The 72,089-nt window shown below is 42.1% G+C and overlaps 1 protein-coding gene across 2 annotated transcripts; it reads left to right on the top strand.

Annotated features, from left to right (window-relative positions):
• The first annotated feature begins 35,229 nt into the window (after positions 1-35,229).
• Positions 35,230-45,995, top strand: shox (shox homeobox). 2 transcript variants are annotated; one of them, XM_080902530.1, is made up of 6 exons: positions 35,230-35,856; positions 37,515-37,723; positions 41,025-41,082; positions 41,269-41,357; positions 43,288-43,509; positions 43,875-45,995. In XM_080902530.1, exons 1-6 carry the CDS (start codon positions 35,610-35,612, stop codon positions 43,962-43,964), a joined length of 915 nt encoding a protein of 304 aa, XP_080758656.1. In that variant the 5' UTR covers positions 35,230-35,609; the 3' UTR covers positions 43,965-45,995. The 2 variants fall into 2 exon arrangements, with proteins under 2 accessions (XP_080758656.1, XP_080758655.1); XM_080902529.1 differs by having other exon boundaries at positions 41,248-41,357.
• The last annotated feature ends 26,094 nt before the right edge of the window (positions 45,996-72,089 follow it).

Raw genomic sequence — 72,089 nt, 5'->3', positions numbered from 1 at the left:
GCCAACCCTAAACCCTACCCTAAACCTAAGGCCAGCCTTATTACAATGTTTGTCAAAAAAGATAATTATTTAAATTATGGGGACGTAAAGCAATCATGCAACATCATTGCGTTACATTTGCTGACATGCCTTGTGGCCAAACACATAATATGTTTTGCTTTTGTTTATACATGTCTCTATGTGTGTATGTCTTAAGGAAGAGATGACAGCTGAGGGCAGAGTCTGATACTTTGTGTCTGTTCAGTTGAATTTCATTGAGCGTGTGCAACTAGTTTGTAGAGGCTGTGTTTGTGCATTCCTGTGCGCGCGAGCTGACCTGTAGTGCAGCCGTGTGGCTCTAGCTGACTACCTCTGTTAGATCCCTCTGTCTTTAGTGTCACATCAAAACATCTCATTATCTCCTCCTCTGTCATTGCTATTCAAACTGTTCTTTTTTCTTTCTTTCTTTTTTTGCTATTACCTCTGTCTTCACCACTATTTATGCGCTCAATCTCAGTGTCACGCTACGGTTCTCACTCTGCTGGCTCTGTCGTCAGCTGCTGAGACAGTGTTGGGTAACAATTTCTCCAATTCTCATTTTGAAATCTTTATTTAAATAACAGATGTCTCATCAGGCTTTGGATGGGGGATCTAAGCGGCACGCTTGGCCAATGAATCCTTTCATAAGTTGACAGACCTCAGAATTATGTGGCTTTAATACGCTTCATTGCCCCTTCAGCTGCCTCTCAGGCATGGCGAGGTGCATGGTGTTGTGCAGCGTCCTGATCAAGATAGGTCTGCACACTGCTCCAAGGATGGAGGCACAGATTTAATTGTTGAATTAAGGTTAAATCAGAGCCGCAAATGGCAGTTTGGGAGGTGACGTAACTTTGAAAACATCAAAGCACAAAAACCAGAATGTAAAACTCTGTGTTGGAATATTTGGCTGTTCATATCAACGTACTTTTGATGGATAAGAATTATTTGGTTATTAATAGAAAATAGAAGCATTTCTAATGAGTCAGCTGTGCTGTACAAGTACCCGGATGTGCCGCACTCGTCTGTTGCTGGAGGCAGTCTCTCTAATCATTTGATTTACAGATGGTGATATGTAAGGTCTGGACAGTGCGTTTTTGAAACCGAGTTCGCACACAAGTAATGCAGGGTGCGCTAACTGTAGTCCAGGCCATGGCCTCTTAATTACAGTACAAGTCAAACAGGAAATAAGAATTACTTGAAACAGGAAATTCATATTACTGTGTGTGCCTGGTTGTGTCAGCAGTGATCAGTCTCTCCTCATTAGTGTGCTATTTCACCTCATTGAAACACATACACACACACACACACCGCACCTGTGGGCTGTGGTCCCCAGGTGTCCGGAGAATGGATCACTTTCTTTATGCCTCATTTAAGCTAACAGCTGTATTTAAGAGGAAGTCCATATAGCAGGGACTTCCTGTTGAAGGATGTGTGGGGGTTGGAGTACAAATTCGCATACCTGAATGTCGTACTTTACAACATACATGAAAATATCTATCTGTATCTATCTTTCTGACTGTAAGCATGCATTATTTATGCAGTCAACATCCAGGTTTTATAATTGCCTGCTTTTTTCTTTCCACTTACACCTTTTTTGATGACGGTTGAAGGGTGACACGCTCTCCTCCTCTACTTCTCTCTGCGCGTAGGACGGATGCCTTCTCCTCCCTTCTCCCCACATATGAAAGAGTAGTGTGGTTGAGCACGGGGAAGGTGATAACCCTTTTGTTTAGTCTGAGCTCCATCACAGACTCTGTCAAGCCCAACAGACAAGCAGACAGAGCCGTGACAGGCCCACTAATCTGACAGCTCCTCCACATCACAAAGCCATCACATCAAAGTGGCGGGAGAGAGGTACTGGCGGTGAGAGATTGACGCCACTTCTTTGCTCTGCCATTTTCCCTGGTATCTTCATAGCGCCTCTGACATGCCACGCACCAGGAACCTTCAGAGGAAGTATCCACTTGGCAAAGGGGGGAACCTGAGTTGAGGGACTCCCCTCTGGCTGAGTGGTGAGTGTGGGTAACCTTTTTGAGAGATGTGTGTGGGATACACTGAGAGTACATGACAGGCTGTTTAAAGGGATTTGTGTTTGTGTGTTTGTGTTGTCGATGGGGTAAGGCGGTTTTAAAGAAGTGTGGGCGCGGGGCGTGTGGCAGCATGGCGTTTCTCTGTATGCAGCTTCCAGGATGAAAGGAAGCATATTAGAATTTTTTTTAATGACTGGTTTAATAATGGTCATCATATCCAGTATTGCTGTGCAACAATTTATGCTTAACCAATACTCGGAAAACTTTTCTTAAACCAGTTTCAGTGTGCAGTATGTAGAATTTCTCACTCTAGAACTCAGTTTGATCTTAAGTGGGCTGGACTAGTGACACTCCCCTTTCTGTCACTGTAAGGAAGTTTTAATGACACATTTAATCCCTGAGATAGTTTTATGTAAGGTAAAACAGCACAAATTCAACAGGATGTCTCAGATTTTGTACTTGCATTGTGTAGGGTGTTGTGATTTGGCACTATATAAATAAAACTGAATCAAACTGAACTGATCAGACCAACTGTTTGGGCTTAAATTGTACGAAATAAATATATACGATTACAGAATCCTGTCACTCAAATTCCCAGAATTTCCTGTAATAATAGAACTGAACATTTTTGTTAATTCACTGAAAATGTTGTTGTTGTTGTTGTTGTTGTTACTATAGAAAATGAATTTCTATAGTAGATGGTTAAAAAAGGGATTAAAAGTCCAAAATTTAAGCCCTTCTTTTTCAAAGCGCTCCAGTGGACCAGATTGGAGTCTTTGTCAGGCCAATTCTGGCCCTCAGGCCTTGTGTTTGACACCCCTGCTCTAGAATAAGTCACTGTTGGCTGCTCCAGATCCTTTGCAGTGCTGGTTTTGTGCTCACCTGCTCTCTAGTTGTCACTCTCTCATTGGTGGCAGTGATATGTGGCAAGCATGAGTTCACTATCCCCACGTGCTGTTTTGTTGGCCCATGGACTGAACCAGGAAACTGTTCAGAAGCAGTAACGTCAATCAGGTAATGTGCTCATTACAGTTTTTTTTCAGTTGCTTTGACACATTTCTCGCAACACTTTTGAAGTCCTTTGCTCTAAAGATGTAAAAAAAAGTTATATAGCAAAACACTATAGTTAACCTGAAAAAGGGCGTAACTCACCCAAAACCTTTAATTCATTTTTCAAAATGAAGTTTTTGTGTCAATGAATAAGTTGCCGTCACCAAAATGACAAGTTCCTTTCACAGTGTGTAAACCAGGGCAGCCAAAATGTTTAGATATTTTGCCTGAATGATAGTGGACTCTAAAATTGTGTTTCTCTTCTGGTGACAACAGAATGCTGTTTGGTTACAAAGTGAATACACTCGTGCGCTGATTTTAAGAGCAAAACGTTTTTACCTTGTGCTTTTGTAAAACATCAGAAAAGCACGAATGTTTGCAAATTATGAGAAGAAGATTTTTTTCGTCATATAGGAACAATACTAAAATATACACAGCACTGCACAGCAAAATTATGTTCAATGTCACTATCAAAAAACTAATACTGTAGAAACAAAGTGGAGGTCTACTATGTGCAGCCCTGGGGGCTTGGTAGATTTTGACTGCCAATTAGATTGACTGTTCTGTATGTAGTGACGGACACAGTGAAATATTAACAATGTGGGAAAGTAAAACTATTGAATTATTCTATTATGACCAGAAAGTCATAGATTGTAGACAGTTGTACATCATTTGCCTCATCGGCCTAACAAATTTGCAAATGCTAACGAAGAATGAAAAATGCTCTTTCCTATGTAAAGAATGAACAAACAGTTTTAGTGGGCTTTCAACAGTTATTTGTGGATTTTTAGAACTCAAAACTGTTTGTGATTTGTTTTACTCTGATACGCAGTAGAAGACTTTATACAAGTATACTTACACTATATGAACAAAAGTATTGGGCCGCTGATGCATTACACCCACAGGAAGCTCCATGAAGCTCGTGGTGCACAGTATGTGTTCTGCTTTTGCACTCCATCACTTGGTGGCCTCGCTGTTTGCGCGGTCTGCCACTTTGTGGCTGAGTCGCTGTAGTTCCTAAATGCTGAGGTCGTTGAGCTATTTAGAGTGACCCATTCTTTCACTTATGCTTGCAAAGACAGCGCTGACTGCATGGCTATGTGTATGATTTTTTTTACACTTGTGTCAGTGGGACCGAACACCTGAATTCAAAGATTAAGAGGTGTTGCCCAATACTACATAGTGCACTCGAGTACAGTTGTGTTGTTTTAGATCAGCTTGTGACTTTTGCACTTGTTATGAATAATTATTACATTTTACGATGCTGCCTTGCTAACTGTTACATTTTGCTGTTGCGTCTCACCTGACATTTTATTTGTTGGTCAGACGTTTTTACAATGAAGACATAACTTTAACATATAGAAATTCCAAAAATGCCACAACATCAATATGTGACTAAAAGTTGAGATGGGAAGCAATGAAGTATAAATACTAAGCTAAATTTTGAGGTATCTATACTTTACTGACAGATTTTACTAATGTTCCATACATTTTAATACAGATATCTGTACTTTAAACTACTTACATTTTAAAAAAAAGTTATTATTTCCCATTACTGCACACCTTCAGACATCAAACTGGTTGGAAGAGGCAAAAATAAATAATTTATGCATCATTTATAGTGCTGTTCTCAGGGGTTAAAGTGGGCCAGAATGATCTGGACTGTATGTTTGGTGCAGATATCTGTACATTGCGGTTGTGTTACTTCTGCATCTTGCACAGTTTTTCTGCTAGTAACGATGCGGCTGCTGAATTTCCCAGGGAGAGAAAAGGTAAATGACTGCTTCAGCTGGATGAAACTGGAATTTTAAAGCTTACGTATAATGTAATCAGATATTGGATCTATACATGATGTGCTGAAGTCAATTTTTTTAATATTGTGAAATTAAAGTATACTAACTTTTCAAGGTTCAAAAATTCAAAGGTTGCATTAATGGGCAGTTTAGATTACACTGGCTGGTTTGCAGCTCTGTGGTAAAGTTTATAGTAATGCACTTTATTGGATTGGTGCAGAGTGGCTGCGGTGTATGTGTGTCTGCGCTAACACATATGCACTTAAAACTGCAAAAGTCTGGGAACAAAAGTACCCACATTAGGGACATAAACATGTTTTAAGAGTTCAGTTTTTGGGGGGTTGTGTCAAATTAAATGTTCTCATTGCCAGAGTATGGAAATGTCTTCATCTAAACATTTGCGCCAGTCCCAAAAATGATATGCCAGTTCTTCCAACTATTGTTAGACTTGTTATTTGACTCTGTGTCAAAGAGTGGGGTCACACACCACTTATGTGGGTCACATGTGATCTTCCTCATCCAGATGGTTTGCCAGATGCAGCGCTGCCAATGGTCTGACAGAGCACACACCCTACCTGCATACAAAAACAATTGGGTTTAAAATAGAGCAGCATTCATAAAAAACACGAATGAAGCTGTGCTCAAAGCATTCTTATATATTCAGGAGTCAGAACACCTCATGGAGTGTTTGTCAAAGGTTTCCTACTTAATGTTAAGTAATAGAGTTAATGTATATGTGAGTTCTGGGATTGCAATGAGGTAATGGTCTTGCAGCGCTCTGAAGTGCCCCGAGTCCATCTAATAATGTAAAACAACATTAATTTGAGAGAGCTGCTTCATCTGTGCATGTTAATCAATAAACTCATTACCTCCTGTGCTTAGTGAAGGATTCCCTCATGTCTGCTCACTGATGTAGACAGAAAAAAAGAAAGGGAGAGGAAGCGAGATGGAGATGAGGGGAGAGGGAGAGGTGGAGAGAGAGGTTGATTATAATTACAGATTTTAGCAGCCTGTGCCGAAGCATAACCTGCTCATTACAGTGAGTGAGTGAAAGTAAGTCTGTGTGTGTGTGTGTGTGTGTGTGTGTCGGCCTCACACTTTCAACGCAGCCCTATAGCCACAGAGCTTCCCCAGTTTCTCCTTCTGCAGAAAGCCAAGAACAACCGACACAAGTGGCCCATTTAGAATATAAACACACAAAAAACCTGTTATTTCAATTGACCTTCGTCACATCAAGCTGTCAATGATCTCAGCTCTGTACTCTTCGTCGTTTTCTCCTGCTCTTTCTCCGAGGCGGACTGCATGGTAATGAACATTCGGTTCAGAATAGGTGAGAGCAAGAAAGGAGGAAATGATATGCCAGGGCATTTAGCCCAGCAGTGTTTCTGGTGTAGGTGAGACAGCCAGCAGCGTTTATGGAAATGGACAGAGCTGAGGGAGGCTCAGTGGCTGCTGCTATGTTTTCCCCCCAAACTCCCAACTGCGGGGATTTAGAGAATATTCTGACAGCTTTGGTATTACTTTGTTAAAGGTGTAAGCAAACTTTCATTTTGCACCTGATTTGGGCTTTCTTTTCTCATTAAATGCAGGCAATTGCTTGCGTTTGCTTAGTTCTAAAATACGATGCGGGCACAGCTGCAGAGTCTGAATCTTCTGTCACGCTTGTGGATCTGAGCGCCTGAGCTCGCACGTGCGCGCTTGTCTCTGTTGCAGATTCTCAGCGGTTGTTGATTATTATATTTGTCAATGCTGTGGTGTGTCTTACAGGAATCCCTGGCCTGCTGCTGGCTTGTGATTATGAGATGAGAGGTGTTTATGATTGACTGAGCCCATCCGCTGTCACTGTACACATCCAGTAGCATTACTCCCGAAGCACTCATTTATCCACGCATGTTATATAAGAGATTGAAACCAGTAATTATGATTAAACAATCTCATCCTCCTGCATTCTATCACAACTGACTCGAGCTCCGGTGTCCGGCTTTATTTCACAATGACATGCGTAACACTGAGTCATTTGGACATGTGCCTTCACTCTAAATGTTCTCCTCGGGACAGGTAGAGCCATTGAAGTGTTGTCGGCAGAGGCAGCCTTCTGCGAGATTAGGTGATTAGAAAATGTAACGTCACAATCAGTTTTTACGGTAAGAAACAACGTTGTGTAAAGCGTGCACGGAGAAAGAGTCATTCATTTTAAACTCTTTGCTTTTTGTTTACCACTGTCAGCAAGTGAATAAAAGCCAAGGTAAATGGAGGTAATTGAATTTATATGTGCATATCAACTCACTTTGAGGTTTAAATGGCGCTCGGTAGTCTCATTCCAAATCCATTAATATTCTGTTTAATACAGCTAAATGCTGCTAACTGTTTTTAACACTAGGAGACAGTCTCTGGGCTGTCTCTGTTTGTGCTGCCAGCACATCCACAACATCAAGTCGATGGATAGGGAGGCCATAAATGACTGTGACAGCCAGTTTACAGTCAGTTTAGAAGCTTCTACTTTTCCATAAAGCCGCATTACGTCTGCAAACAGCAGCATCCCCGTTCACTCAACAGTCCTATTCAGTTTAGCTCAGCTCTGGAAAACAAATTAGGGTTATACAAACAAAAAAAAAGTTTGATTAAATATGATTGGCTCATAGAGTGTGATGCGTTGCTCTAGATGTAGCAACCTAAAACTACATAAATACTTTCAGCAAAACCTGTAATGGCTAATGAATCCATAATTAAGCATTCTGACTGTTCAGAGGGAGTTATTTTGATAAATACTGATTTAAACAATGCTATTACTGATGGAATTGTATTTAAACCTAATTAACATTTTCATGTGAACAGTGGTTGGACTGTGTAGTGTAACAGGGATGCTTATTGTAACAAACCCACAGAGAACCATCACACACAGTGGTGTTTCTAGCATCTTTCAGGACACTGTTTTGGTTCATAGTTGCTGCTTTTATCAGAGAGCAAAACAGCAGCACAAGTGTAGTGAAACACACTAACTATAAATGCTCTTTATCTTGTGGATTTTATTAGATTATTCTGTTATTATATGTTACCTTATATATGTAATCAAAGTAGTTGAATTAGAATACTGCTGTAGATCACATTATACCCTTTAATATAGAGTGTGTGAGCTGTATGTCAGAATCAGAATCAGAATCAGAATCAGAATACTTTATTGATCCCTGGGGGAAATTATTTTTTGTTACAGTGCTCCATTTTAAACCAACATTAAGACAAGACAGACAATACGCTAACTAAGAATACGCTAACTAAGAATAGAATGTAGTTTAGTTCTCATTATACTTTTGAGTTAACAGAACATATTCACATATTAGTTCATTAGATAAATGTGCATCACTCTGTATCCTTGATCTGCTGGGAATGTGTTACACTGTTTTCTTGACATGCTTAATTGTTGAATCATGAAGAGAAGGTTGTAAGCAGGAGACTCTGTGTCTAAAGACAGGGGAGATAGATAGACTACATTCCACACCCCCACCTTACAGAAAGCAGAGAAACAACTGCCGAGGTCATAACTTAGGCGCTGTAACAGAGAAAAAATGTGATGTTTTGGCTTTTACGACTAGCTGGGGGCCACTAGAGACTATAAAAAGCTGAGCAACCCGTCACCATTTTGAGACATGTGCCTGACCCTCTGGTAGCATCTCTCCCGTCCGGACGTTGTAATGCTCTGACTGTTGAATTGTATGGAAATAAATGATTGTTGATTGAGCATTGATACACCGAGTATTGTCCCTCCTTCAGCCCAAAGATTCAAAGAATTGGGAGATTTCAACAACTTGGTGCCGTGTGACCCGGATCTTTGGTGTGCTGAGGAGGTGCAGATTTGACCTTTGGTGAGATCGTGAGGCGAGGTGAACAGAGGACCGGTCCAAAAATAAAAAGGTAAGCACAGCCTGTTGTATTATAAATACCAAATGTGCATATTGGGCTTTCCAAATTAATCTGTTCGCTGAGTCACATGTATTTTCACAGTAAATTTGTCGGTGTCTGGTTTTTGGCGCAAGATACTAACAACATAAGTTGAGGCTGAATTCCAGTGTGTTAAATAAACTGTCATGGTCCTGGGCCATGTGGGCCCAGTATTCTTAGTTCTTTGTATTCTCGTATTTCGTTCCTTATTTAGGCCATGTCTTCTGAGTTGCCCTGTTGTGTTGTTCCCTAAGTGTTTTTCCCTTCATGGCTCTCTCCCCCCTGTGTGCCCTCTATGTATTGATGAGCCCTCGTCTCCCTTTGTGGTTGTTTCATGTTTCCCCAGCCCGTTATGTCTGTGTTTTCCCCGTGCTCTCTCTCCTCCTGTCGGAACCTCTGTGCCTCTACATGTCATGTTCAGTTCACCCCGCCCTGTCTCGTTATGATTATCAGTGTCACCTGTGTTCCCCGTGTGTGCCCACTTTCCTCGTTTTCCCTCTGTGTATTTCTGTCTGAGTCTCCCTCTGTTCGGCGTCGTGTTCTCCCTCATGCCGTGTGTGGTTCTCCCCGTGTCTTCCAGTATATGTTACTTTAGCTTTTCCCAGTTTAGTGTAGTTTTGTATTGCTTTTTGTATCATCGTTATTGTTTATCACTTATCAGCAATAAAGCTGCATTTTGAGTTTATCCCCCGTGTCTGTGAGTTTGCAATTTGGGTCCTCATCCTGCCTGCCACACGGCCGAAACATGACAGAAGAACACGACCACGATATGGACCCAGCGACTCCTGGCAGAGACGTAATACAAGCGGTGGAGTCGTTATGCTACCAGTGGAGCCGAAGCTCTAGTGAGGAGGAGAGGGAGGAGTTACTTTCCTCGTTGGGGACAAGCGTCACGGTTTTTCCCTGGTTATGGGAGGCGCTACCCCCTCTGATCTCGGACTTCCTCCGCACCATCCTCCCAGCCTGCCCTCGGCAGCATCAGCGGTCCGGTGTGCGGACTGCGTCACCACAGCCCCGTGGCCGCGCAGCCTCCCCTCCGCCTGCTGTGAGCATACAAGTCGGCACGCTGAGGTTCGCCACGGCACCACACTCCTCTACGCTGGCGCCGTCCCTCTACTCGCCGGTTTCCACTTCGCTGTCGCAGCTCAGTCGTTCACCCTCACCGCCTCGACCGACCTACCCGTCTTCCGCTTCCTATCTGGCACGGATGTGGTCAGAAGACGAGGAGCCGGTCGCCACAGAAATCGAAGTTTCATCCACGACCACCTCAAAGAGGAAGCGGCGTTCGCGTCGCCGTCGCCCAGCGCTACGGCATGTTTCGCCCTCCAACGAGCCACATGAGGATGCGGGGGAGGTCATGGATTTCGACCTGGAGGAGCGGCAGCGTGCAGCATGCGATCAACTGGATGAAGAGCTCCGGTGGAAGCCGTGGCTAGCTCCTGACTATGAGGAGATCTTCCGGGGAACCCGCCTGGCTCTCGGGGGTCCCCTGAGCTTCCAGGAACTCTCATCTACCGCTCCATCAGCACCCAGTTCACCAGCCTCTGCGACGCCGCCCGGCGCGCATGAAGCGCCGTTGTCTGGTTCATCGGGAGCTGCAGTCAAGAAGGAACGGCGTTCACGCCGCCGTCGCACCACCCCACAGCCGGACATTCGGACTCCTAATTTACCTGCTGTGGTGAGTGAGGACTCTGTGTCTTTTCCAGACATTATGACTGTTCATTCAGGAGCTGTCTTTTGTGTGGCGGATGTCAAAGCGAGCTGCTTATCGCCTGTGCAGCTACCAGCAGTTCAGTTAGCACCCTCGCAGCCACCCTCAGTTCAGTTAGCACCCTCGCAGCCACCCTCAGTTCAGTTAGCCCCCTCGCAGCCACCCTCAGTTCAGTTAGCCCCCTCGCAGCCACCCTCAGTTCGGTTAGCCCCCTCGCAGCCACCCTCAGTTCGGTTAGCCCCCTCGCAGCCACCCTCAGTTCGGTTAGCCCCCTCGCAGCCACCCTCAGTTCGGTTAGCTCCCTCGCGGCCACCCTCGGTTCAGTTAGCTCCCTCGCAGCCCTTCACAGCTCAGTCAGCTACCCTCCTGGAAGCCCCCGCTGCCTGGTATTTTCAGCATCGGCATCTTTTCCCGTCAAGATTTATCGCTAAATCATTCGATCCTCCCTTAAGAGAGAGACTGCATCCTCGCTGCCTTCACCCCAGTACACCAGTGTCACCTGGGTCTCCAGTGTCACCCCCAGTGCAGTCTCCAGTAGCTCCAATGTCACCCCCGGTTCAGTCTCCAGTAGCTCCAGTGTCACCCCCGGTTCAGTCCCCAGTAGCTCCAGTGCCACCTGTAGCGCAGGCCCCAGTAGCTCCAGTGCCGCCTGTAGCGCAGGCCCCAGTAGCTCCAGTGCCGCCTGTAGCGCAGGCCCCAGTAGCTCCAGTGCCGCCTGTAGCGCAGGCCCCAGTAGCTCCAGTGCCGCCTGTAGCGCAGGCCCCAGTAGCTCCAGTGCCGCCTGTAGCGCAGGCCCCAGTAGCTCCAGTGCCGCCTGTAGCGCAGGCCCCAGTAGCTCCAGTGCCGCCTGTAGCGCAGGCCCCAGTAGCTCCAGTGCCGCCTGTAGCGCAGGCCCCAGTAGCTCCAGTGCCGCCTGTAGCGCAGGCCCCAGTAGCTCCAGTGCCGCCTGTAGCGCAGGCCCCAGTAGCTCCAGTGCCGCCTGTAGCGCAGGCCCCAGTAGCTCCAGTGCCGCCTGTAGCGCAGGCCCCAGTAGCTCCAGTGCCGCCTGTAGCGCAGGCCCCAGTAGCTCCAGTGCCGCCTGTAGCGCAGGCCCCAGTAGCTCCTGTAGCCCAGTCCCCGATAGCAGTACGGTCCGCTGGTCAGCTTAACATCCAGCCAGGGGTCTCTAATCTCTCTGGCTCTGCATCAGCTCCTGCTGGGAGCTCGGATGAGCTCATCCAGGACTCCGCGGCTCCCACGCCGCCATCTACCTCGTCAGCTGGAGGGTCCGAGGGGCCCGTTCAGCCTCCTGTCTCCGCTGGAGGGTCCGAGGGGCCCGTTCAGCAACCTTCCTCGTCAGCTGGGGGTTCAGGAGAACCGCACCAGCCTCATGCCACGTCAGCTGGAGGGTCCGAGGGGCCCGTTCAGCCTCCTGTCTCCGCTGGAGGGTCCGAGGGGCCCGTTCAGCCTCCTGTCTCCGCTGGAGGGTCCGAGGGGCCCGTTCAGCCTCCTGTCTCCGCTGGAGAGTCCGAGGGGCCCGTTCAGCACCATGCCACATCAGCTGGAGGACCCGAGGAGCCCATCCAGCCACCTTCTGCTACGCCTGGTCCAGCCTCAGAGCCTTCGCCTGGTCCAGCCTCAGAGCCTTCGCCAGCTGCAGCCTCAGAGCCTTCGCCAGCTGCAGCCTCAGAGCCTTCGCCAGCTGCAGCCTCAGAGCCTTCGCCAGCTGCAGCCTCAGAGCCTTCGCCAGCTGCAGCCTCAGAGCCTTCGCCAGCTGCAGCCTCAGAGCCTTCGCCAGCTGCAGCCTCAGAGCCTTCGCCAGCTGCAGCCTCAGAGCCTTCGCCAGCGGCAGCCTCAGAGCCTTCGCCAGCGGCAGCCTCAGAGCCTTCGCCAGCGGCAGCCTCAGAGCCTTCGCCAGCGGCAGCCTCAGAGCCTTCGTCTGCGGCAGCCTCCGAGCCTTCGTCTGCGGCAGCCTCCGAGCCTTCGTCTGCGGCAGCCTCCGAGCCTTCGTCTGCGGCAGCCTCCGAGCCTTCGTCTGCGGCAGCCTCCGAGCCTTCGTCTGCGGCAGCCTCCGAGCCTTCGTCTGCGGCAGCCTCCGAGCCTTCGTCTGCGGCAGCCTCCGAGCCTTCGTCTGCGGCAGCCTCCGAGCCTTCGTCTGCGGCAGCCTCCGAGCCTTCGTCTGCTGCAGCCTCCGAGCCTTCGTCTGCTGCAGCCTCCGAGCCTTCGTCTGCTGCAGCCTCCGAGCCTTCGTCTGCTGCAGCCTCGCCCGCCGCGGCTCCGGCCTGTGCTTCGTCTGGTCCTGTGCCCACCGGGCCATGGCCAGCACGCCTGACACTGGAGAGCCGCCGCTGCCTTCCGCGCGGCCGGCCCCCTGAACTGCTCCGTCGTCTCCTCCGCCGCTGCCTTCCGCGCGGCCGGCCCCCTGAACTGCTCCGTCGTCTCCTCCGCCGCTGCCTTCCGCGCGGCCGGCCCCCTGAACTGCTCCGTCGTCTCCTCCGCCGCTGCCTTCCGCGCGGCCGGCCTCCTGAACTGCTCCGTCGTCTCCTCCGCCGCTGCCTTCCGCGCGGCCGGCCTCCGGACCAGCTCTGCCACCTGTGCCACCCGCCTGGTCGGCCCCCCGACCGTGTGACCCGTGAACTCTTGTTCCCGTGGGCTCTGGGTCGGCCCCCTGAACTTTATTTTGACTATGGTCGTGTGCTCCCGTGTTTTCTGTTGTTTATTTTGTTTCCCGTTCTGGTCCCTCCGTCCTGGTCCCCCGCCTCCCGCCCTGGGTGGGTTGTTTTCTGTTTTTGTTTCTCGAGTTTGGGCTGTCGGGAGCCAGCCCTTTAGGGGGGGGTGGTGTCATGGTCCTGGGCCATGTGGGCCCAGTATTCTTAGTTCTTTGTATTCTCGTATTTCGTTCCTTATTTAGGCCATGTCTTCTGAGTTGCCCTGTTGTGTTGTTCCCTAAGTGTTTTTCCCTTCATGGCTCTCTCCCCCCTGTGTGCCCTCTATGTATTGATGAGCCCTCGTCTCCCTTTGTGGTTGTTTCATGTTTCCCCAGCCCGTTATGTCTGTGTTTTCCCCGTGCTCTCTCTCCTCCTGTCGGAACCTCTGTGCCTCTACATGTCATGTTCAGTTCACCCCGCCCTGTCTCGTTATGATTATCAGTGTCACCTGTGTTCCCCGTGTGTGCCCACTTTCCTCGTTTTCCCTCTGTGTATTTCTGTCTGAGTCTCCCTCTGTTCGGCGTCGTGTTCTCCCTCATGCCGTGTGTGGTTCTCCCCGTGTCTTCCAGTATATGTTACTTTAGCTTTTCCCAGTTTAGTGTAGTTTTGTATTGCTTTTTGTATCATCGTTATTGTTTATCACTTATCAGCAATAAAGCTGCATTTTGAGTTTATCCCCCGTGTCTGTGAGTTTGCAATTTGGGTCCTCATCCTGCCTGCCACACGGCCGAAACATGACATAAACTGCTTCTACCGAGATACTAATAACATACTACGTTGGACTAGTTGCAGTAAACTGCTTCTACCGAGATACTAATAACATACTACGTTGGACTAGTTGCAGCCACTTTACCTTCCACATTTAATTTTGTCTAATACTGGCTTCTGTAGCAATAATACATTAGAATTTATTCTGAAGACGCGGCCATTAGTCCAGTACATTGAAGTCGAGGTTTGTTTATTTTGTTTATGGTGTCAGTGACGTCCTGGCTTTTGCCGGCTATGAAATAGAAGTTGATTTAAGGAAAAGCAGATGCTGGCTTCACGGTGCAGTTGAACGCTGGCAACGCGAGAGCGAAACACGTCCGTAGGTTTGGTTTATGATACGGCGTGTTCCGGTGGTGCGGCCGTGAAGTGCAGTAGTGGTTGGTGCTAGTTTTAGTACATTTGATAGAGGTTTTGACGGTGGTTTGTGGCGTCAGTCGAGTATAAAGGGCTGCGGTCATAATACAAAGTAAAAATTTAGTACATAGCAACACCTGGTTTATGATGTCAGGTATAACTTCGGGGATGCAAGCATCACTTTTATGATGCGACTTTGCCCCGTGGTGGCGGTCATAAGCGCAGAGAAAGGGGTATTTTGGTCTATGGTGCAGTGTGCTTTAAGAAGATCTAATAGTTGAGCTCAGAGGTTTCTGTGTAAAATTCCCGCTGAGGAAAAGTGTTGTGTGTGAGTGTGAAGGCGCGCTCTGGGTGAGAGAGTGTGTGTGAAGCTGCGAAGCGCGCTCTGGGTGCTGTCTTGTGGGTAAAGCGCGCACTGAGTGAGAGTGTGAGTGAGGCGCGCTCTGAGTGTGTTTTTTGTGTGGAGTGTGAAGCGTGAACACAGTGACAGTGACGGTTGATGTGTTTGATTAGGAGGACATTAGAGCAAATACACATTTTAGGATCAAAGGTTGATGCCTAGTGTACCTGTGGAACATTTGCCTATGGAGTGGCGACCCTCCTGTTCATGGACGCGCGGGCAGGACCGGCGGCGTCCGGGTGCCGAGGTGGTGACTTGGGGAGGTGAGGGCCCCCGCATAGCTACGGAAATAACACTGGAACGGCCGTGTAATCACGGGTTCACATTTATTCCGGACTAGAACAAGACACATTTTGCGAACAAACGTTGAGTCTAGATTAGTAAAGAAATATAAAAAGGTTGAATTCCTCGTTTCAGTGGTTGAAATTGTTGTGTGCCTGTCCCCTGACGAGTGTGAAATTAAAATAAAGAGGGAATTTGGAGCCACATAGAGATAGACGGGCATAATTGGGTGTATTACTCTGTGGTGTAATAAAAATAAAAAGGAGAGATAGTAAGAGGTGTGCAGTGGAGAATTATGGAGGAGTAGAGAGAGGAATGTGTTGGGAGACTGGCGTACAGTTTACGCTGTCAAGGTAGGCGTGTTGCCTGCTTATCGGTTTAAAAGTGATGAAAATGAAATTAAAATAAATCTCTTAGTGTGTTAATACAGGAAGCTGCGGACCTGGACCAACTGCCCCCACAAGCACAGCGGCCGAAGCAAAATTATAGGTAATGGGAACCACACCCAGCACGAATCAGCAGCTGTGAAAAAGACAGCAGCGAGGAGAGAATTAGAGGAGAAATTAAGAGAAGTTTTAACACATAAAATTGGGGCCAACGGACTTGTGGAGGTTGGGAAGGCGTCCGGAGCATCACAACAAAAAGGTGAAACAAAAACACACACAAGCAGAGAAATCTGAGAGAAAGGCTCCTTTTAAGGTAACGCCTAGTTTGAGAAAAGATAAAATTAACCTGCTTTTATACAAATGCACATACACGCAATGAAGAAACAGCTTACACTCATGAACACGTGAAGATTTTCCAGCAAGGTTAAAGAAAAATTAACATACTTAAATGATGAAGTCTATACATTACTGACAAAGAAACCCTCTGGGTTGCAGGACAACAATTTAACTAAAAAAAAAAAAAAAAAAAAAAAAAAAGGAACACTGGTCTAACCAACCAGGCAAGACGCAACAAATTTAGTGGTTAAAAGATTCAAATTGTGACATGTTTTCTGTTGATTGATTAATAAAAGTGATTACTGAATGAAAGAAAGTTCCTTTTTTGGGCTTTTAAACATGATCTTAAGAATTTTAACATATACCGGTGTTGTCCTGTCAACTTGGTGGGTTAGGAGTTGATTATATTGGGAGACAAAAAACAAAAAAAGGGGGAGAGAAGGCTGACACAGGGCCTGGCCCCATTGTCTCCCCTCTGAATAACACAGCCAACACAACAACATTTTCCTGTTCGTTTGTTTTTGTTTTTTGTTTTTTGTTTGTTTTTGTTTTGTTTTGTTTTTGTTTTTTCTATACATATTTAATTACAGGCTGCTTTGCCGGCCCTGAAAGCCGAGGCTGACTGGACTCCTGCTCTCCCCCATACGTGACACTGACCAAATGCTGCAACAGCTGGACCCACAACAACGACCTGAGAATGTCAACAGACCTGCAGGAATGTGATCTCATGCAGCCGAGACGGAGAGCACTAAACCTAAGGCCCGTTTCACTACACGGGGGAAAATTCCCAGACTGCGTCAGCTGACAGAGCTGTGACGAGACGCCCGCCAAGCCCGAATGAAAAGTAAGGCCGAGCGAAAGAATGCTGACCTTGATAACTTTGCATTCACACTGTGCAGGACAGTGATGGACCAACACGGGTGATCGGGTGGCGAAAAAGGGCGTGACCGAGACAAGAGGAGTAACTGAGGACAGAAGGCACCTCAGAATGGACAAAAACACAGAAGAAGATGCAGGTTTTACCTGCGGTGAACATCGACACTGGAGAAAGGACCGCCCCAATTGGGGTCAGAACCAGGACGGACTGAATTTTGAGCAGCAGCAGCAGCAATGGTCGCAAACAAACTGAAAAGGAGGGGGGGCAGGACCCCAGGGCATGCTTCAGGCCGTGGTTTACCCAGAACACCAGAACAGGAAAGTGATGAACACACACACACACACACACACACACACACACGTCTCCAAACACACAGATTCAGAATGAAGTGAAATACACACATGAACACGTGCACTCGTTGAGTGAGTGAGAAATGACACACACACACACACACACACACACACACACACACACACACACACACACGGGAATGTTGATTCACTGAGAAGTGATGCACACACATACACATGCACACGCTTGTGCAATGAAGAGTGATCCACACGCACACACACATACACGCTGATGCAATGAAGAATGCTTTGCTTATGCTGATATGCAAAATGCTGCACACAAACATCCCAATGCATAATTTTTATGAGGAGCCATTGATTACCATTAAATACTTAGAATGTGTTATATGTCACCCAGAGGGCATTTATGTAGATTTTAGGAATAAGCTCTAAAATGGTTTGGTTATGAAAACAATGTCTGTGCGTGATGTCTGTTTATGGCTCAAGGCCTTGACTGAATTCTTTGCTGTGCTTCACACAGCCCTGATGAGGAACAGTGGCACAGAGTGAAATTGATGAATTAATAGTGTAAGTTTAGGTTGGAGTACGGCATTTTCTGTGATTGAGTTTTAATTCAAGGAGGAACAAAAGGTGTTACGGCACCTGAGGTTCTCATTCCCACACAATATTGTCCCGGCAGGAAGCAAAATGTTCCTGTGAATTTCTGGTTGATTGTTTGGTTTTGTTTAGCGCTAGCTTGATTTTATCAGTGAGCTTTGGCTTGTGTTCTTTCTCGTAAGCGAGAGAGGGATAGTTTTATGCTTGGACATGTCTGCAACGGGCCCTAGTTTGTGTTATTTTAGTAGTATTTTGTTGGTTATGTCTGTTTTCGTTTTTGTTACAGTGCACGGGAGAAAAAACATCTGAGAGGTGTGATCCACCGGTGGTGATATGTTGATATTTTGTGAGTTCATGATTTAACAATCAGCTCTTTAAACCAGGCCTGAAAGATTGAAATTTAAAGCGCTATAAAATATTATTACTGTAAACAGTTGCAAAGTGTGCTTCTCCATGATTGTAATTGGCTTGGGAGAAATTCACTTATAGGGAACACTGATCTAAAAGGATTGCACCGAGTCAATCCGGCCCAAAAAACAACAAGGAATTGTTTTCCTTTAAAATGATGACGTCATCTTGCTGGTGATGGAGGCTCGAATAGGTTGCGCGTGAGACTCCATTATCAGCAACATCTGGTATGAATGTGTGTGGAGGTATGCATGTGAATGGACTGTGATGGACTGACAACTAAAAGTTTTGACTGACTTGATACTGAGACAATGACTGCACCCACTTTAGGATTAGTAAATGCCAATAAACAATTCATAAACAATTCACCCAGCCGACAAGAGAAGGGTGGATGCTTCGCTTTGTTTTGTTTTTTCAGGAGCAGGAGGATAAGAGAGACTGGAGGAGGAGACTCTAGCTTCACATAAGTATGAACTGCAGACTTAACACTGTGGTTGCTGATTTTGAGTTACTGATGTTTGCATCAAGAAAACTGTGCTATATTAACTGTGTTTTGATTAAGGTATCATGTTATATTATTGGGAATGCCAAATGCTACAGTGGAGAAGACTTTTGATACCACTCATGACTGGAATATGTTACTATTAACCACAGCAGGCCACTGTAAAAAGTCAATTAAATTTTATAGAGGAAAATCGCCAAAATTGAACAATACCTATGAATGACTGGCCACATTCAGAATAGAGATATGCAATAATAAACATTGGTCCACATGATTTAGGTTCTCACTTGAAATAGTAAGTTATTAAATGTAGAATATAATCGACAGGGACATTTGATAGGATGTGGTACTGCAAAAGAACAAGAGCAAAGTAAATAAAGAAAATATTGTGTTTAGTTTGGATAAATTCAAATTAAAATGTACCATTACACTCAGAGGATCAATATGAAATAAAACATATGCAAAATTTGTAGGAAGTACATGACTGATAACTGTTCTGTCCTGAGCGTTTGTTTCTAGAGCACCCACTTGACCACACCAACAGTTTCTCGCCACCGAGGAGGGGTACTTGCAAAAAGACTAAAATAAAAATCTGAGTTTAACAAAACATTTTAAATGTAAATATCAAGATTACCTTTCTTTTTCCATGAAATGTGCTTGTGGGCACGCCAGCCATTTTGAAAAGGTGGGCAAAACAATTGGCAAGGCCACACCCCCACACATGTGATATAATTTTAAAGGTACTGTTGCCCTCTCTAAGAAACATCAGGAATTAGAGGAGTGGCAAGTAGAGTATGCGAGCTACAAGCAAAAACTAAAATGTGTACTACAGTGTGCAAAATTGAAATACTGGGTCATCAGGGGGACATGAGGGACATTTATAAAACTAAAAGTCCCACTAACCTTAAAGTGCACTTGAAAAGCTCACACAAGAAGGCTAACCTAGCTTACCTAGAAGACCTCATCAGGGGGAGCACACTCCCCCTCCTTGAAGAGCTCACCCACTCAACCCGCATCCCCAGAAAACAGCTAACCCCAGATAAGGCAGCGTGATGTATCCCGAGACAACAGGACTGGGACATCTAAATAAAGGTGTGAAACAATCGCCTTCAAAAGGTTATCGATTCACTCCAACCAAAATTAGGACCACACGGTGCGGCAAGAGTTAATAGTTATTAGTCTCAACACCCAAGGATAACCAGAAGAGCATGACTGATATGATGGAACTGGGATTTTGTTACACTTAATTTTTGCAAAACACAAATAAAACTAAATTGAAACTAAGGATTTTCAGAAAATAAAAACTACACTAAACTAGCAAACAATTGGTAAAAACTGATTACAACTGGTAAAAATTGAAAATCTGGAGTCGAAACTAAATAAAAATAACAACTAATGGAAATGGCGAAAAGTTTAAAACCCTGGTGCAGAGATTGGCAAATCTGACCAGGAAACGTTATAAAATGGATTGTCAGGATAGTCAGCGTTAAAGCCACTTTTGACAGTCCAGACTAAGATGGTGTTGGACATCTTCAGGGCAGAAAAGGGTTGGTGTGACCAAGGTGTGGTTTGGCTTGTTGTATGTACATTTCAAAATGTTACAGCTCTGGATGGACCAGTTACCAGGGCATGGAAGGATGACAGACTTTATTACATGAGGAGAAGGGACATTTTCGGGATCGAAGATCCTCAGGGATGACAAGGCTGGAGCAACGGTACTCGAGAGAAGAATTTCTGATACTTTCTGAGATATGATGTCACCAACCTTCTCTTTTAATTGTCTAGCTCCAATGAATTGACACATGGGAGTGTGTCAAAAAGGGGGAGTTGAGTTTGAACATCAAACAATGGTGATATGAAAATTTCTATGAGTTTATTTTTGTGTTTAATAAATTAGCTATGGTAAAACTTAAGCTTATAATGGGTTAGACTTAGAAAGGGTTCACTAATTTTTGATTTCTTTTACACACACATAGATTATGATTAGAATAAGTCCTGAACATAATATTTTAAACCAAATTTGAATCATTAGAAGAACAATGGATAACAATATTAGATTATCAAGGCTAGGGAGAGAGGTGTTTTGGTTTTCTGTCTCTTGCAGAGAAAGGAACAGACACCAGACGGGGACCCGGAGATGTGAGGACCCTTCACAGCAGGGACAGATGTAGGGACTGCCGAGACAGCAACTGGGGTCAAGTGTCATGACGTTTGGGCTCCTGGAGAAGATGGATCCCACAAACACAGCAATAACCATGAAGGGGTTGGCGAAAACCAGGAACACCAGACCAACGAGGTTCAAGAGGCTCTTGGCAAAAAGGGGGACACGCCGGTGAACCCAAAACACACAGATCCTTGTTTGAAATCGGGGCAGAATAATCCCCAGAACTGTGCAATGACTAAAGGGTGGTCTAACCCCGGAGGTCGAAGAAAGAAGCTGAGAATCACCCAACTGGAAGACACTGGTAGCTGCAGCAATAAAAATAAAGGTTAAAAGCTCCTTAGACAGAGGTTCTAGTCTAAGTACATTTGAAAGGTATAAGGGGGCATTAAAATGGGAGTGGAAAACTGGAGCACCAAAATAAAGCTGTGGGAGAATTGGGGAGTGATACAACCATAACTGCTGTTATGGTTGTAAATCTAACTTTGCTTGCATCTGAACTGCGTGAACACAGAGGTCATCCCACATATGGTCCACCCGTTAAAGGGGGACAGAGGGCCTCAGGATCAAGAAAACTTGGACCTTGCAACCCTGGAGTGCATGTTGTAAGTGATCTCTTTCAGAGATCAAAAGGGGGAATTATTAGATTATTCTGTTATTATATGTTACCTTATATATGTAATCAAAGTAGTTGAATTAGAATACTGCTGTAGATCACATTATACCCTTTAATATAGAGTGTGTGAGCTGTATGTAGTTTAGTTCTCATTATACTTTTGAGTTAACAGAACATATTCACATATTAGTTCATTAGATAAATGTGCATCACTCTGTATCCTTGATCTGCTGGGAATGTGTTACACTGTTTTCTTGACATGCTTAATTGTTGAATCATGAAGAGAAGGTTGTAAGCAGGAGACTCTGTGTCTAAAGACAGGGGAGATAGATAGACCACATTCCATACCCCCACCTTACAGAAAGCAGAGAAACAACTGCCGAGGTCATAACTTAGGCGCTGTAACAGAGAAAAAATGTGATGTTTTGGCTTTTATGACTAGCTGGGGGCCACTAGAGACTATAAAAAGCTGAGCAACCCGTCACCATTTTGAGACATGTGCCTGACCCTCTGGTAGCATCTCTCCCGTCCGGACGTTGTAATGCTCTGACTGTTGAATTGTATGGAAATAAATGATTGTTGATTGAGCATTGATACACCGAGTATTGTCCTTCCTTCAGCCCAAAGATTCAAAGAATTGGGAGATTTCAACAATTTCTAAACAACTGTTTGGTGAAATTGCTGCAACATCAGTCAAATTTAAAGGCCCAAACATGTTCTGGACTGCCTTTTCTCTCAGTCATTCACACCCCCCCCCCCGCACTGGATCTGTGGCTCAGCCTAGGAATCCGCCCCACGGTTTGAGAACCGCTGCTTGTAGGTGATGTTGACCTTGAAGTCCAGCCTCAAAGTCTGACTACTATAGTGCTTACTTAAAGTAGACTTTACAATGCCAGACTTTGACCTGTATGCATGGCATATTTATTACGCCGTGCATTTCTTTACTGAATGTTAAGTATGTAAATGTCCAGATCCTTTTTGTGGAGTCTGGCTGATAGTGACCGGGCAATAATTATCAGTGACTAAGGATGAAAGCTGTTGTGACTAGTTAGGATCTGAATGTTCTCCTTATTACTGAGCAAACTATTTAGTGCCTGCTTAGTATTTAGCGTTTTATAAGTCCATGCCCTTCATTTTACAGTAATTCCCATCATCTTCAGTGTAATGCATCAATGTCTGATATATATGACTAATATATTATAGCAGACCATGCCAACATGTCAAGCCTTCACCTCTGCACTCTATTGGAAGACACTCACCTAGAAGACTTTATAAGAATAAGGAATAAGAACATTTTGAAAAATAAAATACATAAATAAGCAAATAGATTGCTTATTGTCAAGCTCTCTAAAGCATCAGGCACATACAAAAAAAATATAAAATACACGCATACTAAAAGCAGGAGCATGAGACAGGAAAATATTTAATATAGTGTGGCTATTGTTCTATAGAAATAAAAACAGACTGAACAACACAGTCTGATTAACAGTCTAGTTTCAGTTTTTAGTCCATTCAGTCCAGGCAACATTATAAATAATCTACAAAAGTGCTGTGTCAACATTTTCTATTTGTATAAACATATAATTATCGTCCGTTCATACTGGCATTCACTGCTAATGTTTTACCAGTTCCCATCATCCACTGTCTGAGCATTGCAGCTATGGTGAAGGCTAGGGACACGTTTTTCTGATCAACGATAAAAACTTTGTCATTCACTTCCTGCCTGAATGACGGGACAAGATAAAGAACAAAAAGCTTACAGTAAATGTTCATGTTTATGTTGTATGTGGAAGACTTTCACTCCTTTTGCTTTTGTCGTTTTAATACTATTTTTAACAACTGAATGGAGGTAAAATGGAAAATGGCCCGATAAAACAGATGAAACAAACAATAGCTATTAGAGAGGAGAAAAAATGTCGATATGAGTGCCTATGTATATCGGATACATTGGGTAGCCATTTCACATTGTGACAGGGTATAAAATGGAATTAATTCGAGCATATTGCCTAATGTGCTTCAGTTACTACAGTTCATACATTCCAGTATAATCTGTCCAATTCCCAACTTACTGTAAATCCATTGCGATTTTGCCTGTTTTGCTCAACTTCATCCAGAATTGTCCCATTTCAGTTCTGCTCATACAGTGTAAGCAATGCTTTTATGAACCTCTCCATTCAGCCCAGCTTCCAGCGGTGAGGTCATTATCACCAACACGAGTACAACGTGTCATTAGTTTTTCACAAACACACACACACGTTCACACAAGGCTTCAGTTAAACCTCAACGAGTGAGGCGTTTATTAGCACGATGTTTCGCTGCGCTGAAATTAGACTACGCAGAAAACTTTTGCCGAAGTAGCGAGGAAAATGCTCCGTCCTTGCCGGTGTTTTATATTTACTCCGGGGCCGGTTCAGTGGTTTCTGGGCAGAGGGAGCTGGCACTGTGGGGACATCTGGACACAAGAGGGGAGCGTCCATACAGGCAAACTACAGGGACAGCCGTGCCAGAGAAACAGGCCTCCAGATCTGACGCCAGTGTTATGTTAATTTGATTTGTTAATTCAGTGGCCCTGTTTGAGGGAAATCTGCCACCAACACCTGCCACCGCTTCCAAAGGCAAGGACGCAGATCCGCTGTGACACTGGCTTCATTAAATAAACAAACCAGGTCCACCATAACAGCATTTGGTGGAAGGCACCATCAATTCTTATACATTTAGATCACAGGAATTAGAGATGACACTGAGAAGCTACATCCCACTGTTTCACAGATGCACGGGGTGAAGCGGCATGTGACTAAATGTATCTCTGTGTGCTGCGTCTATGTCTTTCTCTGGCTTTTCCCCCTTTGTGTGTGCCATGTTGTTTGCGAACGAGAACGTGAAAGGGTTCGCCAAGTGTATTTTCATTCTGTCTCCCAGCCTCTCCGCCAGAAAAGATGGCGACTGATGTATTTTTCAGACGTAGTTCCACAATCAAAGAGGCTCTTGTGGCCTTTCTGATGCGTCATGTAAATTTTATAAAGTGTGCAGCGGAGGAGAGTCAGAGAGCAACTGCAGCTCTGGAAAGCCTAATGTCTGTTTGCCTTTAACTCTGACGAGCTGTCTTTGCTCCTGTCTATCTTACTTCCCCTCCACTTACTCTCTCCTCTGTGGATCAAGGCCGGTCAAGGAGCATCTCACCACAGGGCCCGATGTCAGACAGAATGTGTGGACGTGTGTGGATGTCAAAGCTCAACTGGCTCTCAGAAATAGAGGGAGCGAGGTGAGGGGAGACATCAAGGCACAGAGCTTTCTACAAGCACACAACCTAATGTTGGATTTGCATAATGGAAGAATGTCATACTGCATGTGAAATATGTGTTTTAGCCCGTGTCACCATGTTTGCATGTTTCATCTCAGTAACGGTCTTGGACAGGAAATCCAGGCCCTCACATATTTTCCTCAGCTGCAGTTCTGGCAGGTCTTCGGCCTACTGTGTGCTTTTCTAATGATTCAATTGGCTGAATGAGCATATGCTCTCCGCTGCATCATAAACCTCAATTAGATGTCTTGTAATGTGATTTGAGTGTGTGTGCTCGAGTGTGTACGGTTTAAGAGAGAGGCAAGAAAAGATGCTGTTTAGTCATTTAAAATGTGCTCATGTATATTTCAAAACAAAAAAGTTGCCATCTGAAATAATCTGGTTAAAATCATTATCCGTGTATGTATATATGCTTGAAGTCTACCCTGCTACTGAGAAATGTTGATCTGGTTTGTCAGACTGCGATCGTTTGGGTTGCCAAGGTGCCGTCGTATTTCATTTTCTACCATTCACGCCAAGTGGGAACTTCAAGGGCTAAAAATAAAGCCAGTGCTAAAGTGCAAATAACTGACGCTCCCCTAATGACCACTCGAGGCTGGCACAGACTGTATATGAAAGGTGGAAAAAGCCACCATGATGTCACAACGTTGTGATTGCTTTGCAAAGTCCACTTGAAAAGCTTCATGCTTAGTGTTCTCGTTGTCAGTCTTCTGATTGAGAGACATTCATTGGCAAATGGTTTGCTCATCTCTAGTCAATAGTCAGTGTGGTTTATCTTCATTTCTGACTCTATTCAGGACTGTAAATTACAAACTGAGCTTCAAATTTTGTTTCCCATGACTTTGAACTAGAGACAGCACCCCGAGGACTGCTCAGGAAAGCTGTCCTCAACTGAGGATTGCTTTTCTGTAGACTTTTATGGAGCTCATAGACAGTTTAATAGATTGCCGTAGATACTGAGATGTCACCCACTGGTTTCTGACGACCCATTTTAAAGGCTCGAAATGAGTTTTTCCACTGTTGCCATCTTGGTCACAAAAGGAATGTATCTGAAGAGGAGAGGTGGGTCTGACTGTAAAACTCATTGGCTAATTATTTGTGATTGACAGCTCATTAGCCAATGATATGGTTTCATACCGCAGATATTACACCATTGTAAAACATGGTATAAACAAGATTTATAGAACCATAAACTCAACAGGAAAGTGTTTGCAGATGTTAGGTCAAAAAGCCATTCTTCCATAGCTCTCTTCATAGGGCTGGAAGTCTTTTTCACAACCACAGCTATCACCATCTGGTGGCCTTCACATGAAGGTTTATGGCACTTTCACATTGGTTTTCGTGATTCATCCCCTGCTGGTCATGAAAAGTAGGGTTATGACACTTCTGCATTTCTTTCTCTTTTCAGACGCCGAAGTTATGCCCATCTTTTATATACAGTATGTGCAGAAGAAGCTAATCAGATCCCATAGACTCCAAAATTGTTATTGTAGAAAAAAAATCTTAATGTGGGCTGGAATTAAAAATAAAACTGTTTTGCTCCTGCTTTCCCCCTACTTAACAATTGGGAGTGTTGCCTTTTTAAACTGTTTTAGGAGTGGAAGTTAGCCATGTTGCTGCATTGACTGATAGGTCCATGAGACGTGGACACAGGCTGCTGTAGTGCAGTGAGAGCTAGGTGCCACCTTGGCAGGTCTGAGTCATTGAGCTGGACCAGTACACTGTGTTCGTGGTGTTGGTACCTTGGTGAAAGTTGCTACACATTTATTTGCTTAACAGACAGTCTGAGAAGTCTGTGCTTCAGTTTATTTATTTTTTGTTACCGCGCACTAATTAGCAGGTACCTGTGCAATGCTATCATACGTATGTATCACCTAGCTAACAAACCATGCTAGCAATAGCCTGGCACTCAGCATATGCACCACCGTTAGCTCAGCTGTGGTTTAAATAAGAAGAAAAATACATATTTTAGCGTAAATGAGGGATCATAACCTCTCAGCATATAAATGAGGGCATTGTGCAAAGCAGAAAGTATTGTTTGAACGTGGTCATGCTTGTGCCCACAGTATCACAAGAGGGCGTAATCATCCATTTGTTTCTCCAGTCTTGAACAGTCTAAACAGGAACTTAAGCATGTTGGGAAACAAGGCTTTTTGCATGTGTGTGGTTAAAAATAGAGGTGAAATTTTTAGATGACCTAAACTTATTCTTCATACCAGTATCAGGTAACTTTCAGTAGAATTTTCTTGGGAAAAATCCCCCCAAAAACTCCCTTCTGCCAGCAAATCTATCACAGCTGTGGTTGGCACTGTCAGCTTCAAGGAGGCTTTACCTTCCAGTTTACCCGGTTAAAGTGAAAATCAACAGTTCATAGCTGCACCACCTCATGCTCTCAGCTGCCACGTCTCCCCGCCTGCCTGGGATGTTTACTGCTAAATATTGATAGACATCTGGAGCACCATTCATCCACCATCAATCTTTGGCGTTCCAGTGAAGTAGGCCCAGCCCTCTCCTCAGTGTGTCGCACACGTGCAGACGCGCATACAGACAGACGCACATGTACATGAACGCACCTGGTGTTTGGCATCGGCGCAATGCAGGGCCTTGGCAAAAAAATTGAGCCCCTTGAAAATTGGCTGCTGTCTCAAAGGCACAGTGTTTTGGCAAATAAGTTTTATTGTGATTGGATGAATATGCCTTTGCCTGACAGCTGTATTAATACAGATTCTACAAAATATTCATAAGCACAGGTGGTTATAAGACCGTGTAGCTCCCTGCCTAACTAAACTCGGCCCGTGCTTCGCAAACATTGTTATGAGAGCAAGGCGATTGATTTTGGATACGGCTCTTGTTTCTTTGCTAGTCCTTACAAAACAAACCGGTGTTTCAGGCCTGTGCCATTGAAGTGGCATTGTTTGTGTTTGCTTTCTAGAGCGCTGGTAGGGGGAAAGACCTGATGTTGGAGGGAAAGGCAAATTTCAGGATAAACTGTCGAAATGCATCAGCGGGATTGACAGAGTTTGAGCAGCTCTGTTTTCGCCACAAGCCTCTTCACGTTAGAGAGAGATACTTGTACAGGGTCAGATTGGAAACATGTGTTGTGTGAGCACCATGGAGAGAATGATCCTCCATCTTATTAGTGGGGAACTTGCAGTACACTACACTGGGGTTTACTAGACACGCAAAAGAAAGAGATACAGGAGGAAAAAAAACAAGGCTCTTTTGTCTTTTCTTAATTATTCATGCCCGGGAGGGATGCTCTCTCTCCTTTGTTTCTGTCAGCTGACACATGTACAGGTACGATGGTGCAGGCTGTGTGCATATTTGTGTTACTCTCTGTGTTTTTTGTAACTGTCGAGATGTGCCAGTTAAATGCATGAACATCTCTTTGTCTGTGTGTTTGTGCGTGTCTTATGTGCACATGGGCGACACGGAGCCGGTCCAGCCACATTGGAAGCAGCAGCTTTTCTCCACAGTCCAAATCAAAGTGAGGAAGGAAGCACAATGATGAGCCCAGCAGTTTGAGCTGATGGGCTCTTTAAATCCACCACAGACGACGGCAGCTCTGTGACGACCCTGCCCCACGCTCTAATCGCTTCAAATGAAGTCATGAAGGAAATGCAGCACAGCCAGCCTGAGCTCTCCTGTTTCGCAAGGTGCAGCAGCACTTGTTTGTGCAGAATGTCTGGCAATTAAAAATAATTGGGAAGCAGGTTTGCCCGCGAATCTTCCAAGAGTGCCAGTTATGATCTAATGAAGCTTCATTAGGCATGCTGAAAGCTGAGAGCGCCGTATGACAACGGCAATTAGCCAGGATCATAGGCAAAAAATAATCATTAAAAAATACCTCGGCCAAGATTAGCTTTTCACTTAATGACCAATTCATTAGCTAATTGATTTCTTATTAGTTACAGGCAGAGACGACTGTTTGGGGTACTGGTGCTGGTAATTAACAGCATTTACGCCATTAGTCAATTGCCTAATTTTCCAGGAAAACAACTTTAGAGGGGAGCATAGCTGGAGGCTTAGGGCCATTTGCTTTTTGCTCCTCTGCTGTGTTATCTCTTTAATATGGAGAGGGGAATTGTCTTTCAGCTCAGGGGTTGTTAACAGGCACTAATACCTACTGATTACCCAGTCATATCATGTGACCAAGTGTTTGGTGTCTGAATCCATCTGAGATTGGATAGATAGATGAGAGGATCTGAGGTAGGGAGCGAGAAATCAGAGAGGTGATGTAATTAAAAGGAAAACGATCAGGAAATGCGCTACAAGTTTGTCACATTTTAGATTTCACTTGACACTTTTTAGCGTATCACATCTGCGCTGCTTGCACCTGCAGATTACAGGTATTCCAAATGAAATTAGGGGGGAATTAGATTAATTATTGCTCTCAGCTGGTGAGGTCTTCTGAGGGGTCTTCTTCCTTCCATCAGCCCTGAGTTAAAGCAGATGAAGATGGATGGATGAGTAGTGACAGGTGCTCCCTGCCTACAGCAGCTCACCGAGCTTTCAACTGGCAGCTTATAATGACTGTCTGGAGAGGATATAAACCATTTTACTAACATATGGAACAATATTGAAAATAAAATCTAAAATGGAGCTGCATACCAATGTTTTCACAGATTAGCCAATTACTCCTGCTCTGCCGTCTTAGATTTCCCTGAGTCGGAGTGCATCATGTTGTGACCTTATCGACCGTTTGCAAAGTTGCGCTGTGCCCGTGATCCTCACAGTACCATACATATGACATTTTGCCTGCTTCTGCTAAAAGGAAATTGCGCTTTTTTTAAATTGCTGTCTGTCTCATTCCTCCTTGTCCACCTGCACCTGACTGCATTTAGTTTAGACAGCTCACCTTGCAGGGCTAAAAATTCCTTTTTCCTCACCAGCGGCACCACTTGTCTGTGTGTCCAGCAGATGCCCAAAATGTCAACGCTGAGGCTCGCCAGGATAAGTCAAAAATACTACACGCCAGTCTTAGCTGCTGCAAGTGTCTATATGTCATCTAAAGATGTCAAACAATATTTGAGATGTACAAAAAAGCAGATTCCGGTTTGATTGTAGTTGCTGCGAGTTCTGGCCTCTGTCTCTTTGGAGCGGAGATGATGGATTTAAAAGGATGAGGATGATGGACATGTCTGATAGAAGCGAGGCAGTGATTTGGCCCATCAAAGCCTGCCTTCAGCCAACATACAGCCTGCGGCATGCCGGATCAGTCTAACACTGAACACGCTTGTGCCCTTCTTCTAAACGGGCCATTTGGCATTGTGCAGCTAGTTTTAGTGTTCAACTGTAGGTGGTTAACCGGGGATTTATGTCTTTATGTGTACATGCATACCCCTGTCAGAAAGGAAGCTCAGAGTATATGTACGTGAAACTGAACAACCTCTACTTACAGTCCTTATAAGTAGAGGGCACTCGTGTTTGATCACATGCTACCCTTTAGAGAGAAAAACAGGCTACTTCCTCTTCATGTGTCACATCCTAATCTCTGGCATCTGTTCTTCATTCGTGTCTTCTCCCCCGCTCTACCTCTCTGTTTTCCCGGGTAGACCTCTTCTCTGTGTTTTCCTCACCTTGTTTTCTTATCTCTAAATCTCCCCTCAAATCCACCAGCGACCCTTCTGTCTCTCCGCCGTCTCCTCTGTCTGTGTCAGGTCTTTGGCTCTGTTAATTAATTCTAATGAAGTCATCTATCAAGGACTCTTCTTTCCTCAGCACCACAACATAAATCACCCCGTGTAAAAGATGCTATCCCTCTTTCTCCTTCTCTTTTGCTCCCTGCACTACAAGCAGAAAAGAACTCTCTCTCTCTGCAGACCAGGCTTTAATTGTGTGATTGAGAAAGTGTAGCATCACTCCATTAAAGCCAGTCTGCCTCAAATGGCTTCTCTCCGGCTGACACCAGAGGGACCTCTTATAGCCTGCTGTGGTGAGACACGCACATACACACACAAAGCAAGCGACTTAAAACAGACACTTATTGTAAATGGGCCTCATTGGTCTCTGAAGACGTTGTTAACATGTCTGTGGGATGGTCCCCCTGCCAAGAGGGAACTTGATCCATCTCCACATTTACAAAATTAATTTTTATTACAAGCTGTGACTGACTAACACTGCCCAAATTGGGATTTATTTGCTCCCACCACACACAATAGTAATTTCAAATGGACAGCACTGAAAGAACTGACTGCTGCGTTGGTAGTTGTTACATATTTTCTTTCTTCTTCTTCTTTTCTACTAAACGAACAATAAAAATTACAACATTTTCTTCTTATCGTCTCAGGTCACCGCGCTGTGTCCCCTCCAAAGACGCTGATGCAAACCCGATGTAAGAAAATGCACACGGAAAGCCCAGACATGTCTAAATAATGTATAAATGATACATCTTGTTAGCCTTGACTCACAGGTTCAGTTGTGTTCTTGTGCACCAAATGATCAATGTCCTCCTATTATCCTCATGCACTCTTTCCAGTTCCATTCCCAATTCTCCCCGCCTCTCCCCGGGTCTTTCATGTTGCCCTCTGGGAGCAAAACAAAACATGGTTTTCTACTGCAAATAAGGAGCTAAAACACCATGTGATCAGTCATGAATTATTTGAACGCTATTGATTTGTATAAATTGTTGCATTTCCCCAGAGCCTCTGACCATAAGGATAACCGCATCTCTATAGGTACTGCATAGAGTAAAAATGGTCTTTTTATACCTATAAAGAAAGAAGTCAGTTTTAAGAAGCTGGCAGTAATTAAAGAGTAGATTCAAGAGTAAACAAGCTTGTAAGCGAGCAAGAAATATGTGTTTGACTTTCAAGCATTGTCAGTGGATTACTGTGTTTTCCCTGCAAATCTGTGCTGTATTTAAGGGTATAATATCAATTTCATGCCTTTTTTTTCCCTTCCCCACTAAACTAGAGGCCTCAGTGCCCTGTGGGTAGATAGCTGTTAGAGAATACACAAGGAAAAATAACAATCCGAAAAGGAGAACCAACATATTCCCAAAACATCCCACTTGAGTATGAGCTAATCTTTAGCACATTGTGGTATTTTCATGTTGAATTTTTTTTTCTTTTTCTATTTTTTTTTTTTTTTTTGCCCCGAAAGCCTCATTTAGATGGCAGACAAGGCTTTTGAACACAGAACAGCCTGTAGTCTCTGTGGACTGCTGCAGCACTGCAAAAGGACCTAAATGAAGGCACCAGACAATGTAACAACCGTGAGATCCCGGCACTCGCAGACAGGCCAGAGAAGTCTAATAAACACACACACAATCACTGTCATTAACACGACTGTGAGTTCAAATCTTCTTTGTCCTCACAGGACACGTTTAAATTTCTCGTATTGGGGAAGAATCCAATTTTCTGTTTCTGTGCAGGATCGCATCTATACAGCAGCTCTGCATTGTTGAATCAGATTGAAGTAAACCACCTTATTGAATTTTTTCCTTTTTTGCTGTTACTCTGTCCCTGTAGAACCAGATGATGATATTTGGAGTTAAGTGCATTTCTACAAAAAAAGGCTTTATGTTCATGGAAATTATATTAGAAGCCAGAGGTGTAGTAGTTGCTTTTTAAGTTAAAAATTTTAAAAGTCACTGTATCGTCTTGGGACAATCACAGCTGTCACATATCGTGGCTTTACTGGAGCGGTGTGCGAAGAAAAGAGGATGGACGCATGTTAACACACAGCTTTTATCGTCTTTCATTCTGTTTTTCAATCTCACTGTTACGCACAAATATACAAGTAAGCAACGAAATAATATAAGTCCTTTTGTTCAGTTTAGGCAGTTGAAATATTTCATAAATGACTCTTCTCATGAGTGAAAACATTTTTGGCAAACTTACAGGACGTGAGATTTGCATTTAGGCTCTACCCCCCCTTCACACACGAGGGATTAGTTTGGCAGAGGCAGCAGGTTGAAGCAGTGCTGTGGCATTTTGCTGGAGGTGAGACTTGTGTCCAGGCAGACACTGCTCTGACCCTCTCAGTATTCCCTACTCCTCCTCTGTCAAAAGTGAGTATTGACAGCCCAGAGGGATTAGACTCCTCACACATGCTTCACAGAGCTCCAAAGCAGTTCACTTCTAATATTTAAACGATGACCAGATGTGTAAATTTGAACTGTGATCAATGGGGGCAACACAATCCTGTTTTGCTCATTGCTTCGCATTGCTACAGTATTTCCCCACCTTATCACCCTCTCTTCCAGCCCCTTTCTCTTCCTCTCTGTCTCTCTGTCTCTGCTCTGCACCAGCCAGCACAGACTCATTTAAGTCTGCTGATGTCTTGATAATGTTCCAAAGCCTTCACATGCAGGTAGAGAAGGAATTCCTCAGCTCCCTGATCAGGACATTATTAGATTTATAGACATTGTTAATTTATAATAGCAACACTGACGTGTATATAAATGTCATTAAAATGAAAATAGTAATAAAATGTGATCATATTAATGTTATGGGATAAATAGCTAATGATCAAATGTAAATGCAAATGTATATACAAAGTGGCATTAATAACATCAAATAAAATAAAACGTTATTCTTATACATGTATGCTTTAGAAAAAAGAAATACAAAAAAGTACAAATTTTAAATTAATTAAATAAAATAAATAATTAAATTACTGTGTAATAATAATAATAATAATAATAATAATAATAATAATAATAATTAGTAGCTTTTATTTGTCTCCGCTAAAATAACGATTCCTGAACCGATAATAATTAAGTTATTGGATAGTTAAAAATAAAATAAAATACGTGTTTTCCTCCGTGAAGCAGGAAAGGAGGGGGTGTTTGAATCGTGGGGAATGAACGGCAAGTGTAGTTATGATTGAGGCCCCTTTAAGAGGTTTTTTTTTTTGGCCACTAAACTGTAGCGACACCAGCGTTGGTGCGTAAAGAGCATCCCTCCTGGATTTCTTCTGATATTCCTCCAGGCTGCTGCTGATTGGCCGACACATGGCTCATGTCTGTCAGATTACATGCAGAAACATTTCTGTGCAATAAATATTTAGAGAAAGTGGAGCTAAGAAATGTGCCTTTGCTTCGGTTATTGTTTATTCAGCAGAAACAATGAAGTGGCATAAAAACGTGGTAAAACATTAAGCAGATACACGAGAACACGCTGCTATAAGTTGTCTTATTTTAATTGGGCGCCGTGCTCGTCATTCATATTAAACAGGCGCTGCCTATAGGCCCTCTGGCAATATGTTTTCCTTTATCATTCTGGGAAAATGTTTTGGCGTGTTTTTTTTGTCTCACTGAGAGAATGTTGCATAGGTATAGGTGTGACTACACCATCCAACAATACTTTTTCAAAAATCATCTGTGGTAGCAAAATACTATATTTCTAAAAACTGGTTTATTGTGTCTGACTTTTTTTAGTTTTTGCATGCAAATCCAATCTCAAATCCAACACAAATATCCTTTAAAGGACAAAATAAAGAAATAAAAATAAAAAGTGTATTTAAAAAAAACCTCAAAGTTAGATGGAGCGCAGGAGTTGTGCGTAGAAGTTCAATATCGCCTTTAATTCCGTTTTATAAAACCCCATTGGTGTTTTATTTCGTTACAGACACGTGCGTCTTTTGTAAACCCCGCTTTATTGTGGGATGATATCGAGGCACACGACTGGGAGCGCAGATTTACGTCTTAAAGAGGATTTAGGTCTATTAACAACAAAAGGCGCAGTTCATGGAACATGGGAGAGACCGCGACTTGTGCGTCAGCCGCAGTGATGTGAAGCGGGCTTACTGATAAATGGAGAGACATCAAACCGAGTCATTAGAGGGCTGAGATATGAGACTTTCACAGTGGCGGGCCGCTCAGGGCGGCAGACCCAGGGGATCGCACTCTTCTCTCGGCCTTTTTGTGTTTGTGTGCTGGACTGATGAACGACTTAGATAACGTTAAGCCATTATGGGCTCACTTATTCCCATGAAAAAGAGGGCACATTTTTTCACTGCTGATATCTATTGATTTCTATTCCCTATTTGTAAACGGAAACCGCGAAGGATTCCAATTGAATACTCAAAAGAGACCCGAATTTAGAGCACCAAAATATTAATTACACCATTATCCGATAATTATGCATCTGTTGCTTTTATATGCGGCTACTTTCCGCTGTTTTGCTGTATGCATTTATATGATATGCACTTATCTGCAGTAGGCAGTGGAAAATAACTTCAGAACTCCAATCAAATAAATTTTGGCTGCACTTGTTTTTGAGGAAAATAAATGTTTGGAGGAGGGGGTCACTTGTTTTTTTCAGACATTACTTAGGCATTATTAATATCTATTGTAATTTTCACTGGCTCAGCGTTAGTACCCGTTCATTGTGAAGCAAGTCCTCATATTTTCAGTTCACTCGCAACTTTATAATGCTGATCGTTGCCTCCGTGCCTTTTGCTCTCAGGAATCTTGTGTGCTAATTCCAGTTCAGACAAGTCCAGAAAGCATGTAAACCAGAAGCTATTGGTGACTCATGCGCACATAAAGGTTCAAACACATTTGTCAACAAATGACAAAGGAAATCAAAGCGAAATTCCACAAACCCCGCATTTCTATCTCCTAATCGCGTTAATTAAATTTTCGCCGAATTAATTAGACACAACAGCCATATACAGCCTCCTCACAGGAGTGAGCCACCATAGGCATTTTAATGACCCCGTAATTCAATTAACCGCCTCCATCAGTTCCATCATTGATTTGTGGAAGAAGAAGAAGAAGAAGAAGAAGAAGAAGAAGAAGAAGAAGAAGAAGAAGAAGGAGGAAAAAAAAGCTGCTGAAAGTTGAATTCTGCAAAGTCGAGCCGGCCTGTAATTGCTCGAGACACAGAGATCCGAGGGAAGAAGGGGTGGGGGCGCTGGGCTGAGGTGGCCGTGTATAAATAGTGTGCTCTCAAATACACAGTCACAACAGCAGGAGTGATCTCACCTCCTCTCCACCCCTTCTATCTATCGCTGCTGCCAGCCTCCTAAAAGAGCGTATCCGTGAGCTGTACACTGGTATATAGAGACGGTATATGCTGAGAATTCACGGTGGATTTCCCTGAGCAGGAGCACTACTGAGCGACAGAGCTGACCATGGAAGAACTTACGGCATTCGTGTCGAAATCGTTCGATCAGAAAACCAAGGAGAGCAGCAAAGAGAGTATCACGTACAGGGAAGTTTTGGAGAGCGGCTTGACAAGGGCGAGGGAGCTGGGCAGCCCGGAGACAAACCTGCAGGACATTACGGAGAGCAACCACTGCCCGGTGCATCTGTTCAAGGACCACGTCGAGCTGGAGAAGGAGAAACTGAAGGACTTTAATGTTACGAGGGCGACAGAGGGTAAGGTTTTCACTTTAATTGTGAGAAATGCTCCCGCGTGATGTCGGGGAAAATGTCTCAAGTTCGGCTGTCTGGTGTGTCCGGAGCGAAGCATTTTTCTTGTTGTTGTTTTAATTATTATAATTGTACAAAATCTACGCGCATAAAAAAGAGTTGAATTTACGTAACCGCGTTTAGTCAATGTAGTTCCCCAAAGTTAACGCATTAATCTGTTATTGCAATGATAATTTTACAAAGCAGGAGGCGGGCCCTTCGCCAGACCATCGCTTTAACTGTTTAATGATAGTTTGCAAACGAAAGGAAAGAAAAAATACAGCAAGATTTGTTCTGTAGAATATAATCGTATTAAATGTCTAATGTTTAATAATGATTTTAGCTTTATTTGGACTATATGTCATCATTTTATGCCGGTATTAAACTATCCGGCAACAACCTACTTTAAGTCAGCACTGCAGTGTATTTTCTTTTGCCTTTATTAGTAAATTATGTATTCTTGTACATTCTAGCAGGCGTTGTTTAAAAGCTTAAATATAATGTAATTATGATGCAGTGTATAAACCCATAGCCTGCAGGACTGCCGATTGCCACGCTACCTTAGACTGCACACTCTAGAGTAGCAATAAATCTTTTTATTTTTTCAGTTGCAAAATCGTGTGTAAGCTGAAAACATAAATAGATCTACCTTTTAAAAATCACTTTATTCATTTCCAGTCTGTGAAGTAGCATACAGCAGGAGCACAGGCCTCCTTTCACTCAGCAGTCACAAATGTGCAGTGGGCAGAAAACTATGATTTAGTGGATTTGTTTCTATATTTATCCTGTAAGAAGAGTTTAAAAAAATGGAGTCAGCACTATGGGGCAATAATCAGCCCTATAACTTAAATTAAATCTGTCTTTTTTTAACATAAACTGATCGGATTTTATTTAAGTTAAAATGACTTTCATTTGAGAGAAAAAAAGCAGTTCGGCGTCAGCAAAGTACAAACAGTAAAATGAGACAGAAAAGGCCATTAATTGCAGCAGTTGTCAGCTGTGTTGCTAAAATTAACACTGATAACACTTAATAGCTGCTTATATAGGCTGTTCTATTTTTATTAGGCTATAGTGTACTGTCAGCCACGCAGCGTAATGGTGTGATTAAATAAAAAAATCTGTTGGCTGATGATTTTTATGGATATCCTAAAGGTCTGTTTTATGGAGGTGAGTAATTAGGCCTAAATCTTCTCCGTTTAGCCGGGACTTATTTCTCTGCTCTTTAAATCGCTTATACCCTTATTAGGCTTCCATATTGACTGATTTACTTCCATTACGGCACTGACATTACACGCTGACTTATGGAGGCTGGAAATGCAGCCACGGGCCTCTCTATTGAAGAACTAAGCTGTGTAATGTGTGTGTGTGTGTGTGTGTGTGTGTGTGTGTGTGTGTGTGTGTGTGTGTGTGTGTGTGTGTGTGTGTTGCTGTCAAAGTGCCAGGCCTAAGGCCCCCTGTCAGGGCCCAGTGTTGACTATATGGGGGGGAACCCTTAATGCGCACTTGTGATATGTGTGTTTTGAGCTTGGAATGTGTGCATGTGTGAATTTTAAACGCATCTTCTCCTTTAAAAAACAATAATAATAATTGTTTCCTTCCCCCACCACCCGTGGGCCGTTTAACAGGGATATATGAGTGTAAGGAGAAAAAGGAGGACGTGAAGTCCGAGGATGAAGATGCACAGGGCAAACTGAAGCAGCGGAGGAGTCGCACTAACTTCACCCTGGAGCAGCTCAACGAGCTGGAGCGGCTCTTCGACGAGACGCATTACCCGGACGCCTTCATGAGAGAGGAGCTGAGCCAGAGGCTGGGACTGTCCGAGGCCAGAGTGCAGGTGAGGATTTCCCACATAAGTTACTCACTTTCTTCACTCTCGTGTCTGTGATGCAGAGCGGAAATCGTGCTGTTGCTGCTGCTGTGTGAGGAGCGGCCAAGAAGCTTTGCTGTCTGTCTGTCTGTCTGTCTGTCTGACGGCTGTAGTGTGAAAATATTTCTGCTGTTGTTAAGCAACACTTGTAAGCTCGCGTGTGTGTGTGGGTGATTTGTTAAGTGGCATCACTGCTTTGTGGGAAATATGTTAGTGATCTAGCCAGCCCTTAATTTGTTCTATAAGGAAACCCCACTGTAATTAACCGAAAATATAAGAAAATATATTTTTAGCTTTTGAGGTGGAAAACCGGACCATGTGGATCCATCGTGAAATAATTTTGCTATAAAACACGCATATTGCTATAAAAACTTGAAAATATATTATAAAACTGTGCAGTCATTTTGGAGCCTTTAAATAAACCTTTTCTGTTGTGTTTGCTCGCACACTGAGCACGTTTAAAATCCTTTGAAATGACTCGAAATACGCAAGACTGCGTGTGAGCCACGTGAAAAAACGACTTTTAAAAAAAATTTCTGGTTTCTTTTGGAACATAAACAGGTCGCATCGTGTGTCCTGAAACATACAAGTAAATAAATAAATAAAAAACAGAAGAATAAAAAGCTAGGAGCTCATTAGTTTAGTGACAGGTTGACCACTTGACAAATAAATGATCCAGCTTGTTAGTGAAAAAGCTCCACGTCTGAAATATTGCTGTAATATTCCTATGGGGAGGTTTGTAAAGCCCCGTCTAGCTTTCTCTGTGGTGTCCTAATATTCCTACAGGGAGACGGTTTCACTGCGACATTTATAAATGTTAGAAACATGACTGCACAATTGCCGCAGATTTGACTATTTAAAAAAAATATTTATTTAGGAAAATATCAAATGTAGAGGGTTCACCATGCCCTCTTAACAAGGATGACAAATAACTATTTTTTAAAAGTGTGTGTTTAATGAAAGATTCACGTACAGTAGCAGTAAATCAGTTGTAAACCGTCCAGGATGGATAGCCTCAGAGCCAGCTGAACTTGCAGCGGTAGGCCTGTGGAGCCTTGTGCCTCCGATCCGAGCATCCTTGCGGGTAGAAAAAAAGAAGAAAGAAATCCAGCCAGTGATTAAAATGAATGAAGAGCCTGAATGGCTGCTTCAGGGGACGCGCTCTTATGTCAACTCGTATCGCTCCTCATTTTCTTTGTAATATCTGCCATTGGCTTGATGTAGTGTCCCCATAAAAACAGATTAGAAATAATTCAATTCTGGGCCAACTCTGCTGCTGTTCAGCTATATCTAATCGGATGAATAAGCCGCATCATAGAGCTTTATAAGCCACCGACTACCTTTTTTCCTGAGCGGACTTAGTTGACAGCAGTACACTGCGATTATCGCTAATAAAGTGCGTGCATTAAAATTATTTATGGAGGAAATATGACTGATAAAGACCGAGTCTGCGTGTGTGTGTGTTTTATGTTATCAAATAGACACTTGGAACCTACCGATGTTCTCTTTTGGGGGAAAAAAGATGAAGGAAAAAAAAATAAAGCATTTTCAGGCTGTCTTTTGGGGGGGTGCGCACTGGCACATGTTTTCTCCAGATTTAGTGAGAGCGAATTGCAGCAGGGCTGTTACAGGCTGTGAACCTGCGCTCCGAGCAGCTGTCAATGAATCTAATTGAAAGTTATGAGAGCTTGGTGAGGAGCAGGCAGTAATTCGGTTAGGACTAATATCTTTGGGTTTCTGGCGCGCTGCTAAATTAAATGTCATTATTCACTGTCTCTAATAAAAAATCAAAAAGGAAATGAGATTAGGGTATTTGTGAAGCGCATCATTGAGTGGCCCTTAATGAAGAAATAACTGTCTGAACCAGTGTAGTTCACTTTGCTTAACATACTGGCACGTAATTGGAATTGATCTCGGGCCCGTCTAATATTAGCCTTGATTTATCTGAGGGATTACTGTGCGTCTATGCAAAATCACCTGGGATTTTCATAAACACCTTTCCTACCATCATTTACCGCTGTAGAGCTAATAACTCACGGCGTAAACAATCGCAAACAATAACGACAATGTGCAGTGTTTAGCTTCAGGCCTACACCACGATGATGATGACAATAATAATAACAATGATAATAATAATAATAATAATAATAATAATAATAATAATAATAATAATAATAATAATAATGTACTCTACGTGGACAGGATTTATAGACATTGATAATGCATTGACAGGAAAATCTCACTGCTGTGGTTTTATTGTAAAAACTATATTTGGATGATATTTTGTGAAGCTGAGAGCGAGACATTTGTTTTCCTCGTAATTTTCGCCTCGTTGTTATCTCCTGCTCTCTCGCCTCGGTCCCTAATGGACGCTTTATCGACTTCCCCTGTTATTGCAGTCCCATCGACACGATGTTGCACGTCGCTCCCCCGCAGCTTAAAAACGGCGTCACGGCACCCCGAGTCGTCAGCAACATCATCAGTCGGCGCCCTTTGTGGTCCGCCACCGGTCGCTAATTTTCGCATCTGTAAACGATAATCATCGCGGGGGTCGAAGGGGAGGGGAGATAATGTTATTCAACGAGGCAAATTAAGTTGATGGTGATTAACAATAGGCCCGCAGCCTGCAGCTTCAAAGGCAGTCAGCAAATTGGAAGGTAGTTAATGACATTTATTTATTTATTTGAAGGATCACAGTATCCTTGTAAAATTGCTACACTTTTTCTTACAACCCTACTAGAACTTTGTTTAAGTTACAGTGACTTTAAGTGGCTGTAGCTTAGGAGATAGAGGAGGTCATCGGAAGATTGGTGGTTCGATCCCCATTTGCCAAATATCCTTGGGCAAGATACTAACCCCATGTTGCTCTGTGTGCATGTTAGACAGAGCAAAGAAAAAAGTGCTTGTATGAATGAAGCAGTTGTGTAAAGCGCTTTGAGTAGAAAAGCGCTATATAAGAACCAGTCCATTTAGCTCAGTTTTAAAAGTATGTTTTTTAATCTATAAATTAGTTTAGTCTCATTTACAGTCTAATATTTTTTTCCTCTTTGAAAATTATTACAATTCGTATTTATTTGTGAACACACGTGACTTAGGTTTTATTTGCTTGCGTGTGTTGGATTTCCCCTGTTTTTATTTGCCTGGTTCCAAAAAAATAAATACATTTGTCCATTTATGACAATCTAATTTCACTATTTAAATATGACAACAAATAGGATAGAAACTGTTTGCATCTATTCTAATCAGTTCTTTTCTCTTTCGATTGCAGGTTTGGTTTCAGAACAGGAGAGCAAAGTGTCGAAAACAAGAAAACCAGATGCACAAAGGTGAATGCAATTTGCTCCCTTTATTTTGGCCTCTTAATATTATTATTAGTGAATTTATTACTGATTACATTTTGACACAGTTTCACCATTTTTATGACTGCATGTGAAAAAAAAAGTTGTGACCTCCTCATCTCACATAACAACAACTGTCTGGCTGTCTGACAGACATCTTTCCCTTCTCTCCAGGTGTTATTCTGGGCAGCGGCAGTCCCCTTGACGCATGCAGAGTAGCACCCTATGTCAATATGGGCGCCCTCCGGATGCCCTTCCAACAGGTAGGCCATGTTTTCATATTTGCGGTAATTGACAAAGCTTGAAAAATCTAAAAATAATCCAGAAACCAAAATAATCTTAAATGTAAAAAAGGAAAATAAATAATCCAGTGGTGACAAGTAATGCGTCATCTCTAAAAAACCCCATCAAATAAATGTAAAAGTTGAGACTGGACTGTTTTGCGCTTGGATATGCGGTGGAATTGGTGTCAGAGTGGGCCTTCTATATTTGTGCTTCCACATGCATGTATATAAGCCATGTGCAGCTATTAGACTGAAGTGATGAAAGAGTGCATACGTGGAGAGGGGAGTGAAAGGGTGGGGGTGGTAGACCTCAGTGCACCTTTCACCTTCTGGCTGTGGGGAGAAGGTTGGACCGTACAGGGAGAGGAAAGGTGGGCAGACATTTGATCTGCTGCTGTCTGCTTCTACGTCCCGGTTGCTGTGTTGTCTGCTTGACCCTGGCTAAAAGCAACGGCCTAATTAAGCCAACAGTGCGGCGGGCGTGAGCACATAAAAGAGATGATGAAAGCGGGGAATGAAGTGGGCTCTGATGGATATTGGCGTTGAGCTGCACTGGCAGGGGTGGAGGATTGAGGCCTGCATACTGAGAGAGAGGCACGTTGCACGAGGTTGAAACAGGCACTAGGCATGCATGGACTCAGATATTACAACGCTGCATATGCATGGGAAATGAGGAGATGGCTAGCGGCTGGTGGATGGGTAAGGTCGTGACCTCTTGTCAACAAAAAAGTAAAGACTTGTGTCTTTTAAAGCAATGCAAAGTTTGTGTGTGTGCCGGGCCGAAAGCACACAATCACTCTGAACCCACGTCACCTGTTCCATTTTCAGAGACAGATTAATTTCTGCCATAACCCACAAAATCAAGTTTCATAACTGTGATTTGTTTTTCCAGTGGTCCTTCTGCATTGTGTAACCAATCGCGTTCGCACTATACAATTGGAAATTATCAGTCACGGCTGCAGTTTGTTCCCCGATTCTTTCGGTGAACGCGATATGTGGAAAAATTTGTTGTTTTGCAGAAGGTTTTGTTCGGATGCCACTGCAGCGCTTAGCAACTACAAACTCGCGGGTACAAATTCATTTTCCCTTTCGTTTAACAACTTCGATTTAAATCTCCCTTTTTGCATTTTTATACTAAAATACAACTAAAAATAATATTTAGTCAAGTTAAAACTTTGACTTTCTATCGTGCTATTTTGGTTGGAGAAGAAAGCTAGAAATACTTGAGTTTTCCCACTTCTTCCTGTGGTGTTTGAAACACATGAGACACGGCAACAGGCTCAGCTCTCTCCCTCTGAAGTAAGTGGATGCTTAATTTTCACCTACTTCTTATAAAATAATTGCCAAGAATGTGAAAACTGATATCCTATGCTCCTTATGGTTTCTTTTTCTTTTTTTTCTCCCCTTGACTCAGGAATATGTCTGGATAAATATTTATAACTCCAAATATGTGAATATCTTTTCAGTGCAAAATAGTTTATTTATGCAATTGAATACATAATCAGGATAACAAGACTGCGTATTTCCAAGGGTATACCATAGTCCTCAGTCTGAATTAAACAAATCTGTTCTGGGTCCTAGAAAGACTTTGATTCTAGGCGATTAAATTGGATGTGGTGTCTGAGAGCAATGTATGATTCATTAACATTTAGAATAGCTGACATGAAGAAAGGGCTAAAGCGCAGAGTGCAGCCCTTAACTATTTTCATAGAAAACACACTGTAAGCAACAGCTTTGAGGGGGAATTTAATAGTGTCAGACTGTGAAACCTAAATCCTCCCCACACACACACACACACACACACACACACACACACACACACACACACACACACACACACACACACACACACACACACACACTTGTCCTGAGGGGCTCATTCTGACTTTACGTTTTCACTGTTCTGCAGGTCCAAGCACAGCTCCAGTTGGAAGGGGTCACCCACTCCGCCCACTCCCACCCTCACCTGCACCCTCACCTGGCCGCTCACGCGCCCTACCTGATGTTCCCGCCCCCTCCTTTCGGACTACCAATCGCATCTCTGGCCGACTCGGCCTCGGCGGCGGCGGCGGTGGCAGCAGCCGCCAAAAGCAACAGCAAGAACTCGAGCATCGCCGACCTGCGACTCAAGGCAAGAAAACACACCGAGGCTCTGGGACTCTGACCCCACCGGGCTGCCCCTCCGCTCGCCTGATGCCCATAATCGCCTCTCACACAAGACTGAGCCTGTGAAAGGGCCGTGACACTCACAGCTAAAACTAAAATAAACAAAAACACTGAGTGAGAATGAAAGAGAGGAACACATAACAGAGAGGGGGAGAGAGAGAGTGGGTGTGAGAGAGAAAGGGGGAGAACAGTGGAGGAAGAAAATAAAAAAGAAAAGAAAAGGAGGAGGGGAGCGAGAAAATTGTCACAAAACCAGCTGCCAAAACAAACCACTTGTAGAGAACGGTAATTAAATACCAATGAAATCACCTTTTACTTTTCGCCCAACAGGCAGGACTTCTGCGGGGCCAGTGGCTCAGTCCACTCCAGGCACAGATCACATCCCAAGGACCGTACAAACACATGTGGATGTCTGTCTGAGGGCCAGGCCCGGGGCCCGTCAGACCAGAAGATGTTAGAACAAAGCAAACTGGCAGGCAGCAGCAGGGCCAAAAGCAGAGCCTCGCTGACGCTGGCTGACGCCATGTTGACAATGCAAAGGGTTAAACTTGTGTGTGTGTGGGGGGGGGGGAAACAGACCCAAACATCACCCCACCGAGGTATTGGAACAGCTCTCACCTTCACCCGCCTCCCCAATCCCCCCTCCCTCCCCTCGTGCCCCGCTCCTCACTAGAGAAACGAAAGAAGAAAACATTTAAAGAACAAAAAAAGGCCATATTTGTCTCCAACCACTGTGTTCCCTGCTGCTGCCAAGTGCATGAGCTCTAATGGAGGACCGTTACTGGGACTGGTTTCCATCCGCACCTGACATTAACACTCGACAGCTGTTTTAAACACTGCCATCCAACATGCTCCCCCCGACACCTTCAAAGTCAAAGGCCTCCATTAGAGCCTGATACCCTTCTTCTGATGGACTTATGCTCTAACAAAAGCAACAAATCCGTTTTTTTTTCTCCCTCTTTTTGTTGTTGTTAGTCGCAGACTGGAGAGACGTTGCTCTGTGTTGTCGGGCATGTGCTGGCGAGACTTTTGGTTTGCATTTCTCCCTCAAAGTGTGCTCTATCTCTCTCGCTCTGTCGTTATTATTTTCTTTCCTTTCTGTTTGTTGTGTTGTATTTTTGGGTAAAGAAGTGAAGATCGCCTTTGCACTTCAGGTCTCACACGTGGGTGTTTACAAATGGCACTACAAGCAGATACTACTTTATTAATTAAAGCGGGGAGCTGGGTTTGATATCGTCACGCGATCAGCAAAAAGAACAATTATCTTAGATAAAGGGTATAAATGGGATTTTCCTTTTTCCTCTTTTCTTCTTTTGTAATTCTGAAAAAATATGAAGAAAGCATCAGTCAAACTGAAATGCAATGGTGTGCAGTTTAAGTGCAATACTGTAAATAGCAAAAAAAGAAAAAAAGAAGTAAAAACAGCTAGCAGTTAGTCCTCAATGATAAAGAGACCCAATGACTTTATTTTACTTTTATTTTTTTCATGCACTGTTGGAGTGTTCAGTTTATTTGCCAAACCCACCAGTTTTTCTACAGCAGTGTATATTTTGTTTAGTTCGAGAAAACCCCCTTAAAGACCAGGTGCCATATCCCTACATAACCTCCTATGTATTCAGACAATTTTCTATACATCAGGCACAGCTTTTATGAGGAAAGACATGAGCACATTTTTGGATTCAGCAGAAATTAAGGTAGATGAAAATAAGCTCTCTTAAGTACTCCACCAACGGTCGAAGAAATCCTTTTTGCTTTTTGCATTTTTAGGAAAAAGTGTTTTATCAGCAAATCAGCACCCTAACCCAAACCGAGCAGTTGTTTATGATACGATTAGTTTAATTTTGCATGTTGTATGTGATTTTTTTTGTCTTTTTCATCCTTAATTTCCAAATAAATTCAACGTGTATGTTACAAATTGTTCCAGAAAAAACATTGGGATGAAATATCGTTTATTTTGACAACCTTTTAAACACTGCTGTCAGACCCGTGCTAAATATATGGATCCGCTTCAGGTCCGCGTGACCTCGATCAGTCTCCAAACAACATTTTCTGTCTTACCAGACCTCCATTTAGAAATGTTTATTAATGTCTCCATTTTAAATTAAGCATATGGGTGTTTTATTTATTATTTTGTCTGAAAGTTTATGAAAGATTAAATAGTTGAACTACAAGTGTACATTTTTACATGGCTTTGCATTTATTTTTGTATGTTTTTATTAAGTGTTTCATTTTGAATTGGGGGGTGGCGTGGGGTGTGTGGCTGTAGTAAGTTGTTTGCCTAAAAAAAAAAAAAAAAAAAAAAAAGTAGCGTGTCCGAGTTTACAAACATTTCAGGGACGGTTGAATTTAACAATCCATGGAATTTGTTGTACCCATTAAAATGATTACCATTTCATATGCAAGCATGCCTAAACATGAATCATCGTACAGTTTGTTTTTTTACCCTTTTGAGTCACAAAATATGAATGTACATCTTGTACAAGTAAACTATCAATAAAGTTATAAATATTTGTACACGACTTTAAAAAAAATACTGTTCAAACTTGTTAAACTGCACGAAAAGCCTGGGGTTTTGCACATGAACTAATCCTCCTGGGGAGTGTAAGTGTAATTTTCCTTATACCCTCGACAAACGAACAGCACTGCAGTCCTCAGAAATTACTTGGATACACAGTGGTAACCACGTTTCCAAGATAATAACAGCAGCCCACGACTAATCCCCTCTCCCAGTGTTCGGGGTATTTGCGTCATGCTCTCTTCGTGCCTCACATCATGTTGCGGCTGATCCTCAACAGCAGTCTCAATCTGCGGATCAATATTAATATCGGTCTACAGTTGACATTCACGCAGACTCCGTGTTAGCCGGTCCAGCTCTTCACATCCAATCTGTGCCACACACCAGCAGAGAAAATTGAGCTGCTATAAAATCCAGATGCAGCCCTTTTTTTTTTTTCTGGAGCCTCTTGCGCGGCACATCTCTCTCGCAGTGTTTGTCAAAATGACACGGATAAGATTGGTATGGAAAGTGGGGGGCAGTACAGTCGTCAAATAGAAGCAAGATGGCTGTAACTGGAGTGGGAAGCCTGCAAGCGTGGAGGGAAAATAGCAGGCGAGCAAAGAGATGCGAGGGTTACTGTACATCTGACAAGTGATGTCCTCTGACCCGTGTGCTCAGAGAAGAGCTTTGGTTTGTGAGGATCGAGAATTTCTGCACGTTCGTCAGCATTTCAAGTCAGTCCCTCCACTTGTCTTACCCACACATACTACATTTTGCACTTTAAAATGGTCAGCGGCTTGTTTTTTCTCAGTGTATTAGCTTCCTCAGGGAGCCTAATTCCAGATGTGTGTATACAAAGTAATTATACCATGTGCTATAGTGGCTTATTGTTTGAACCCCATACAGGAATTATCCCAAATGGCGTCCTGTTGAATGCGGTACCCCCTAGAAGGTCGCCGCGCGTTTAATTTGTACCTCTTTGCTCATACATCAAGATTGAGTGATATGGTCGCAGACTGATGGCTCCATATTTACCCAGTGACCCCTCTGGCTGAGGCTAGGTCTGGAAATAACAGCATCCTTTTATGTGTACTAATAATTAGCAAGGCACACACAGCCATCCATCAACCACCAATGAGCCATGGCTGCTTTGTCAACATGTTCAAGCACATAAAGCTATTTATGTTGGCCACAAGTAACAAATACACAATAATATCTTAATAGAGGAGAGAGAGAGAGTGTGTGTGTGTGTGTGTGTGTGTGTGTGTGTGTGTGTGTGTGTGTGTGTGTGTGTGTGTGTGTGTGTGTGTGTGGAGGGGGGTATTTAGTGGGCTCCTGTGCTTGATATTAAATGTACATCTGGTTTTATTGCTAATGAACGTTTCCTTGGTTCTTACAGGCTGCAGAATGAGGGCTCGCTCCTTATTGTCCCGACGTTTCGTTTTAATCCTCTGTTGAAATGTACTTGGATTCCCTATAGTGATCTCAAATTCTGCTATAAACAAGTGCTTCGTCAAGTAACTGTTGTGATTTCCAAAAAGTACAGATCATCAAAAAATTTTTTCTCCCCCATACGTTCCTTTCGTCGTCCACTTCTCGTCACGTCTGGTTCGGGAAGAATGAGCTTCGCAGCTTGTCCCAGAAGTCTGAGGCTCAGTGCTACGCCGCGCTAGCCCATCAGAGGTCAAGTGCTCAGGGGTCACGTGAAAATAGTTTTTTTTTTTTAATCACATTCTCATAATACTCTTTGAAATGCCACACACAACTATGATCAGACGGAATGTGGGCTGTCGTAGCCTCAACATAAAGCTGCGCGGGGCACCGGTAATGGTGTGAAATGACAGAGCTTATGGGCCTGAGAAGACAGTATATATTTAGCTCAAAGACATGAAGTTAGAGCTTTTGTCATGCTATATCACAATAACTTGAGGGGCTACTTGCAACAACTCTGAAAATAACAGGCTTGTTTGGTTTAGTTTGGAGGTTTTTTTTCTTGTGTGTGTGAACCAACTTTGTGGTTCTTAAATCCCGAGTAAATCCTGTTCCTGCAGTTTCAGCTGTAACTTGAAGTGAAGCCACCCAGAGAAACCTCAGCTGAAAACAATCGAGCTGAAGTGCTGAAGTCACTACGGTCGGCCAGGGATCAAAGGGCGCCTTTCATCCCAGTTTGTTTGGGCTAGACTTTGCTTTGCTTTGTTGGCTAATGCTCATAAATGTATCTGGAGTCATCAGCGGTGCGAAACTATATTAAAACCAACATTTTAAGTCTGGGTCAACACTTGGTCTTTCTTTTTTTTCTTTTTAAGTGAAAGTGGAAACTGTCAAGAATATAAATTCTGGGTGGAAAAAAAAGAGGCATTAAGTTCAAATTCTGTTCAGCTGTTTATGTTATGTTCATTAGCCGTTTACTTTCACTTCAAGCATTTGGCTTTTGTCGTTGCAATCCAAGCAAGTTATCTAATAAAAACACATTATTTTCTGTCCTATTGCAGCGTCAATTAGAGGTGATTACGAAACTTATCCGCGCCATCTACAAACACTTTTTCCTAAAACTTTGCATGAAAACAAAAAATAAGCTAGAATTAGAATAATTAGAATTTGGGATTATTCGAAGATTAATCCCAAATTGTTCACATTCTTTAGCTGCCTTTTATTAATACCCGTCATACTCTATTACTGTCAGTGTAGTCACTTACAAATACACGCAGACACCAGGATCTCTATAGAGTGGCTGCGTTTAGATGGTTTGGTTTGGGATTTAATCGTCTGGTCGGTTGTAGCTAGATAAGAGAGACTTTCATGATGTTTAGCTCCATCCAGTGGGCTTCAAGTATTTTTGACCACATGTTCTCTCCTGGTTTCACTCTCTTGCTGCCAGGAGGATCCACTTACACGTTTGAAACAATATTAGATTAAAGACAAAGTCCAGGGGCATCCAAAACAAAGTTTATTCTCAGTTTAATCACAATCAAACATGCACACATGGATAATATAATAGTTTGTTTAAGGATTTTTTTTCCAGCCACAGTATCAAAGGTCAGCAATATTAAGTTTGAAAAAGACATAAGAAAATGGCCTTTTAACAACAGCCACATTAGAATCAATTCAATTTGACTGCTTCATTTTTAGAGTCTTGTTATTTTGCATGTTAGGTTATGATGGTAAGCTGGGATGCATTAGTAACACTTTTTTCACGGTGACAAGTCAAAATATCTGAGCAATGTATCTGTTTTCTAACAAGACTCATAATTTATTTGATAATTGATTCTTCTTGTGGCGATGTTAAATGAAAGACACAGATGTGGATGTTTAGGTAATGGGATCTGCTGCTTTATATTTGGACCAAACCACAAACTTTGGGACCAACAGGAAATGCCAAAAACTGTAGTTTTACTAATGGCCACTAGAGGCTTGAGCAACGCTGAGTCATCGATTGCAAGCTTAAAATCTCAAAATTTGCAACATAAATAAACGGGTTTACAGCCTGGTCTCTTTAACTAATTCTACTGGTTGAGGGGGTTAACTTTAAATCATATTAATGCAAAAAATTATGCCTAATTAACAGCATGGCTGTTCTGAGTGACAGCAATAGATGTCTAGCGATCATAGCTAGCTGCCTGCTAGGTGTTATCACAATTAATCTTAGCCACTGAATTGGACTTCAATACTGTGTTTTTGAGTTTGTTGCTGCAATAAAATGTTGTAAATAGGATTCATGCTATGCTCAGAGTGATTTTATAGTACTAATTAGGAGATAACCTATCTGTGTGTGATGCTCTCATACGACTTATGGATCTTGCTAAGTGAGCTAACTAGCATTAGCTAGCCACATGCCCTACGGTTCTGGCTTCAAAAGAGTAGTCCACAAACAATGGGTGACATCATGGTGGCTACATCCATCTCTTATGTACAGTCTATGATTATAACACTTCTGTTTCATTAGCAGGGAAATTATGAGGAAGAAGTAAAGTGTTTTGTGATGATACTTCTCCCAGCCTTTGTGTTTAACATGCTAATCAAAATCTTTTTTGTACATTAACTTTTTATGTCTTTCTCTAAAGAGAAAAGTGTACTTTGGGCTTCTCCCAGTTTAGTTATGTTTCCCGAAAGAAAGATTATGCGTATTTATGTTAATAATACAAAGCTAAGCTAATTTCATGTGCCTGGTTGCAGTTTAACATAACTGTACTGTGTGAGCATATTTTGAATGTGATGACATAAGACATTGTGGTCTTGGTTCTTGTTGTTCACATTCTTCGCACTCTTTGAACTGCCCACAGCCACTGAGAACATATCAATTCTATTATCAAGTGGCTTTTTTTCCCCTTCAAAATAAAATAGATTTTTTAAAGAAATAAAATCCCTAATGAATGATGCACCATTGTTTTCCTTTTCTTTTTTAAAAAAATGGTAGAAATAAGCATTCATCTGCAGTTTAAAAACCATAATTCAGTCTGAAATATCCTCCACTGAAGTGCTGAGAAACAAACACTTCAATAGCTGTTTTTCAAAAATATGTTTCTTAAAATGTCAAATCCCTTTGCTGGAGTCTCTTTCAAAGCTGTTTTTAATTACACAGCTTCAAACTACTATTTAGACAACAAATTCACTCTGAGAAAATAATCATTGCATATTAATGTGATCAATAATCTCAACCAAACGGCAGTTTTATTTCCAGCCGGGCTGCCTGTTTATCTGAGCTCCACTTCCTACCGCGCAGAGAATTTAGTCAATACTGTTCACTTTTTGTTCACAAACAGTTTAGGTTATGTTCATATTTGCAAAAAAGAATGAAATAAATATTTTTTAACTGGAAAGCAAATAAGCTGAAAAATCGAAACAGATGTGGTAAACATAGCAAAACAGACCAACAGATCATCAGATTAAATTCCAAACGTGTTACCTTTAGTGAGTTCTGATCTCCTGGAGGTCTCACATTCACATTTCTCTTCTCAGTGCAAGATGCAGGGTTAAGAAACAAGTTTGTCACAGTTTAAATCTTATACTAAACGTTAAAGTAAATATGTCCTGTGTAGGCTTTCTCATGAAAAGACGATTTCATTAATGTTGCACCAAACCTTGAAATCTATATTAATTAGCCTGGCAAAGACTCCAATTCAGTTTATCAGACAGCCTTGGAAAATGTGAAGAAATTTTTTTTGTTTTGTTTTGTTTGTTTTTTTAAAGAAAGTTTAAACTTTACACTCTATAAAGTATTTTATTATTACAGGACAGTCTGGACAATGAACTACCTGGACCTTTCCTGTATTTTTACACATTTGTTCCTGGTCTGCCCCACTTAAGATCAAAGTGGACCGTATGTGTAATAAAATGATCTTGACACTCCTGATCTATATGATAATGCAGACGTGCATGCTTTGCACTTATCTTAACTATCGCCGAGAAAAGGACACCTGAAACAGCTCTCTGTTTCAAGATCATTCAGAAACGTTTGGTTTTGACGTGGCCCAGAAAACATCAGCCTGACAGACAACTGGCTCCAGTCCTTTTTCTAAAGACAGACAAAGAAATGAGTCCTGGTGATAAGATTACAAGTACAGAGATTTAAATACAATTTGATGGTTACCCAACTTAATTGTATTATGTTAACTGGTGACACATGATTAAATTAAGTGTATTTTAATTAAGTTAACAAATCAGATCAGCAGATTTAAGTTACACACAGAGCACATGAATAAAAATAGCAAGTTAAGGGAACAGGTTATAATTTCAAGCTCGACTACAGCTCCGATGCCATTTTTATAGTGAGGATAAAGTTCTCCTTTTTTTTCTTTGTCCTGTGCTTTTTTTTACAGTCACTAATTAATTTGTCCTGTTTGTGTCAATAGCTGGAATACCCACTATATGTACATTAATACTTGAAACATTTGCTGTGTTTGCTCACCCTTGTTAAACAAATCTTGTGCTTGCCTGGTGAGAGACAGACAAAACAGCTGTGCCCTTTGACGTTTTAGTAGTGGTCACGTACTAAGTAACAGAATCTGAATACAAGCAGTGAGCTGGACACCTCAGAGACACATTAGACACAGGTGTCAACAGCAATACACAATTTTATAACCAGTATGAACTGAGTTGTTGGTTGTGATCTGTTTGTCAGGACACTGTCACATGTTCACATACAACAGTTCAAAACTTTATTTGCATTTGCAAAAAACTAATTTTAGGTTGATGCTACTTATTAAAGTATCATTTGGTGTGTTCTTTTAGACTTGTCTGATAATTTCAAATATATAAATTAAAGTTATATAAATTAATGTAAGTTTTGACTTAGGCATCTCTTCCATAATCAAAGTGTCAATGATATACAAAAACATTCTGATCATTACAAGGTTAAAACAAAGACAAACAGACAACTACACACTCTCGCTTCCACACCGGCGGTCAATTTTGAATCACTGCCTAACCCAAGAAGCATGGTTTCCAACTGTGGGAGGGACGCCCATGCATTCAAAAAAAAGAATCTGCACTGCAGCAGGTATAATGCATTAATGCATTATACTCTCTTAACTGATGTCAGTCAGAATAGATAAAAGCCAAACCTGTGCAGTTAGCTGTCCTCTGCAGGGTGGTGGGAAAGAGATTTTAGGAGCAGCCCTACAGATTTGTGGCCATCATGTAAACAGTGAATGTTAATGAAAAAGCAAACAGCCTACCTCTGCAAGTTACGCTGGAAAGCAAGTTTGAACAGTTGCGATCGCCCCTTTCCCCCTTCAAACAAGGAGCACTGCAGGGGAAAATAATTATCTGTTATTTCCAGTCTTTGGGTTACATGCATTTAGATGCCAATGAAAACAACTTCCAGTTTTGGAGTTTTGGTAAATAAATGGAAAGAAATGCAAATAGACAGAGCAAAAAGCTTATTTATTTCATTGTGATCAAAACTATCTGATGGGAAACTATAGCAGGCAAATTTGTGCCAAATTTTGGCTTCTCAAACTAAAAATAAATAAATAAATAAAATGCTCATGGTGATTTTGTTTGTCAGCACTAACGTAGAAGTGCAAACAGAAGTGCTCTAAAATAGAAAATGAAATTTACCTCTTATTTCCATGATTAAAGAAACATTTGTCACTAATGTTTTAAAACTGGTGTAAATCCACAAAGTGTGGATGAACAGATTAGGCCCCCATCACTGGTCCAAGGTAAAAAGATAAAGTAACCTAACACCTGGTCTCTGTGCGCAGTAAGAAAAACTCACTTTGATTTCATGTGTGCATATATCTATGTGTTTATGTATGTCCTAGACATATGCATGTACTTGAATCTGTTTGTCAATCGAATTTAATTTGCAGTGATGGCGTTTTATTATTTTTTAAAGAGAAATAACGTTTTTATATAAGGCGAATTTCATTCAATTACACTTTTTTGTTTTGCAATTATTTGTAATTTGTATTAACTGACTGCATTTACAAGTAGACAATGTAAATTTACAAAAGCCAGTCCCACTTCTTACACTTTTCTAACATATTAATTTTTTTTAAACTATATGATGTGTTCACTGGAAATATAATAATCTAATGTTAAGTCTTATACAAACATTTTTCTAATACACACAGATATTGTAGTCTATCAGACTAAATCTTTAACATGCATTAATTAAACTGTTCACCACATCTTTCCCCAAATAAGAAAAGATTCTCCTCCACTTTTGAAGTTTTCCTACTAAAATTTGATTCGCTGACACGATAGCTTGTGCTTATTCCCCACATTTGTGCTTAAAAACTTCCCTGCTCAGTAGGAATTCATCATGACCAGCAACAAAATGAGGGCGAATCATGCAGCTGGTACAATAAGCCAACACAACGTGTAACAAATTAATCAGACTTGGCCCAGGGCATGCTTTGGAAAAATGATCTCATTTGACCAGACGGGTCGTGGCTCCTCTCTAATGATAACAGCGTACAGCACCGTGACTCCTCATCTTTGTTGTGGTCATTAAGAAAATAAAAACAGCAGCCTGACTGTCAGATTCTAAACAAGTGTGAACATGGCTGAATTCAGAGTGTAAGATCGCTTCAGTGACGCTTAGCAACCAATTCATATATTTAATGATTATGAATTATGCATATTTTCCCTCAATGGAAAACAGATGGACAGCAAAATGCACTTCAGTGAAATAAGACAGCCCCCAGTTTCCTACAGATCAACATGCACTGCAACGTTTGTTTGCAAAAACCGACGAGGTTATGATATATGATTTGTTTATATACAGTGCACGATGGAATAATAATAATTAAAAATCAATAAACACATTTTTGAATCCATCAGTTCAAGGTATAACACACTTCGTGTATATCACACACTGCTACCATGGCATTTTGACCTCTTAGATAAATCAGAGCCTTAACCTTGGGCTTTGGTCGTATCCTCAGCATACTACTGAATGCACTGCATGTGGCAAAATGAGATAAATCTGAATTTAAATCACACAAAATACATTCAAGACAACTAAACAATTCCCATGACAATGATCTGGGGTTATCTACAAACATGTAAAGTAACAGTATGTCATACACACAAAACTGACCTCTCACCTTGCAAGGATTTGTACTGGTGAAGAGCAGTGCCCTTAGGGGGGCCTCGAGACTTCCAGCACATGCTCTCTGCACAATGTGGAACTTATAGCTTCCCCTTAAGGTGTAGAATTGGAAAATATTTCATACAATAAAGGCAAATGGGTCTATAAATTGCCTGAGGGGAAGCTAGCTTTCCTGATTGCTTCTCATCTCACAGTTTCCCAAATGTTTTATACTCTTCTGACTGGTAATCAATAGCTACACATGCAGCCTCTCAGCCAGCACTGGTCTTTTATAGTATGCCTAAGGAGTAGTTGTCAGTCATTGGCAACCTTATAAATAGATTGAGGCTGCATGTGGACAGATGGATGCTTTCCCTGTCAGCTGTGTAATGCCACAGTCCAAATATTTTTATTTGATTTTTTTTTTTACAAGAGAGGATTTAACCTAAAGACTGTTTTTAAAAATGATACCATCTAATTAATTTAAGTGACTGTAGTAAAAAAAAATATTAAGTTCAAATTCAGTTCAATGTGTGCTTTTTATCAATTTTCCACATGTTGATTGGTTAAATGATCTTTGAACAACATATTGTCCACGTGATAACCTTTGGGGCTCAAAGACCAAGAGCAAGTCAGTCCTGATAGCCTCCCATGTTATAATGTCTGACTTTACAGGAGAAATGACCATGTTTACAGCCTGCTACATCAAACAGTTTTGGTGTCCCTACCTCTTCTAACCCTTCTTGTCAACTCTACATGAATGATTTTTTAATTTCTCACCAGTTTAAATTATATTGATGCATTATTATTAGGGATTAGTTGAGTCAATAAGCTGGATGCCTCGATTATGTTGGCTGTTGTGTTTTTTCTTGCTGCCACTAGTTGAAATTAATTGCAAAGAGATTCATCATCCTGCACATGAAACTCTCTTTACAGTTGCTTCAGTTGCTACATGTATCTGATTGCATGGAAGTTGCTGACTTGTCTGCAAACACTAGGTAATGACTTTTTGCAACGACTGTTGCAAAATTCTGAAGAGGGCGAAGGAAACTGGAAAGTCACCAACACATTTTAAAAATTGCACCTTTTGAAACATGCTGACTTCAGATCATTGCAACTCAGCAATTTGAAGGTGAATGGTCATTGTTTCCAGGTTTCACTATAGCTCAGAGGATTAATGGCAAGTGTTTGCAGATGAGTTGGCAGCTTCCATGGGCGACAGTGGATATCTGCTAAAAATCAGATCATTCTTAAAGAGGTTTTTCTTGTTGAGCACTGTCTTTGTGACCAATTTACCGCAGTAACATCTGGCAACCTCCAGCAATAACTTGCCAACCAGTCTCTAGGCCCATGTATCAGAGACAATATCAAACTCTCTGTTTAACCTTTACACATGCACTTTTAGCAAAAGGGGCAATTTTTTTTATTACAAAGATTTTGGTTTGCTTTGTTTGTCTCAGACTGCTGAAGCCTCGTATAACTTGATGCATGCTCAATGGTACCTTTTGGGTGTTTTTGCACCAAGCTTTTGGGACTACACATGTGCCCTCAGTAGAAACAGAAGGATGGGTGCACAAGCATTATTGTCTCTGTTCATAGCTAATCTACAAATAATTTATGAATTATTTATCAAATTTACAGAAATCTGCAAACTTTTACAATAAGTGCTGCCACATTTGCTAACAAAATAATTATTAGGCCATGCTTGTCAGCTTTGCAAAAGCTCTATTGTGTGTTGGATTGTACAGAGATTTGTAAGGACATCCTTGATTTCAGTCACTGCGGTGATGATTATCCACCCGTGAAAGAGACATCAGTAAATCCAGCAAGGCTGCTGTTTGCTTTGAAGTAAACAGAGTACCTAATTACCCTTATTTACAGGACGCTTCGGAATAAAGCATTATATTATCTTGCTGTGACAGATTTACTTGCCTAATAAATGTGATCATTAGGGTTTTCACTCCTCCAGCTATGCCGTGTGGATATTACTGCTTTGCTGACAATCAGATACACGCAAAAATACATCTTTGAAGTAAAGGGCAGAGAACCCCATCGTGAGTTATTATGGATGTGCTGGTGGAATTTATAGAGTGTTATTGACGCCTGCAAACCCACAGGGATGCCACAGACACACATACAGATTAATGCACTAACAAAAAAAGCAACAAATAAATAAATAAATAAAGCCCCAAAACAAATGTACTGTATAATCACCCTCAGAAAGCATTTTTTTCCCTGGCTGAGCCTGATGGCTGCTTTTGTGTGAACAGCAAATAAGTGTGGCAGGTAGATAATGTGGCACACAGTGATGAAACACAACTGGTCCTGTTAAGTTACTGTACTGCCTGTCCCTACAGGCATGCTTTTGCTATATTGATGAGCAAATGAACAGAGTTTGATTTGACTAGAGAGGATTCCATGAATTCAATTTTGATTTAAATAGCACAGCCCACGCCAGATGACTTTCAGTGGGAAGCAGGAAATTGGCTTGGGCTAAATTGAGTTGTGCTTGTTATGATGAATGCTCAGCAGCATATCAATTTGGAATGAATTTATCATCACACAGAGTGCTTATTACAGAAACTCTGAGGTAATGCATAACCCCTCTGCAGGAACAAACACCTTTATAATCTGTTTATTCAGTCAAACATGCGTTTGTCCGCAATCCTCCGATGAATCGTTTGGCTGAACCTGTGCAGTTTGGATGCTAAACTTGATGAACTTTTCCTCTTTCTGCTGTTATTCGGAGACCCAATTAGACGCACATATCCCACACAACGCTGCGGTTGGAGGCCAAAGTGCGTCTGTTTGTCCAAAGGGAAGAGACGTGGGAGAAACACATAGTGGTTTTACCCGCCAACACGCTGCATTCGGCACGGCGCATATCAATACAAGCAGTAACTAATAACACTGGCTGCAGGTATGTCTCTGAACATCAGAGGGAGACGAGTGCAAAGGTTGTTTCATCTTTTATAGATCCTGTTTGAAACCAGCAATTGCCTCAAAGAAAGACTGAGTGAAGAACCAAAGCCCGTGTGTGAGTTTGTGGGTTTTTGCGTGTATAATCATGCATGTGTACAGTTTATGAGTGTATAATCGGCCCCAGCAGTGTAACTGTCTGTTTGCAACAATCTTGCCTTGTCTTTGAAATTGTTTATGTGGGCCCAGATCCCTACGGTCGGATAAGCACGGGGCTGTAGAGTTCCCTGTGGAGGTCAACCTCTCTGAAGCCACCCCCTCCCTCATTTGCGATTGCCCTATGTGATATCACCCAGCAGGCCTGTGAACACAGGCCTAATGTTCTGGATGGATTGTGTCATGAAAGAGGACAATTATCAGGCAGTGAGCGAGGTCTCCCAGGGTTATGGCTTTAGTCAGATTATTTATTTTATGTAGTTTTTGAAGCAGGAGCTTTAAAGTTTAACAGCCCTAGGGTTCCTTGTTTTTTGTTTTTTTTTTGTTTGTTTTTTTGGGAGCCCTGGCTGTGTGTATTTGTGCGAGGGTGTGTTGCTGGGAATAAGGTTTTTGATGATCTAATTGGCTATTACTGGGGGTTTTCGGGCAATAACATTGTGCTCTTTTGTTTTGTTTTAAGGTGTAGTATATGTGATATTGAATCGACTTCATGCGAGGCCTTTCTACACCCTTCAGCATGTTGGCCATAGCAGCTGCTCTGTAGCAGAGAAATACAGATAGAATTACACAGAGAAGTATATTCTGCCCTGAATGCAAGTTTAGCTTAATGAGAAAACTATTTCTTCATTACAGAGGATTTTAACAAATTACATACACTTGTAAAATCAGAATGAAATGCACTGATCTTCATTTTTATTCTTAGTTTATGTGTGGATTAAGCAAACACACCAAGCGTTAACACAAGTGTTAATCAGAGGGCTTTAGAGATGCTTTGACTCCTACCTGCAGATGTTTAATGCATGTATGGATAGAAATGAAAGTGTTTTGACACTGCCAGCTAATTCTTGGGGAAAAGGCATTATTTCAAGGTTTTAGGACGTGTTTTTAGACTGGTGTGGTAAATGATCTGGGTATCAGGATACTTGATGATCCAATTTAAAACACATCAGCATTTAGGAGGGATTCTAGTAACGTATGGAAATAGGGTAAGAGTCAAATTTCCTTTGTTCAAGTGGTTATCGCTGAGGTTGACAGTCAGAGCACAAATAAAAGGATTTGTGCCACATTGGATTCGATTAAGACTACGCTCTGTGCCTACACTGAAGTCAACAAGAAAAGGATGAAGGAACAAACAGTCCTGAATGCTATTAATTGTATATAGTACTGTGCAAAAGTCTTGATTCTCGCCGCCCCTCCTTTCTTTAAATTTAGCTTTCAAAAAGCCACACTTTCTTGTAATATTTCTCCAGGCTGCTTTTTCACTTATTTTAACTCTAATCCCAGTACCTGACACTTTTCAGATATTTAACACTGACCTATGAATAACAGGGTTTGACAAGTATAGAACACTATTTTTGTACAACAGATGGACGAGGAAATCAGATCGTCCGTATCTAGAAGTCATGTCCTTAAGAAATAGAAAACAAATCCAGTAAAGACCTGACACAGGACCTGAGAGATGCATCTGACTCTTTAGATGATCCGTCTACTGTTCGTCAGAAATGGTCTCAGTGGAAAAGTGACTGTCAAGAAGTCACAAAGAAGTGAAACAGGGTGAAAAAAGAATATAGTACGGCAAAGTAGAAGTGTGGCATCATCCAAAGAAGAGCTTTGAATGTCCTTGGAGCCTGGAGAACTGTTCCTGAGGAAAGTTTAGGCTGTGCTGAAGAACAAATGCGTTCTTATCAATGTTCTGGTGCATTAGATGCATGCTCAGTTGCTTCAGGATTTGGGGAGTTTAATGGTATTTACTGGCTTCTCCCAAAGTGGGCCTAAGCAGTTTTTGTGGTACAGCAGTGTGCACTGACCTGTTGCTGGAGCATGCTGCCTGCCTGGGCTTAAGGTTTCCCAGCAGAACACTGCATTGTAACAACTTGACCAATGTCAGCTTTACTTCACCTGTCAGTGATTTCAATGCTGTGGCTAGTTGGTGCACAGAGGAGGCGTGTGCAGGATTCTTGGGTTTGTCCATAATTAAAACTTAGCCTGTAAGACTGTTTAGTGTGCAGGACTCTTATTAACTGACCGATGTCAGACTTAAAGAGCATGGCACGACAAGAGCACCATTACACTCTGAAACCTACTTTTTTGACATTTTGTCAAGATGATTTTTCACTGAATACCCACAGTGGAAAATACAAATACATGTATCTAGTCATACAAGGAAAACAATGGACTATATGAGGCATGTTAGCAGTTTTAAATGTCTGGTAGCTTACTTTAAGTTGGCAATCTTTTAAATATATTTGAGGTTTGTTATTATCTTTGCCATCAAAGCTCTGCAGACATATGAATTCAGCAACAATATCAATATTCATTGTTTTCATGTAGAATATTTTCTTCTGTCCAGCTAATTTTAATCTGACCTTAGTGACTCCTTCCAAGAACGTGCTAAATCCTGCAGCCAACGCAGTGCAAGCCATGCTGTTGTTTGAAAGCCCCTAAAGAGAGGAGATCATATTCATTTGCTGAAGATTTAATGCCTAGGAATCCATGCTTTTATCTGTATAATATCCTATTCTGTTGTGTCAGAGGATGTAAAAGGCTTTTTGTAACAAAATATTACCTCTGCAGGATATCTGTGCCTTGTGTGTTTCTCAGGCAGAACGAGCTAGCTTAGAGTGTGTGTTTTTATATGCCTTGTGGCGCGCTTCAGGCCATGAGCTAAACTGCTGGATGCCCAAGAGTAGGAAACATTTGGGTGTATACGCATGCTCAATTCAGTGTTTGTGAATGAGCTCGAGTCTTTGAAGTTAAGTTTAAACACTGAGCCATATGACCTCACTGGAGATTCACAGGTTCATAGTTTCTGCAGATCCTCCACTTGTGCTACATTACAGCAGCTACTTGTGCATGACCAATAATACTACTTCCTGTGCAATCAGCTCCACCGCTTTGCCAGCGAGTAACCCCACGTCTCCCGCAATTACATCCTCCCTCTGTAATCTGTACTTCCACCCAAATGAGACCAGCCTGAGTAATTTGCGTGAAGATTCGCCAAATTAAGAAATATAATGGGTGAGAATCCGGTCCGTTTTCCTGGTTATTGAATAGAGCAGCGCCAAAAGCGATGCTCCTGTTGTACCCTATTGTTTCTTGTGGCTAATCACATTCATGTCCCAACGCTCTGAGCACAAGCTTCTCCCAAATGGAAAACAAAGGTGGTCATGACAATCTGTAATATTAATCTGATTGGGTTAACATTGTCTCTGGGGCTGCTCGAGTTTGACTTCCTAGCTACCTGTGGCTGTGTTTTAATCCAATTCCACTAATTGCATATTCAAAATCAGGAGTCTGCCACCTTCCCCCACTTTTACACATAACCCATAATAGAACAGCCTGTATTTCACATGAACACTCACAAATTTGTAAATAATTACTATCACATGGAGGGAAATAATAGGCGGCCCCAATTCAAATTCACTTGCTCGAGGCAGTGTGGTAATCACGGAGGAGAGCGGGACAGGGAGAGTATGGGATATGGGGTAAGGAGAGAGAGGAAGGTAATCACATCGTATAACAACCATAGAGTCTGACAGTTTGAAAAGAAAAAGAGTTCAGACTGAATAATGAGCAACTTTGTACATAGTACTTATGACTATATGTGCTACATCATTTGTCAGTAACAACTGTGTGTTCTTGCTTTAAACCTCCTGTTACACATAGTTAAAACCAACTTGGCATAATGTAATGGATCCATTGTTCGTTTATGGATGGCTCCTTACAAATACGCAGGTATTTCAGTAGCTATGGGGCTATATTTGTTACTTAAAAGCAAACAACACATGCATTCTGGGAAGTCGGTGATGGATTGGATGTGTTATCTGCCTATTAGCACAACAGCCCATTATCAATGTGCCCAGGTTACTGCGCTAGCTGTAAAGCAATAAAGACAGCCTGATTCCAGCCACCGCTGAGTAGGAGTTCAGTGGCTGCCTGCGTCCTATCACTTTCAAATGAGCACCACAAATCACTTCAGCGGGATGCCTGCACCAGTAATGTGGCCATCAGCATATGAAAATACTGTATGTATGGGAGACCATCCAATTTGCTGCCAGCAGATAGCAGGAAGAAACCCGCAGTGTGCTGAATGATTGTTAGATGGCTGGCTGCTGTGCATGCATGCAGTTTGTGTGTATGCATGACCCTGTATGTGGAAAGTCTTGTTCCCGGGGCTGTTAATACCAGCAGAACAACACGTTACTACATGTAAGCCACGTAGACAACTTTTGCTAAATACATCAGAAAACAGGCATCATTTGTCGCATTAATAGGCAAATCATTTTTTTCCCAGGAAGAATCACAGCGTAACAAGACAACCAGCGGAAAAGTTGGGCTCCTTCGGTGTCTCTGTTCATGTACAATTTGTTTTTCTGGTGTGTGTCTGTGTGTATGCATGTGTCTGCTCGCCAGCTTGTGATGATGGTGATGATGTGTTTGTGTGCACTTCAGTGCGTGTGGCTCATATTGTGTGCAAAAAACAAAACAAAAAACGCAGTCCAATTGTCACAAGGGTGTTTTGTGTGCACTTTGTTCTCCGTGCTGATCCTGTCCCCGACAGAAAATAATTACAGCCCGTTGTTGCGAGCAGTGGAAGGACAACATAGAAACCAGCCTCATTTTGCCGCTTCAGAGGACGTCACATCACCCAGGAAGAAGAGGACAACAACAAGAGAGTGAGATAGATGAGAATGCTAATTACTCCACCTTTTATTGGACATCTGTCAAACCGACCACTTCACAGCAAACTAAAATGTTGTGTGCATAACGCGCTCCTAGCGGTGGCAAATTACATCTTGCAGCTTCTTCCTCCAAACAGCTGGAATATTAAGGCTAGTAAAAAAAAAGGAAAAGAGAAAAAAATCAGACAACACAGTGTTGGAGACAATGCTGCTCTTTTATAAGGATTTATTACAAACACGCTCGCATACACACCAACAGACAGCGCCGACCCCCCTCTCGAGCCCTCAACCCAAGGATTTACATATTGCACACTCAGACATGCATACACACTCATTAGGAGAGGGGGCTCGTGCGTGCTATATGCTAGATGACGGTAGATGATACCCACCCTCTTGACAAGAGATCTAAGAGAGATCCCGGTGTAAGAGAAAGCAGCGTTGAAGGCTCCTAATATCTTTGATAGCATCGTTATGGTAATGATCGGGCGTGATGCAAAATTCATGAAGTGTACCAAGCATTTGAGGATTGCCAATACTTGTTCTGCTGGCGGATAGGAGGAGGATACAGAAAACATGTTAGAGAAGTCGTGCATGCAGATGTTGTTATGTTTTGCCCTAATTGTTTTTCGACAGTTAAGTGCAGCTAAATGACTTTCATGTGTTGGCATGTGTGCGCAACAAGGGAATTGCTTTTTACCTTTTCTTTCAGCTGTCTGGCAGCGTGCTTGTTGGAACAAAACATTACCTTCCTAATTACTGCTACCATTAGACCTGTTAATTTGCCCAGTCAAACAATCCAGACAGACATTGTATAAAAATACCAACAATAGAAATATTGTGATTTCCCAGTGAACATCTGAGCGCAGCCAAACACACGAAAATGCAAAAACAATCAGAAAGGGGTCTGCAGCGGAAACCTGGACCGTTCTGTCACTTCAAAAAATCTCCGCATCAACTCGTCCATCACTGACAGTTATGGGTTTGGACTCTCTGTGATAGTCATTGCATACGCTTGGCGTGTTTGTGAATGCGCGTGTGTGCGCGTGCCTCTCTGAGGAGTGTCTTTCAAACAAATTTCCATTGAGCACTCATCAGTAGGAGGTCCAGGTCCATTGGAGATGGCGTATTCACTCTGAAATCACATAGCTAACCAGGACTGTCAGCCAATCAGGATGTTTTTGATTTTTCTTGAAATCCACGCTCAGTTCAGATTAACCTGGACTCCGACACAGACATCAGAATGGGGAGTGATTAGATGGCTGTGGATGTTCACATCTGGGGAACAATTAGCCCGGATGCACAGCCGAGCTGGAGTGAACAGAAGTGACAGTGCTGCCAGATTTGACAAGTGACTTGAGCTGTTCCAAATTTAGAGCCATTGAAGTTACAGCAGGGGTGAAATCGGGTCAAAGACATGTGAAACGAAAAAGGGTCACTTTGCCTTGGGAACCACTGTCAGCTCATAGGAGCACATAAAAGAACTGTAATAAATGTAAATGCCAAATTTGTTGTGGATTGCAAGTGGAAAAAAAATACTCCTGCTGACTGCTAAGTTTGGTCGTTTTGACAGTGCAGGATATGATTTCCCCAAAGGTAGCACTTTACATACAGTATCCAGTTCTCTAAGCATCTGTCAGATTTTTGATCAACTAGAAGAAACGTGCACATCATCCCACATTTATGAATGCAGCTGACTTAAGCCTGTTCAGTCTGTCTTGGGGAGAACTCCATATGATACATTTCCAGGTTCAGCTTATTGAGGATGACGTGAGAACAATGGAAGGACTTTCAAATCCTGAAGGGTAGAAAAGTCCTAGCAGAGATGGCCTCAAAAGATCTACAAAACATTTTTAATACACTCAACTGGAGTCATTCAGTGGAAACAAAGCTGCAGGGGCTTCTAATAGCTAAGGTGTCATGCACAAAATATTTTTCACATGCTTTTTTTTTTTTTGAAGAACAGCTGGTTGATATGAAAGTTGGAAAAACAAAAAGAAGTGGTATCCTTTCAGAAAATGGACATTGGTGAATTACCAGGATGCCAATCAGCTGGATGTTTGATGCAGTCGCAGATTGAATGAGATGATGCGAGCAGAGAGAGAAAACACTCTTTGAAGTACATTATTTGATGACATGCTGTCTTCATTAGTGAATGTATGAAAGAGAGTCAGCATTGTTCTTCAAGATCGTCCAAAAACTTTAACAATAGAAATTAGAATCTGCGACCCCCCCCCCCCCCCCCCCAAAACCCTCCTGCTGTCTGCTAATTACTTCTCAGCAGTTTTTGCCTGAGGGAGGGGTCTAACCTGAAGGGCAAACTGATAAAGTCTTGAACACGTGACATGTAAAAATTTGAAACTTGAACAACACTGTCTTCTTTTTTATGTATGTGGTTGATATACAGTGTGCACTCCATGCTGAATTATAGAGCCTTGCACATCGGCCACACGCATGACTGCAGATAATCATCACCTGTGGCCCACTCTTAAGAGGGAAGAGCAGAAATGAAGTTTCTATAATAATTTGTATTTCTAAAATAACATGCCATATCTGAATACCAACCACAAGTTGCTCTCAATGTATTCACTGCAGTGTGAATGTGGGTAATAAAAAGCACTTAGATATAGAAAAGCGTGCTTGTGTGAATGACATGTTGTATAAAGTGCTGTGAGTGCTCAAGTGGAGGAGAAAAGCATTGTATGAGAACCGGTCTTTTTAGCATTTACACTTGTAGTTCAAACTCAAAGGTCATTGGCACTTTAGTGTTTTTTTGTTCAAGTGGTAACATTCATGGATCATTTAGCAGCTAAAGAACTGGTATGGGTCAATACAAAAAAGTCTCTCTCTCTCTCTCTCTCTCTCAAAATAAATGCTCACAAAGAAGATAACAATAAGCTATTTGAACAACTTTAGCAATAATAATCTTTACCTCCCGAATTCACTGCAGAGCAAACGCAAGCCTCAGTTTAAACAGCATGTCTGAAAACCAGTCAATATAATAAATATAAATACTTCAGACAGACAGACAGACAGATATATATATATATATATATATATATATATATATATATATATATATATATATATATATATATATATATATATATATATATATATATATATATATATATATATATATATATATATATATATATATATATATATATATATATAACACAACAACACCCAGCACGCCCCTGCGGGCGGTTTATCCTTCAAGCTCGGGTCCTCTACCAGAGGCCTGGGAGCTTGAGGGTCCTGCGCAGTATCTTAGCTGTTCCCAGGACTGCGCTCTTCTGGACAGAGATCTCCGATGTTGTTCCCGGGATCTGCTGGAGCCACTCGCCTAGCTTGGGAGTCACCGCACCTAGTATATATATATATATATATATATATATATATATATCTGAAACCCTAACCGAAAACAGCAACATCAGGAAGAAGGAATACGAGAAGCTTGAGAAGTACCAAGGGCGCCGAGAAGATTTGAAGGTCGAAGGTAACAGGGGTCCCAGTGGTAATTGGAGCACTAGATGCAAGCTAGCGAGGGAGTGGCTCCAGCAGAACCCAGGAACAACATCGGAGATCTCTGTCCAGAAGAGCGCAGTCCTAGGAATACCCAAAATACTGCACAGGACCCTCAAGCTCCCAGGCCTCTGGTAGAGGACTCGAGCTTGAAGGATAGACCGCCCACAGGGGCGACAGGGGAAAAAAAGAAAATTATAAATATATATACATATAAAATGCATAAAGTTATTTTTTTTTCAGGAGGACAGAATTTACATTAGCTGAAGATCACATAAGCCTGATGAACTTTTTGTACAGAATGCTCATTAGGACATAACACTGCCCTTGGGGTAAAAATATAATAATTACTTGCTCACAAGCCTATGGCAAAATTCAGGAGATGAAATTTGCTCAAACAGAATTGCCTACAGTGACCAGAATTTCAAGTAACAGTTCAACATTTTAGGAAATGTGATTATTTCCTGAGAAGCTACCACTCCCAGCCTGTAAATATACCTAGCATAGCTTTGTATAAAGCCAAGAAAAGCTAAGCATCGCATCTGTTTTAATGTCAGCGATAGAGTTACTGAGTCATTCTACTATTGGAGGAAAATTCCGTTTATTATTATTATTATTATTTTATCAGAATGATAGAAATGGCCCCTTATTTTATAATTTTTTATATATAAATTGTTATGTATGTTATGTATTTAGGAAAAACAATTAAGATACCATAAAAAAAATTTAGTTGTTGTGTGCTATCTTTGGGGCAACCATGTTATTAATACTCTAGAACCTGAAAAAATACATTTAAAAACTATTGTTTAATAAATTAACAATGATTAAGTTAAAGGTTCGTACTGAATACTCGTTCTGTACTGGATAAGGCTTAAATTGTCAACTTTTTTTTTTTTTGAAATCTCATGATTTATTTTTAAATTATTGCTTAAATACACTGTTAACATACAAATTCAAACTAATAAAAAGACCACAGATTAAACACTTAGATTACTTTAAACATGGTGTTAGCAGACATCACAATCTTCCGGGCTAAATAGGTTTTGGGAGCAGAGCTACATTGTGGGACTAAACTTGCAGTACATAATTGAATGAAAATGAATGAATGAAAACAAAACAGAATTTCTAACTAAGATTTCTAACTCATTTTAACTTTTAGTCAAGAAGTTGGAGCAAGAGAAAAATTTGGGGGCACTCTCGAGAGTTATTTTGCATTTTAACATTTCAGAACCACTTTTTGAACAACAAGGTTTACATTTTGTCTCAGAGCAAGTGCAATCTACACAACAAATGTATGTTTTTGTATTTTGTCCATGGATTACTTTCAAATTCGCAAGTGGGACAGAAAAAGTCAAGCATTTGTACAATAACCTTACGGCCCACAGACAGATCCATGCTAACTGTTTTCCTCACGCTAAGCTAAGCTAGCTGTTGGCTGTTGCAAGTCATGTGCATATAGACCTGATGCAAAAAATATGCTTTTGACTGCGTTTGTGTGCAGTGGGAGTAAACCGTGTACAGAGGCTACAGCAAATAAGCATGCTTTGCATTGTAGCTTATTCCCCAGTTTAAATTCATTGCTTTCTTATTGTTGCTACTTCTCGTCTCTACATGCTTTGCTGTCACCTTAACTGCGCACCACCCCCACCTCCTCTCCTCTGCATCACTTTGACCTGGTGGGGTCCAGCTGTGTCTGCTTCCACACCTGTGCACTATTTTACCCTCATCGTTCCCACTGTGGAAACACGTTGACTGACAGCTGCACTTCAAAGATCTGCTCCCTCTCTCGCACTCATGGTTATCATATGTTGTTGGGAGATGGAGAGAAGGAGCGAGAAGGAGAGAGAGGGGGAACTAGTCTCAGGCAGCCGGATTGTGTTGTGGGGCCAATTTAGATGATTGGCCTTGAAATGCAAGCTGAAACGGGCTTCCCTGTGTTCCTTTAAAGTGACCCGTGCCCGGCAGTGTAATGTAAAATTATCCTTGCCTTGTTTGTGTTGTGTCAGATGTGGTGACTGGCAGAAACTGTTAGTAATTGTCTAAGTGCTCCGGTGTGTCAAAGCTGTCCGTCACTCATCCCTGCCCCCTCCTCCTTAGTTCTGCTTCTTCGGCTTCTCATAATATTTTCACTGAGGACAAACTACTTTCAGTGATGGACTTGTCACATCGGCGCTTTGGCTAGGAAAAATATTTTACCTTGGGAAGAACACACAGCCGACTGACATGTGTTCCCGCTTTTTGGGTGAGAAAAAAATGAGAGAGGCATACGTGTTCTTTCTTTTGTTCTTTGATACTTCTACAAATTCAAGACTATGAGCACTTCTTGTCATAACTCATTGAAGTCGAAGCTAACCTGAAATGTGACATTATGAAAATACATTCCTGACTGTATCAACTGTAAAAGAATGGACACGCGTACATACTCTCTTATGTATGCACTTTAAATGGAAACTACTGAGCGAACATCTGAGCAGCGAGAGATCATGAAAAGACAAGAAGACGAAGTTTCGCTGGGTTTGGTTTCACCGCTTGGAAATTATTTAAAGGCGTTCAAACACGTCGTCATGCACCGCAAAGAGTACACATACATGCAACGCACAAAGGCCCTGCAGTGTAGACACAGAACATTCAGGTGTATCTAATTAAGCGCGTGAAGTGTAAATGGCTGTGGTTATAAAGGTTCCTGTTAATCAGCTGTTTATTTAGGGAGACAGATTGAGTTTATTTTACAGTTTTTGGAACACAGTGGTGAAGTTTTCCTGGAGTCACATCAGATGATTAAATCGCCTTGACTTCTATTTTTCTTGTTTTAAAAAACCATTCAGTTCTTTTTAAAAAGTCGCAGTGATCAGGCCGATTACACTCACCAGCCAATCACATGGCAGCAACTCAGTTGTTGTAGGGATGTAGACATGGTCAAGACGGCCTGCTTAAATTCAAACTGAGCTGTAAGGTGACTGACTGGGATTTTCCCACAAAACAACATCTAGGGTTTACAGAGAATGATCTGAAAAACAGAAACTATCCAGTGAGCGCTGGCAGAAATGTCCTCTTGATGCCAGAGGTCATGCTTCAAGTTGATAGGAAGGCAACCGTAACTCAAATTGTCACTCATGGTGGTTGGTGGTGCTTTTTTTCTTGGCACACTTTGGGCTCTTCGTTTCCCCTCTAAGTCATAAAGCTCAAATAATCTCAAACTGATTTCTTGAACATGACAATGAACCTCACTGTACTCAAATGGCCTCTACAGTCACCATGGGGGATGTGCTGGGATGAACTAATTCAATTTCAATTCAGTTTAATTTATACAATGCCAAATCGCAACAAGGTGCTTTATTTTGTAAGGTAAAGACCTACAATAATACAGAGAAAACCACAACAATCAGATGAGCAAGCACATGGCAACATGGGGAAGGAAAAACTCCTTTTTAACAGGAAGAAAGCTCGAGCAGAACCAGGCTCAATTTAGGGACAGCCATCTGCTGTTGGGAGTGAGGGGAATGGAGACATGATAGATCAGCGGACCCCGACCCCCGGGCCACGGACCTGGGGGTCGGGGTCCGACCGGTACCCAGATGTTACTGGTTGAGTCGTTTGTTACCGTGCCGTGAGATTGAGGCTCGGGTGTGAAATTTATGGTTTTGAGGGTTTTTATTGGGTCTTTTCCCGTGTGTTATGAGTAAATCTTTTTTATGGTACCGGTACTGGTTTTATTTTGTTGTATTTATCTGCGAAACCTTAAAGGCTGGTCCGTGACAATATTTTCGGACATGGCGGTCCGTGGCACAGAAAGGTTGGGAACCGTTGTGATAGATGACAGTACTTCCTGATTCCTGGTTCCTAGTGGACTGAATCAAGATAACTTAACTTAACTTAACTCAATAATCGGAACAAAGTGAAGCTTGGGGGTAATTTTGTTATGTTTTTTGTGATTTGTGGTTTTATGTGATGATCTTATCAGTCCAGTTCTCACTATCCTTGAACTGCTATCACAGCAATTTGTATAACCTCAGTGTCATGTTCAGTGGTACAAGTTCATTACATTCAGGCTTGCAAAAAACTACACAAAATGCATGTTAATTTGAAGTTACTAAGGCTGTTGGGGTTTGTTGATGGAAATGAGCTCATGGAGTCACAACAATAGGTTGAATAAGAAATGTACATTTCATTTTGGATTGATTTTTCATCAGACTTTACATATATGAGAGTTCAACCTGTAAAAGTTACTAAAGTCTTTTCTCTCAAACGGTCAGATGAGGGTGACTCCTCTGGCTGCAAAAAGAGGTCTGACTGTATTAAAGAGGATCCATGTGGTTATGTGATGTATCTGTAAAACCTTCCTCGTGAGTGTATGTTCTCAAAGTTCTCACGTTTCAAGTTTTATTGGTATCATGTGGATGACAATACAAAATAAGACAATAAGTCAGGGTATTATTTAGTACATGGATGACTTTTGGATGAAAGGTCGCTACTATATCAGCGTGCAGTATCCTCGATCAGTCAGTTCCATCACTTGCTCATCACAAATGCAAGAAAGCAACAGCCAAAATATTCAGTATGAAGTTGTAAATAGCATGAGTGGATCCATCTTTCCATCTTTGCCCAAAATGCATTTTTAAATCTAAAACTTTTCTTTCCTCTTTAAATGGTTTGTGAAATGTTTGTTTACATAAAATCGCAGCTTGTTTTCCAATTTATTGCGTCCTAATTATGCCAAAGCCCAACACACACACACACACACACACACACACACATAAATATATATCCTAAATAATTTCTCTTTTCTGTATTTTCTGTCTTTTCCTATCCTCACATGTTGGAGAGTCACTGGGCTCAGGATGCAGGAGTCCTGCAAAGTCACAGCATAGTCAGCCCCCCTCGCCCTCCCCATCCCTTCCTGTTCAAACACACCTTCCCTGCCTTCCTCTAGGGAGGCGAAAAATCATTCGTTATTTTAATGGGTGTCAAATATGTTTTCCAAATCTACTAAAAGGTTATCGTTGTTACACATGGACAAGTGCTTATATCTGAATCAATGTTAACTTTGTTACTTGGGAAATTTACTGCTTTCCCGGCCGACCACGGTGCACAAACTTAATCGGCATGTTTTCACAAAGTGCAGCTTGAGGGTGATTTATACGGCCGAGGTGACTGACTGCTCTTTGATAGAGCGGGAGAAAAACATACATCCGAGAAGTGCGATGAAGGCATAAATAACGCTCCCTGTATTTTCATTTGAATGTCTGACACATGAAGATTATGTATTGTTAGTGTTAGAACGGCAGGGGGGTTGGGAATCGGGGGCAGTTGGTGGCAAATGTGGTAATATAAATGAATGACATATGACTCTGAAGACAACCTCTGGTGGTTTACACAGCCAGAAACTGATTTAGCCCAACCTCAGACCACATCCTACCCTCTGGATCTCTCCTCACCTGACACCATGGAGGTCTTGCCCTCCTTACAAGCATCACTGCGAGATGGATTTATGAGTAAAAAAAGCAAAACAAAACAAATGTATTTAAAAAAGACTAAGAAAGAAAAAGACACAGAAAGGCAAAGAAAGAACGAGAGCACTGCTGTTCCTCCAGTGCCCGAGCGTCACTATTTGTCTTGGGTGAGTTAGCTTTATCTAATAAAGTGTCTCTGTATTAAGATGGATACTTCAAACGCTCTTTTGTCTCTATAATCACAGAGCAGGGAGGCAGAACTCACACATTCCTCGCTCAATTTATTATTAATAAGTACATCACTGGGAGAAAGATATCCTGGGGACCAAAACACCCGCAGAGCGTAACATTCATCAAACGTAAACGAATATCACAATACACAGGATACAGAGGCTCCAATAACAGATAATTGATGAGAAAGGTCTTTGGGTGCACTGGATCACTGTTGATGGTTATCATTATACAACATCATTTTATAGTTTACAACAAAGGATGAACTGGTTGTTGAAGGGAAACATTTTCGCTGCCTTGTGTGTGCAATTAAGAGGAATGTTTGCGGGACAGGGGTCAGTCCGCGCTCTCGTGATTAAGCTGTGGTTAGCGGCATAACTGCATCCTCTCAATACTTATGTTTTCTCGCAAGACCTTAATCTATTGCAACCGCAGCAATTACCCTTCTGACAGGATAACAAAACACAAACACAAACAACACGATCA

This window comes from Rhamphochromis sp. 'chilingali' (genome assembly GCF_963969265.1).
Source record: "Rhamphochromis sp. 'chilingali' genome assembly, chromosome: 14".
NCBI lineage: Eukaryota > Metazoa > Chordata > Actinopteri > Cichliformes > Cichlidae > Rhamphochromis > Rhamphochromis sp. 'chilingali'.
The sequence above is the reverse complement of the archived record's forward strand: the minus strand, read 5'-3'. Positions and strand labels throughout refer to the sequence as shown.

Coding starts and splice junctions, on each gene's coding strand:
- shox (XM_080902529.1), top strand. CDS start 35,610: ATGGAAGAACTTACGGCATTCGTGTCGAAATCGTTCGATCAGAAAACC. Junction 37,724..41,024: donor TGTCCGAGGCCAGAGTGCAG/GTGAGGATTTCC, acceptor TTTCGATTGCAG/GTTTGGTTTCAGAACAGGAG. Junction 41,358..43,287: donor TCCGGATGCCCTTCCAACAG/GTAGGCCATGTT, acceptor ACTGTTCTGCAG/GTCCAAGCACAGCTCCAGTT.